Source organism: Dasypus novemcinctus, chromosome 3 (assembly GCF_030445035.2).
Source record: "Dasypus novemcinctus isolate mDasNov1 chromosome 3, mDasNov1.1.hap2, whole genome shotgun sequence".
Classification (NCBI taxonomy): domain Eukaryota; kingdom Metazoa; phylum Chordata; class Mammalia; order Cingulata; family Dasypodidae; genus Dasypus; species Dasypus novemcinctus.
The window spans coordinates 1,634,297-1,703,277 of NC_080675.1; the positions used below are offsets into that span (position 1 = coordinate 1,634,297).

The window sequence follows — 68,981 nt, forward strand, 5'->3', positions numbered from 1 at the left end:
CCTGAGCCTCTCTGTGGGACCCCCCAAGGCCCAGGCCCGCATCGTTGGCTCACTCCTTCATTCATTCACAGCCCTCTGGGGGGGCCCTTGTGGGGGGGCACAGGGACGGGGCGCCAGGCCCTGCCCCCGCCTCCCGCCTTGCCCCACCGAGACAGGGGTGCTGGCCCCCGGCACGGCCCGCCCTCGCAGACGCCCGCGGGGTCCCCCCCAGCCGCTACCCCCCCGGCCCCGGACGCGCGGCCCCTCCCCCGGGCCTGCTCCTGCCAAAATACACACTCATTACCGCCCGATTAGTGTTGACGGACTTCCTGGGCAGAGCTCCCAGGCCCGTTCCAGCAGCAATTAGCCTAATTACCCCCCCAGCCAGCTGCCCCCCACCCCAGCCAGCCCCGGCCAGCCTGCACGTGGAAGACCCTTTTGAGAGGGCAGGGAGGGCCCCCCAGGGGTGGACAGAGCCCGGCTGGGACCTGCGCCCCATCCCTGCACGCCCCGCAGGCCGGGGTCCCTGCCCTGCCCCCGCGGGCCCCCCCAGCGGTCATGGGGAAAAGGGATTCAGGAAGCGAGACGTGGGGGAGCCAGGCGCCCAGGCTGGCGGCCGGTGACACGGACATGGGCGGGGCTGGCAGGGCAGTGCCGCGCCCGAGGGACGGGGTACGCTGGAGACGCAGGGCGGGAGCAGAGGGCAGCGGTGCTGGGGGCGGCGTGGAGAGGCCGCCGGGGGGAGGCGGGGCCGGCGGCGCTCCTGCTCCTTCGGGAGGGACAGCGGCAGAAGGTCAGCGCGCGGCGCTGCGCTGGGGGCGCGAGGCCGGCCCGGGCTGCGTCTGCCATGTCCGTCGCCCACTCGGGGGTCCACACCCCTTACTCTGCTGACATCGGCAGGGGCGGCTCCAGGGGTCACTCCAGGAGGGTGGGCGGGACGCACCACAGGGGGGCCAGGCCTGGACAGCAGAGGGCAGGGGGCGGCCAAGGGCAGGGGGTCAGGCCTGGACAACAGAGGGTGGGGGCAGCCAAAGACAGGGGTGGGGGCAGGCCTGGAAACTAGAGGGTGGGTGGGGGCAGCCAAGGGCAGGGGTCAGGCGGGGGCAGTAGAGGGTGGGGGGGGGGCAGCCAAGGGCAGGGGGTCAGGCCTGGACAACAGAAGGTGGGGGCAGCCAAGGGCAGGGGTGGAGGCAGGCCTGGACACTAGAGGGTGGGTGGGGGCAGCCAAGGGCAGGGGTCAGGCCTGGACAGCAGAGGGCGAGGGCCGCCAAGGCCAGGGGTGGGGGCAGGCCTGGACAGTAGAGGGTGGGCGGGGGGGCAGCCAAGGACAGTCGGGCAGGCCTGGACGACAGAGGGTGGTGCAGGCCCTGGGGCAGTGGAGCAGCACCCAGCATCTCCCCAGCGGACGCAGCCGAGGGGGCTGGCCTCGGGGGAGAGATGGGCCCAGCTCGGAAGGCCCAAGGGCGGTGAGAGCACAGGGAGGCCGACGCCAGGGCCGGGAGACCACCCGCCAGGCCTGGCCCCAGCGGCCGGGGCCCCAGCCGTCCCTGCGGAGCCCCCGAGCCTGGCTCGTGCCTCCCTCTTCTCACCTGCCGCCCCACCCCCGCTGCGGCCCCCCCCACGCTGCCCCTCCAGCCCCCCCTCAGCACGCCTGGCCCCTCCAGCCCCCCCACCAAGTCCCCTGGCTGCTCCTCCCCCCCACCCAGCCTTTTGCCAAACACAGTCAATAAATTATTCAGTTTGCAAAATGCCATTATGTGTGAGTTTACTTAATTGAAAAGAATAATTTATGGTAAAACCTGGGGAAAAAAAGATCGATGAGGAATGTCACGGAAGAATGATTGCGTCTCAGCGAAGGCGATTTGATTTTTATCCCTCATTATAATAACGTTAAGGGGAAAACACCAACTTGGGTCAGAATCAATATTTGCAGTGTCTGGACTATGAATTTTAACAGGAGCCGGCGAGGAGGTGGCGGCGCGTCAATAATTAATGCCGCGTCTCCCGCCGCACGTAACGCTTGGGTTTGGGTACAAATGTCCGTTACCCGCAGATTCCGCGGTGATCCTAGAAGATGATCTCGTGACGCGCCTGCTCGCGCCGTGGGTGCTGCACCGCCCGGCGTGGCTCAGCGTGCTCTGACACGCCAGCCCCACAAATCACTCGTGGAGGAGGGTGGCGCTGAGTTTCCTGCGTCCCTGTCCCCAAGCAGCAGACCGCTTGGCCCGTGCCCAGTGGCCGAGCCAAGCCAAGGTCCCCGGCGCCCTGACCAGCGAGGCCTCCCCTGGGCCAGGCCCACCTGACCCTCCCCGCACACCGAGGCCCCGACTGGGAAGGCCAGGCACGAGGGTGGAGAGCGGGGAGGGGGGAGCCGGGCCATCCTAGCCGTGGGGGGCGTCACCTCTGCAGGGGAACGTCCTCCCCTCACAGTGGGTCACCTCCCAGGCCGCGGGTCACCTGATGTCCAGGGGTCACCTGATGTCCAGGGGTCACCTGAGTCCATGGTCACCTAGAGATGTGTGTCACCTGAGTCCATGGGTCACCTGGATCCCTGGGTCACCTGAATCCAAGGTCACCTGAATCCGTGGGTCTCCTCTGGGCCGTGGCCCTGGCAGGGCCGGCCCCCTCTGCCCGCTCACCACGGCGCCCCGTAAGGGCCTTCCCGCTGCCGCAGGTTCCTCCTCATGAAGGAGCTTCCAGCCGGCGAATTCGACCCAGACCCTGCCACGGGGCCCTGCGTGCACAGCGCGCACGGCCACACGCAGCCGCGCCGTCTGGGAGGAAGTCACCGGCTTCGACCAGCCAGTCAGCGAGAGGGCAGAGCGCCGCCGGGCCCCAGGCGGGTTCCTGGCACCCAGTCCCCAAGCCCCCTGGGCCCGGCCGCCCTCTTGTGCCCCCATCACACACCCCCAGCGGCCAGGTGGGGGCGCCAGGGGCTGCTTGCAAGCAGCCCTCACGACAGCCGTCCCGTTTCCTAGACAAGAAACAGCGCCTAGGGAGGGGAGGAACTGGCTGAGGCCCCACCTGGGCCGGGGGCGGCCCAGGCAGGCTCAGGGGCAGCCCCAGCCTCCCACCTCCCGCGGCCACCGGCTCCTCCACCACAGCCAGCGCCGGCGGCCCCGCGGGACTCAGCCACAGCGCAGGGCGAGGCAGCCCCCAGCGAAGGCGGCAGCCAGCTTGCGGCCTTCAGGGAGTGAGGGGGACGTCGGGCCTGGCCTGCTGGGTGACCCCCTGGACTAGCTTCAAAGGGCCGCCCCACGCCGTCAGGGCCCCCCAGGCCTGACCTGAGCTGAGCCCCGGGGAGATGGGCCGAGGGCCCGGGGCAAAAGCGGCCTCCACGGGCGACACAGGAACCCGCAGCCCCTCTGTCCTGGGGGATAGCTGCGCCCGTCACAGCATTGCTCCTGTGCGGGGCTGCCGGGGGCAACCAGCCCCCATGCGGCCTGAGCACCAGCCGTCCTGGGCAGGCCTCAAGGAGGCACCTGCCCTGCTGACCTCAGGAAGGGGCCCGCGGGTGCCTCTCCAAGCGCTGCGTTCTCCAAGGACGAGGACCGTGGCTGGCTCATTTGTGGGGCCACCCCCAGTCAAGTCCAGCATGAGTGGGCCCACAGCAGTGGCTGGACGGGTGGATGGACAGGTGGATAGTGAGTGGACAGATGGGTGGACGGGTGAATGGACGGATGGATGGATGGACGGACGGATGGGTGGGTGGCTGGATGGGTGGCTGGATGGATGCACATGCAGATAGATGGACGGGTGGGTGGATGGATAGGTGGATGGATGGATAGAGGGAGGGAAGGATAAGTGGACTGATGAGTGGATGGTTAGATAAATAGGAGAGTATGGAAAGTGGGTGGCTAGATAGAGAGCTGGATGAGGGGCTGGATGTTCAGACCAGCACGTGGGCGCAGGTGGAGGCAATGAAAGGAAGGACAGATGGCTGGATGGAAGAGGCGGATGGGCCTGGAGGACCCAAGGCAAGCAGCACAGCTGCCAGTCCCTTGTCTCCTAAGAACGCAGGGCCGCCCTGGCGCTGAGGTCGAGTCGGCTCTGCGGGGATCTGCCTACTGAACGAATGAGGAAGAGGCAGAGGCGAGAGCAGCAACGGGAGCAGCAGGAGCCCGAGGCCCTGCCCCACCGTGTCTCCCGCTTGTGGGACAGGCCTCTGGGCCCCCGCCCGCAGGGGCCAGCAAGGCCAGGGAGGGGCTGGGCCAGGCCCCAGGCTGCCCCGCATGTCCCAGGAGGTGAGCGGCGCGCTGCCCCGCAGATGGCGGCCTGTCCAGCCCTGCCTCTTTCCTCTCTGCCCATGCCACGGGCTCCCGGCATCGGGCAGTGAGCCCTGCGCCCACCCTCCCCGCCTGGACAAGCAGGCCTGCCCGTCGAGCAGCCCCCCCGGGGACGGCGTTGGCCCGTCACAGCCCCCGGCCCGCGCATCAGTGCGAATTGCACGCAACAGCCCACGTGCAATGGAGAGCCCTGTGGCGGCCCCGCGCGGCCCCACGCAGCCCCGCGCAGCCCCACGCGGCCCCACGCGGCCCCTCGCGGCCCCGCACAGCCCCGCGCAGCCCCGCGCAGGCGTAACGGGGCGCGGTCTGGAATGAGCCGCCCTCGGCCTCACGAAGAAAGGCGGGCAGCTGGCCACCTGCACCCCAACCTGAGCCCCGGTCCCCAGCGTCCACCTCCTTCCTCCAGCCATGTGCTGGGTCCCCTCCCCGCTCCTCCCCGCTCCTCCCCGTGGCCCCTCCTGGGTACCCCGCGGACGCCCCACCGCTGCCTCACCCTCTCTCCTTCCCCACCCTAGTGGGCCGTCCCACTGCCCCCGGGCAGGGCCGGTCAGCCCGCGGCGAGGCCGCCGACGTGGGGCGAAGCGCATCCCAGCAGGAGGCGCGTTCGGTCCCAGCCTGGACAGCTGAGCGGCGGTGGGCCAGTGAGGCTGTGGTCCTCGTAGGCCACAGACGCTGGACACGGCAGAGAAGCCACGGGGGGCAGCAGGAAGCCGGAGGCAGCGGAGGGCAGAGAGGAAGGGACGGCACCGCGCGAGCATGGCCGTGCGACGGCGAAGCCAGGGACCGAGCTCCAGCCAGAGCACCGCCATCCTCGGGGAAAGGCCGGCCGTGCCGCCGCCGTGAGCTTGGACGTGGTCTGGCCCGTGAGCTGACACCATCCCGCGGTCTAAGCCCCCGGCGTGGCCTTCGCTTTAGCGGCTGGAAACTAAAACGCACACACGCTCCATCGCACGTCTAAATCAACCCTGCTGCCCAAATGGGTCACACAACTTACAAATAACAAGAACGCGCAGCGCGCGCCACGGAGGCCCCTGGGCCCGCAGCCCCGATGCTTTGCCTCCGCCGGCTCTTGCCCCACAGAGGCCTCGGGCTGCCGCTCCACGGGACGCCGCACCCACGCCGCTCTTTTCCGCATAAACCCGTCGTCGTCAGACCTGGGGCGCGCTGCACCGCGGGCTGTTTCCCCCCTTCGGGTAAATCTCTCCGTTTCGGGGCCGCAGAGCGTGGCTGGCCGCCTCCTTCTTCGCTTAGCTCGGCAGGGCCAGGGGCGCATCCTGGATTCTAATTCTACGTGGTTGACCGCCGCTCGCCCGCCCTGGACACGGCGCCATCGGCCACTCGTAGCCTCCTGTCGGCCCCTGCTCACACCTCAGAGGGCCCACGGACAAGTGAAGGGATGCCAGTGAGGGGCCCATGTCTCCAGCCGCCGCTCCTGTCCACTGCCACCTCCAGATGCCTCCGGGAGGACCGGCCCTGCCCCCACAAAAGGCACGACCAAGCCCCCCGGCCCTGGGTGGGTCCAGCTGAGCAAGGCCACGGGCCGGGGAGGCGGGTCCCGGGGGGTCCCGTGGGGACACGGCCACGTGGGCCGGGCTGGGCCTCGCCCGGAGGCTGGGAGTCTCGGACGTGGGGGAAAGCCAGCAGTGGCCGTGGCCCCCCACCCGGAGCTGGCCCGCGCAAGAGCGCACGCCAGGCTGACGCTTGTTTCCGTAAAAGAAGAAAGACCGACCCGTAAACCCTCGGGAGCGTGAAGCAGCAGCGCGGAGCAGCCCCCCTGCAGGCCACGGGCTGCGTCACGCCACTGGATCAAACAGGCAGAGACAGAGCCGCGCGGGCAGCGCCAGGTTTCACGGGGAGAACGTGCTCTTCACCTTCAAAGGGCAACGCTGGGCATCAAGCAAGGGTCCGCTGGGCCGGGCGTCTCCTGGGAACGTCCCCCCTTTCTCCCGTCCCCAGGACAGACCCTGGGGTCCTGCCCCAAGTGACCGAAGGTCCTGAGCCTGCCGGGCAGTGTCGTGGGGGCTCATCGGGGGAGGGGCCTGGGGTCACAGCGGGGCAGGGGGAGGCTCGTGCTCACACTGGGGGCATTGGAGGGGAGGCCGGAGCGCTGCTTGAGGCTGGGGGGCTGGAGGAGCCCGGGACGCTCAGGGGCCGGCGCCCCGAGGCCCGACAGCGCAGGGAGCTGGAGCCACCCCTGGGGCTCAAGGGCACTGCCAAGGCTAGGGTGTAGGTGTCAGGTATGGCTAAGCCGCGTAACAGAGAGCCCCGAGCCCAGGCCCACACCAATGAGATGGGGGGCATGTCTCTCCCTTGGGGTGTCCAGAGTTGGGTGGCCGGCAGGCAGCGACTCCGCGCCTTTGGGCCCCAGGCCAGCTGACGTCCGGCTGGCCGCTGGCGTGTGCAGGGTGGACCACCGCCCAGGCCCGGCCCCCGGGGAGAAGGACCCGGCAGCTGAGAGCAAGCCGAGGCTTTTTTTTTTAGATTTTATTTTTTATTTATTTCTCTCCCTTCCCCGCCCCCGCCCCCAGTGTCTGTTCTCTGTGTCTATTTGCTGCGTCGTCTTCTTTGTCTGCTTCTGTTGTTGTCAGCGGCATGGGAATCTGTGTCTCTTTTTGTTGCGTCATCTTGCTGTGTCAGCTCTCCGTGTGTGCGGCGCCATTCCTGGGCAGGCTGCACTTTCCTTCGCGCTGGGCGGCTCTCCTTACGGGGCGCACTCCTTGCGCATGGGGCTCCCCTGAGGTAACAAGCATGCTACCATCGTTGGGCAGGCCCAGCACGTTGAGATGAGGTCTCGTCTCCTGCTGGATGAGTGCTTGGCGTGGGTAGATTGTCGCCCCCCTGCTACTCTTGCCCGTAACGGCTGCCTCCTCTATCTCCACCCAGCATCCGGTCTCCATAGGGGCCGCCCTAGGGACCAAGTCCGCTTCCCAACCGCGGCCTTTTAAGGATGAGGCCTGACGTCGGTGGCATCAGCTGTGCTCACGCCACGTTGGCGCGAACTCCGTCACTGGCCGCACATAGCTGCAAAGGAGGCCAGGATGTGTAGCCTCCGGCAGGCCATCTACGCAGCTAAATTCCAGAAGGTTCTACTGCTAAGGGGTTAGAGTGGGGCGGGCGCGCGGGGTGCAGCAGGGCAAGCGAGGGGGTCGAGCTCACGAGGTCCTGTGCCAGAGCCTGGCGGCCGCCGCTTCCCAAACCAGCAGGGACGGCTTGACCCTCCTAGACGCGGCCACTGGAGGGTCAGGGCGCCCCAGGAGCCCCTCTGCTCACTCCTGCCACCCCCCAGGGGCTGGCTTCCCCCGTCGCCCCTCAGCAAGACCCAGAGACGCCACGCACCCAGCAACGCCGGAGGGCACGCCCACCCGGAGCCTGGCGCATGGTCCCAGCTGGGCTGTCCGCTGCCGCAGCAGAGGGGGGGTCCTGGGCCCCCCACCCCGCTCATTGAGCAAAACAGCCTGGAAAGAGAGACCCGGCCGTGCGCAGGCTGGGGCTCCGCCCTTAAAACGGGGGTGCAAGGACCCTGGCTGGGGGCGGCCAGGGCCTCCCCTGCCACCCGCTGAGAGCTGAGTCCCCCGGGACCTCCGGCACAGCCCCCGAGGGACAGCCGGCTGACCGTCCACCCAGCCCAGGCCCCCGAGGGGGCGTGTGCTGCTTCTGCTCCTGCCCTCCACGGCGCCCTGCTGTCCTAGGTGAGAATCCTACCACATGAGCCGGGCCCCTGGGCCCGCTGCCCCTCAGGGCCTCTTCTCCCGCTCCCTTCCCTCGCCGGCCCACGTCCTGCTCCCCAAACACCGAGCCTTTGCCCTCGCTGCCTCACCAGACCTCCAGGCCCCCAGACCCTCTCTCCACCCAAGCAAGCACCCCCTGCCTTCGAGAGGCCCCATGGCACCCGGGCTCTCAGGAGTGCAGCGTCCTGCTCCTGGCACTTGCGCCAGCCCGGCCCAGGGGTGCCTACCCCATCCCCTGGCCCAGCGCACGGCGCTCCCTGACAGCGGCTGCACGACGCCCACCAGCGCCGGTCTCTGCCGTCCCACCCAGCAGCCTGGGAGCCGCGAGGGGCTGCATCCCAGGAACCAGCCCTTCCTCCTGGGGGGGTCTCCCGGCACACCTGTGGGGCCCCCTGGTGCCGGCCCCTCCTGTCGAGCCTCCTGTGTGCAGGGGCTCCCCACCTCACGGGGGAGGTGGGCCCAGGGGTGACCGGCCAGCCTGGTGCAAGAGGGCGGTCACAGCCCCGGAGGGACCCCAGCTGGGCTGGGCTGAAGTGACAGCCCCGAGCCGGGTTGGGGTCTCCCACCGGCCCCTCCAGGAAGTGCAGGCTCCGCTGCCAGCCTGCGCCCTCTGCAGCTCCGTGTTCCCCGCTCCTGGGCTGGCACGGCTGCCACACCACCTGGACAGCTGCCCCGACCCCAACCAAGGGGCTCTGGCTCCCCAGACAGCCAGGGAAGGCGCCCCCCAAGGCCAGCTCTCCTCCGCTAGCAGCCGTTTATGCCCATGGTCTGGCGTCCTCGCCTCCCAGGGCCACTCCCCTGACACTGGCCTCTGGCACCCAGAAAGGCGGGGCAGGGCTGGCCGAGCTCTGGGCAGCAGGAGCCTGAGACCCCAGCGCCCGCAGCAAGAGGGCAGCCCCCGGCCGGCCTGGCGGAGCCTCGGGGGCCCCGGGGAGCCGGCCCGGGACGGGGAATGTGGTGGGACTTCAAGCCCCCAGGCTCGGCCAGCTTGCCCTGCCCGCCGGGGCAGAGCCCAGGAAGCGCCACCAGGACCCTGGCACTGACCGGCGGCAGCCCCCGCCCCGCTCCAGGCGAGGCCCCAACCCGGCTGCCAGGGCTGGCGGCCAAGAGCGGCCCCTCTGGAAACCAGGCACGGGCAGCCGCCCCGCGCTCTCGGCGCGCCCATCCGGCTCCGCGTGGGCCCAGCTCTGTACCAACTGCTGTGCGGACCCCCTCAGCACCCCTGGGGCTGTGCGCCCCGTGCCACTGCACACGCGGCCCGCGGAGCCGGCCCGGCACGCCCGCTCTTGGAGCCCAGCGCCTGCGCGTCCCACCAAGAAGGGGGGGGCAGGCCCCAATAGGGAGCCCCCCCGTGCCAGGGCCTCGAGATGGCAACACCGAGCTCGGAGCCGCAGAAGCCCCGTGTGTCGTGTGGGGCCGCCTCTCTGTCTGTCGCTCTGTGTGTCTGTCAGTGTGTCTGCACGCTGAGCCCAGCGATAGCTCTCCTTACCTGGGGCAGGATCAAGGCTCAGCTAACACCCACCAGAAAAGTCCGGTCTCATGGCCACGGTGAGTGTTCCCCTGTCCCAGATCACGTCCCCTGCCCCATGCAGGCCCTGGGCCTCCCTCTCTACACAGCGTTCCGGGAAGTGTGCCCACTCCCAGACCCTGCACTTGCTGCAGCCCACAGAGGCCCCCCTGGGACGGGCTTGGCCGTGGCTGCCCCACCTGCCCACGTCAAGAGGGCAGGACGGTGTGGCGCTCCTGCCGTCAGCCGTGGAGAGTGATGGAGGCGTCCCCTGCACAGGGCCACTCTGCTCCGAGACGCGTCTGCTCCGCGCCCTGGCAGAGTCTGGGGTCCAGGGAGGCCCAAGTCCAGGCTTGAAGGTACACGGGGCCCGGCTGCGACTCACAGCCCCAGGGAGCAGCCTCAGGACCCCTGAGCCCATGGCGGAGCCCAGGATGTCCATCCTAGTAACCCCAGCTCCAGCCACCTGTGTGCCCCTCCAAGTGGACTGTCGAAGAGGGCGGGAGGGTCTTGTTGTGTCCCCTGAAAGTGTAGGCTTTGCCCTGCTCCCAGGAGCTCCAAAGACCCCAAAAGTTCCCCCAAACCTGAGCCAAAGTGGATTGCGGGCACGCAGGGCTCTGTCCACTAAGGAGTCTGGGCACAGAAGGGATGCTCACAGTGACCTGAGGCCAGTCTTTTCTGATGGATGCATTGGCTGAGCCTGGATCCCACAGTCTTCTGGGACAGCAGGGAGACACTCAGTACGACCGTGAGACCAGTCTTTTCTGGTGGATGTGTTGGCTGAGCCTGGATCCTGCTTGAGCAAAGCGACACATTTAGCCAGAAAGAGAGACCCTGGAGGGCATTCGCTGACGAGGTAGAGGCAAGGTCTCCCCAGTCCTCGGAGGGTTTAGGGATCAGGACACAAACGCAGGGAACCCAGCTGGGGGCAGTGTAGACGAGGTCCCCTTGCAGGTCAGGAGCTGCCTCCATGTGGGGTGCAGGGTGCACCCCGGCCAGTGGGGGCTGCCCTGAAGCCCGGCCGGGCTGAGGACCTCATGTGGGTGACAGGCCAGGGTGTGGCAGGAGCCAAAGGAGGGACCACGGCTCAGGGCCATGCCTGGGGTGGGGGAAGTTCCACGTAGGTCCTGGCTGGGGGGCCCCGATGAATAGGGACAGAGGCTGGGGGCCTCAATGGACAGGGACGCAGGCAGAGCCCCTGGGGTGCCAGGGACGGTGGGCTCTGCCGAGGTGTGCCCCACACCAAGGCCCCCTCGCCCATGGCCAGCCTGGCCCAGCTGCCCTCAGGGGACCCCACCCCTCAGCACCAGCCGGCCCCTCCTGCCCCCCCAGTCCCTCCAGGGCCGGCCCCGCAGCTCAGAGCTGCCACTTCACTGCATCAGGTCCCCTCCTGGGGACACAAGTCGCCCCGAAGATGAGTGCTGGGACCTCGAGCTGGGCTGCTACCCTGGGCGAAGCAGCAGCTTCCCCGTGCCCCCCACCCCCAGGACCCCGCAGCCACCTGGGTGGGACACGCTCTCGGGAGAGGGACAGACCCGGGACCCGCCGCGGGCTGCGCTGAGGCCACGAGGCCCTGCTCCAAGGGCTGGTCCGTACAACCCCGTAATCCTCACTACAACCTCGTTTGCCCCACTTTACAGGTGGGGAAACTGAGGCACGGCCCCACAAAGGAACCGGCCAGAGGGGTTTGGTTCTGGAGCTCACAGTTTGAACCTCGACACGCTGCTGGCTCTCACCGGTCATGCTCCGGCCTTGGCGTGGCGGCGAGTGGGCCTGGGGGGGCCCTCCTGGTGCCCACCCCGCCCTCGGGACCCTGTGGCTGGGAGGTTCCACCCACCCCAGAGCCTCGGTTCCCTGCGCCCGGGAGCCGGCTCTGCCTGGCCTGTGTCCCCCTGCCCGGGCTGGGCACACGGGGCTCAGGCAATGCCCACTCTGCCCGTGTCCCCAGAAAGTTCCTTCCTGGGTTAACGGAGACTCTGGGTGGACGCGGGTGTCCACAGTGGGCAGGCGGGGGCGGCGCAGGCCGAACTGCCCGTGGAGAAGCCAGGAGCCCCCCGCCAGCCCGCCAGGCCCAGAGTCAGCGCCGGGCCCGGGGCCACAGGTGTCACCCCTGCCGGGCAGGCCCACGTCCCCGGATGGCTGCGCGGTGGCAAGAAACACGGCCCGCGGCACCGCCGCTCAAGACCGGGGTTCATTCTGAGCCTCGGAGCCTCTTGTCTGACGGCGGGGGCCTCGCGCTCAGCCAGGCCGCCCCTCGTTCTGAGAGGGGAAACCGAGGCACCAAGTGGGACGGGCTGCCCAGAACAGCTGTGGGGGGCAAGGCCCATCCACCAGCCTGACCGTGTGCTTCCCAGAGGGCCGAGGTGCGGAGCCGAGGGGGAGAGCGGCCGCCCTCCTCCAGGCATGCGCGGGCCCAGGACCGGCCAGGCCACCAGACCCAGGACACGGCCCGGCAGCGGGGGCCGGCGGCCGGCAGGAGGCCAGTGCAGGGGGGCACGTCCAGCTGAGGGGACGCCAGCGTGGGGGCTGCAGGGTCACCCCACCCTGAGCCGCCCTGTGGGTGCACAGAGGTCGGGGCCCCTGGCGGTCAGCGCCCGCGGCTCGGTGGCCGCCACCCTGCCCCCGCCCCAGGTCAAGGCCGGGGGGCTGGAGCCCCGAGCTCCAGCAGCTGGCTCTGTGCTGTCCCGACAGATGTTCAGTAAAGCTGAGAATGTTCTAGAAAATGACGTTTATTTTTTAAAACGGATTCTGAAGGCAGAGGCTGAGGGTGGCCTGAGCATGTGGGGGGAGGGGCTTCCAATGAGAGGGAGACGGGGTGGGCGAGGGGGGCAGCGCTCCAGGGTGGGGAGGGGGAGATGCAGCGCCCCGGGGGTGGGGAGATGCGGCACCCCAGGTGGGCGGTGGGGGGGTGAGGCGCTCCAGGGTGGGGAGGGGGAGATGCAGCGCCCCGGGGGTGGGGAGATGCGGCGCCCCGGGGTGGGCGGGGGGAGTGGGGAGATGCGGCGCCCCGGGGTGGGCGGGGGGAGTGGGGAGATGCGGCGCCCCAGGTGGGCGGTGGGGGGTGAGGCGCTCCAGGGTGGGCTTCGGCTCCGTCCTCCTCCGGGAGGCCCAGGGGGCAAAGGCAGCTCTCCTCCACACTGGGGAGCGCCTGGTCACCCGGCATTCGGGGAGCACCCTCTGGCTGCACCCCAGGCCATCATCCCAGCTCCCTAAGGCCCCACTTGCCACCCCCATTCCCCAAATGCACCCCAGCTCTGGGGAGGGGGAGGCACCAAGACCCCGGGGAGAGGGTCTGAGCTGGGGACACAGGGGCTTCGCAGACCACCCAGCTGAGGTGCTGAGTCACCCCCATGCCGGCCTGGAGACCAGGATGCCCACTGCCCCCCCCACTGCCCGGCGCTGGTGACGCGCCCAGGGAACCCCGCCCCCCCCAGCCACCTGTGGACTCGGGCCTGGGTGCTGCTTCGGGCAACAGTACTCAGGAGAGGCAGCTCCCCAACCCCAGACCCCCCCCCGAGACCCCCGGAGGCCGAGGAAGGGCCACCGAGGGGTGCTCCATCCCCAAGCCCCCTCTCACCTAGGGCCATGGGGAGATTTGGGGGGTCTCCGTCCCCAAGATGCCCCTCTGCCCACTGTCCCCAGCGCTGGGGCTGCCGCTGCCCACACCCCCTCCAGCCGCGTGTCCACCCCACGTCATCCCCACCTGCCCCCGCGCCCGCGCCCACCTGCGCCCCGCGCCTGCCCCCGCCTGCCCCCCGCGCCCGCCCCCACCGACTCTGCGCCTGCTCCACAGGACGCCACAGGGGCCTCAGATCTGAGTGCCCCCAGCACTCAAGCCGAGCCCGGCCCCTGCCCCACGTCCCCACATCCCCGGGCTGGGGTCCCCGTGCCTCCGGCCAGCCAGGACGCTGAGGCCTGGGAGAAAGGCGGGAGCCGACTGCCTCCCCCCTTCTTAGTCCCAGTGCTTGGAGGAGGGTCCCCCAGCCAGGAGAGGGGCCTTGGGCCTCGGGGGCCACAGGCCGGGCACAGAGCCCACCGTGGCCCAGCCCCCTCCCCTCCCCTGGGTGCTGGGTGGGCCAGAGCAGCCCCCTTGGAGCCCCGCGGTCTCGCTCAGCTCCCCCCCCACTCCCCTCCCTGGCCCAGGAGAGGGGGTCTGCCAGGCCCCCTCCTCGCTCCCCCACTGGGTCCCTGTGAGCCCCCGCCCTGGTCCCCCAGCCCAGCTGACCCCAGGTGGCCTCCTGGTGCCAGAGCTGGAGCGGGTGGGCCGGGCCGGGCAGGCCCCAGCTCGCCAGGTGACTCAGGCGGGCACCTCGCCTGGGGGCACAGCTGGGCGCCAGGCACGCCTGGGAGACGCCCCCCGCCCTGTGCACGAGGCCAGGCTCTCCGTCCCCCTGCCGTCCACTGCAGGGGAGTGGGCCGTGCACCCCACCGCCAACCTCTTCTGGGACCCTCCCCTGCAGCCTCGGGGAGACCAGCGGGAATGGGGAGCGCAGCAGCCTTCCCCCGCCAGGCCTCTGTCCCCCGAATATCCACTAAGCAGGCGGCCAGGACCCCGGGGCTGGAGGTGGCTCTGCGTCCAGGCGGGCGGGCGGGGGTCTCGGCTGTGGTCAGGGCGGGGTCCGGGAGGCTTCCGCTCTCCCGGCCTTGGAAAGGGCGCACTCAGGGCGCACGGCCCCCAGGCGTGGTGATGGGCGCGTCCTTCGATGTCCCAGGTGAAAGGCCCCTGCGCCCCCTGGACTGGGAACCCGCGCCAGGGCGGGAGGGAGGGGCCGGCGGGGAGCGGGCTCGGCTGCGGTGGGGAGGGGCAGCCAGGCATCCCCAGGCGGCTCGGGCACGCAGCGCAAGGCGCACTGGCCGCGAGGTCCCCGGGCCCTGGGGACCCCCTGCCCCCAACCGCACGTGGCCAGCTCAGGCCGGGCAGGCCAAGGACCAGCTCCCAGGAGCCCCGGCCAGGTGGCCTTCAGCCAGGGCTATGAGGGGCCCCCCGTCTCCTACCCCGAGCCCCCCGAGAAGCAGGCTCCCGGCCGCTTGAGTAGCCCCGTCCTTGGAGCAGGTGCACGCCTGCCGGGACCCCCCAGGCCCCAGAGCAGGAGGATGGTCTCGGGGAGGGGCAGCCCACAGCCCCCAACGCCTCCTGGGGGGCCAGGGCCCAGCAGGCGGGACCTGAAGGGAAGTGGAGCCCCCAGGGTCCAGCCCGTCCTGAAAAGACCCCCCCAGGAGCCCCAGGGAGGCTGGGGAGATGGGGGGCCACCTGAGAAGCAGCCTGGGGAGGGTCCCAGCGGTCCCAACCACAAGGCCACACCTGGCTCGGGAGGGGGCTGTGGTCAGGGGTGGGAAGGTCCCCGGGCGGGGGGTGCTCAGGGCACAGGGGCTGGGTGGGCGGAGGGTGCAGGAGCCAGGGAGGGGAGGGGGCCGGGCGCGGCGCTCAAGGCCAGGACCTTGGCTGGAGCCGGCAGCGGGGAGCCAGGGCCCCCCCAGAAAGCCCCGCTTTGCCACAAGCCCGGGGCAGGACCCTGTCCTGAGGGGGCCCTGGCGGGCAGAGGAGGTCACGGCTCGGGAAAGGGGAGGCAGGACAGGGCATCCGAGCCCCAGCTGCAGCCCCCCGACGGCGCGCACCCCCCCGCGCAGGGCCGAGGCTGCTGCGGGGCCTGGAGAAGGGGTGCACCTGTGGGTGCAGCCGCAGCCCTCGGGTCCCGGAGCGTCCCCTCCACCCCCGGCCCCACGCCCCGGGGCCCAGCAGGTGCAGTGAGCTCAGGAGGCATGGACACCAGGCGTCTTTTATTGACAAACTGAAACAGCGGCCGGGCAGCACCCGCACGTGCGCGCGGTCCTGGGCCCCCAGGAAGCAGGGGCCCGGCGCGCAGCACCCGCCGGCAAGCTCGCCGCCGGCCGAGCCTCCGAGGAGCCCAGCGCCCGGGGCCCCCGGCGAGCCGCGTCCTGGGAGGGCCCGGGCAACGCCGTCCGTAGAAAACCATAAAAACATAGACTGTTCGTCCGCAAGTCCCCGCTGCAAATTACGCTTACAGGCAGAAGATTATAAAAATACGAAGCTAACAAACTTTACAAATCCCTCCCTGCTTCGTCGGTTTCGTTTTTTGCTGTGGTTTTGGTAAGAATTCCTGCCGTGAAAAGAGCCGAGCCCTCTGCCCCGCCCTGGTGTCCCACTCGGGGAGGGGGCACCGCAGTCAGCCCACCTGCCCACGAGGCCTCGCCCCGGCCACCGCCGCGCAGGCCTCTGCCAAGGCCGTGAACCCCAAGGCTGAGCTTGGAAGCCCAAGTCCGTCCCGCCGGGTCCGCGGGGAAGGGGCCCGGCCGCGGCGGCCCTGCGCGTCCACGGCGCCCGGCCCGCGACAGCAGCCGGCGTCCGCCCAAGGCACTTGCGCGGCTGGCAGGGGCGGCCTCTCTCCGCCTCCCTCTGCTCACTTGCTCGTCCATCCGTCCATCCGCCTGCGTCCTCGCCCTCCATCCTGCGCCACGTCCGCGCCCCTCACGCCCCCGCCCGTCCCCTCCACTCCAGGCGCCGGCCTCAGACGTCCACCTCCCGCGGCCCCGGGGCGGCGGCCGCGACGCCGATGTCGAAGCAGGTGACCATCATGACGTGGGCCTTGCACAGGTCGACGCAGTGCGCCAGCGAGGCCGTGACGCGCTCCAGGGCCGCTAGGTACTCGGCCGACTCGGGCTCCAGCGCCGGGTCCACCTCGACTGTGGACAGGACACGGGGACGGCGGGGTCAGGGCCGGGCCCGGGGTTCCCGCGGCGCCCCCCCCCTCCCGCCCGGGCGTCCCCCGCACTCACACTGCCCCCGCCAGCGGCCGGGCTCCACCATCAGGCGGCCCTGGGTGGCCGCCAGCTCCCGGCGCAGGCTCTCGTGCTCGGCCCGCAGCTCCCGCAGCCTCTGCTCTCTGCGCGCTGCCGGCCTCAAGCCCTGGGGGCACAGCGGGCTCAGCGGCAGGCGGGGGTCCGCAACGCGGGCCGGGCTGACCACCCCCCCCGCCCGGGGCTGAGCGCAGCCTCGGAGCCCCTGCGTGCCAGGGGCCGCCTCCTACCTCCTCCACGTCCCGGTAGGGCTGCGGACAGAGACAAGGGGACGCGGTCAGCTCCCAGGCGGGCCCCGATGGGAGGCCCCGGCCACCCCGGGGCAGCCCCCGGCCCGCCCCGACCTCGGTGGGCGCGTCGGGCGGGGGCGGGCGGTGCCGCTGCAGGCGCTGCACGTCGTCGATCTCATACACCTTGATCTCGAAGGGCTCCTTCCGTGCACTGGCCAGGGGTGGCGGCAGGTCCACCCACTGCCCGGGGAGGCCGGCCTTGCGGCCCAGGGCGGCAGCGTCGGGCAGGGGGGCCGGGATCAGCCGCCGCCGCTGCAGGCCTGGAAGGGAGGGAGAGGGGCTGGGCTGGCGGCCGGAGGGCATCAAGGGGGGGCCAGCCTGGGGTCCTGCTGGGAGGGCCCCCTGGGTCCCAGCCCAGAAGTCTCCAGCCAGATGCCCAGTCCACAGCCTGGCCAGACCCTGCCCCAACTGGGTCAAAGGGCAAGCCTGGAGAACAGACAGGCAAGGGGTTTCCACCACTGCCCCCTCCCATAATCACCTTAGCCGGTCTACTCTCCTGACTGCGGGAGATGCCCAGCCCCAGACCCCTGCCCTGGACAACCCACTGCCCTCGCTGACCCCTGCCCCTTCCTGTACCCCACTTCCCCAGCAGCTGCTCCCCCAGGCACAGAGCACAGGCCCCAAAAACCGAGGGGACCTGGAGGAGGCAGGGGCAGCCAGGCCACCGGGCACCCTGGGGGAAGTCCCCGAGGCCCAAGCCAGCCGGCACGCGGGCACCAAACGTGCCCAGGAGGCGCGCGCCAGGGGACTGGGAAGGGTGGGTGCGGCGCACACCGACACCCCAAGCCCGCACGTGCCCGTGGCCGCTGGGGGCCGCCTGCACTGAGACCCGGGAGGCCGGGGACCCCGCGCCATGGCCCACCTGTGGCCCGCTTCTTGGGGGACTTGAGGCTGCGGGCGCGGGCGCCTGGCGAGGCAGCCCCGCTCTCGCTGGTGGAGTCAGGGGCGGACGAGGCGCTGCCAGTGGCCTCGCTGTCGCGCACCACGCTCTCGTAGCCGCTGCTGCCGCCGCTGCCGCCACCGTGGTAGAAGAGCGCCGTGCGGCCCATGGCGGGGGGCAGCTCGCCACTCAGCACGCTGCTGTTGTCGCTGCCGTGGCCGCTGCTGTAGCGCTGCGGCCGCCGCGGCGCCGTCACCGTGCTGTAGGGCGAGGGCAGCGCAGGCCGCTCCTCCGCCACGTTCACGCCGCTGTCGTTGCCACTGTCCGAGTCGGCCGAGCCCCACGAGGGGCCGGCCCCGGGCGCACCGCCGGCCGCCAGCTCGTGCACGCGGCTGTGGGCCGCCCGCAGCGCCTGCTTGGCGCCCATGACGGTGCCCCGGCCAGCCTTGGCCCCGACGCCGGGCGCCACGCGGGGGGCCGCCCTGGGCGTGGCCACGGGGCCGCCGGGGGGCCTGCCCGCCGCGTGGGGGGCCCGCGTGCCAACCGCCGCCAGGCTGCGGCCCTTGCTCCCGCCGCCGGCGGGGGGCTTGGCGGCCCCCGCGGCCTTGGCCGGGCTGCCCCTGCAGGCAGGCGCGGGCCCCGGCGTGGGGCTGGCAGACGGCACCCCCAGCCTGGGCACGGCCCGCCCCGGGCGCCCAGCGGCCTCCCTGGCCCTGCCGCCAGGCACCGGGCCCTCACTGCGCTCCAGCAAGCAGTGGCCGGCTGGCCGCTGCGCCCCCTCCGCCTTGCCGGGCCGGCCCCTCCAGCCGGGGGCGGCCCTGGGGGCGGCCTGGTCAGCGCGGACCCCGGGCCTGGCCTCCTCTTCCCCACGGGGGGCGGCGGCCGGGCCGGGGCCGCCCCTGTGCTCGAGGCTGGACTTGCGCACGGGGGGGGCCGGCGCGGCCGTCCCGCTGGGCCTCGGGAGGAGGCCGCCCCTGGCGGCAGGTCCCCTGCGGCTGCCAGGGGACGGGGGCGGCTTCAGGCTGCCCGAGGGCGCGGGGACCTCCGCGCAGGCCGCGGTCGGCGTGCTCACGCCCAGCGTGGTGGCCCCTCTGCGCAGTGGGGGGATTCGGGCCACGGCCTCAGGGGGCCGGGCCACCCTGGCCACAACCTCACAGCCATCCACCACCCTCTGGGTGCAGGCCAGCTCCAGCCGGGCCTCGGGCGGCCAGGGGCAGCCGGGAGAGGTCGCGCGGGGCGCGGCGCCATCGTCCATTCGGCGCGTCCATGGGTCCTCCAACGGGCCTTCGGGGCCCCGGGGAGGGCAGCCCGCGCGGCCAGTGGTTGAGGCGGCCCTGGGCTTGCGGGGCAGGCTGGAGTGGATGGTCTGGCCGGGGCGCGGCCCCCGGGGGCTCCCGGGCTTGGGCTCCCTGCCCGCGTGGGCGGGCGTCACCGGAGCCGCGTCCACAGGGCGAGGCCCACCCGCTCGGCGCGGCGCAGAGGAGCCAGAGCTGCCGCCCTCCAGCCCGGGGGCGCCCAGGGGCTCGGGCCCAGCAGGTGAGCTGGGGCCGTGGGTCTCCGGACTGCCCGGAAGGGGGGGCTGCGGCACAGGGCCGTGACCGTCCACGGCACAGAGTCCAAGCTCGCCGCGCCACGTGCTGACGGGGGAGCCGTGGCCGCCGTCCTCCAGGCCGGGGGCGCCCCCGGGGCCAGTGCAGGCGTCCATCTCGTCGTTGAGGCTGCTGATGATGCTGACCGGCCGGGAGCCCGAGGCGAGGGCCTGCAGCGAGCAGTCGCTGCCGAAGCTGGCCAGGCTGGCCGGCCGCCCGCGGCTCCCCTGGCCCCCCAGGGGCAGCTCCTCCACCACCATGAACACCAGCTCGTCCTCGCCGTTGAGCTCCACGGGCTGCTGCAGTGTGACCGTGGCAGTCAGCAGGCCGCGCTCCAGACAGCGGCCGCGCGCGGGCAGGCGGGGGCTGCCGGCGTCCAAGGGCCTCGGCGTCCGGCCCTCCTGTCCATATGTGCCTGCAGAGGAGCCACGCGCTCCGCCATCGGGGTCCCCTCCCCCTGGCTCTTCGGGCTGCCGAGGGGGCGGCGGGGCCGGGCCGGGCAGCGGCCGCACGTCCCCCCCCGCAGCGGCGAGGTCTGGCCCGGGGCCACTGGCCTCTCTCAGCTCCCCGCGGGCGCCCGCCTGCTCGGGGGGCGAGGGCCCCCTGCTGTCGCAGGCGGGGCCGGCCGGGGGCCCCTCGCGGCCGTCAATCCACTCCAGCCGCTCCTGCAGCTCGGCGAAGGTGCTGCAGCGGAGGTGGTCGCTGTCGGCGTCGCGGGGCGTCTGGGGGGGCCGGCGGCCGCTCAGCGCAGGCACGATGGGCACGAAGTCGGGCGGGCCCTCGTTGTCGGTGAGCTCGCGGTCGGACAGCACCGCCCCGCCGGGCCCCACGTAGACGACCGTGTCGCAGGACTGCTCGCTGCTCGACGAGTAGTCGGGGTCCGCGCGCGGGCCGGGGGCCAGGCGCTCGGGGTCCAGCGCCACGGTGCGCGGGTGGAAGGGTCGCAGCAGCGGGGGGCGGCGGGCGCAGCCCTCCTCGCACGAGCTCTCGCCGCCCGACGAGCTGGACGCGTCCTGGAGGGGAGGGGCGGCTGGTCAGAGGGCGAGGACCCCTGGCCCAGTGCCGCCCACCCACCCTGGCCCTGCCCCAGGGCCCCGGCCCCGCGCTGCCCGCCCAACCCCGGCCCTGCCCCAGGCCCCGGCCCCCGCACCGCCCGCCCGCCCCCTGGCCCCAGCTCCAGCAGCGCAGGCCCAGCTCCCAGCAGAGGGACGGCTGCAGGCGCCTCCAGTCAGGACCCCGTGCCAGGAGGGCCCTGGAGCCTCGCGCCAGGCGTGCCGCCGGGTCTCCCTGGGACGCACAATTCCTGAGTGACCCGGGCCTGCCTGAGCCGGAGCCTGTAAACCGCCCGGCCTCGGCGGAGCGAGCCCGGGCCTGGCAGCGGGCAGCGCGCCCACAGGCCCCAGCTGCCCACACCCGCCCCGGGGTCAGGCGGCCCGCGCGGGGCTCCCCGGGGGCGGCGCCCGTTCCAGGCCGGCAGGGGCCTCGGGGGCGGGGAGGGCGCACGAGCCCACCTTGGCCTTTCTCCTGCGCAGGCGGTGCAGCCGGGCGGCCACCTGCACGGTGCTCAGCGTCTCGGCGTGGCGGGCCGGGGCGTCCGAGACGTGGGCGATCATGGTGGCGCGGCAGCTGGAGGACGCCAGGGCCTCGCGCAGGAGCACGGTCAGCCTGTGGTCCCTGGGGGGGGACTGCTCAGGGCACGCAGGGACCGGGGGACCTCCCCGAGCCCCGGGCCGCAGACCCGCCGCTCACCTGTAGGGCACGTGCTTGGCGCCGTTGAGCAGGGCCAGGAGGACACTGCCCAGAGCCGACGGGGACAGGCACGGGGGTCCCCCGGGGGCCTCGCCGGCCCCACCCGACGCGCCGCAGCTGCCCAGGTCGATGAGGTGCAGGCGGCTGCGGCCTCCAGACACTGAAACCGAGGCGGGCGGTGGGCAGCGCAGCCCCAGACCCCCAGCCCTGCCCAGGTCCCTGCCAGCACCCCCAGGGGTCAGCAGGCCGCCAGGCGTTAGGGGAGGGACGGGGGGCTCTCAGCCACGATGCACACCTGCACAGGACGCACACCTGTGTGCACTCACACTGCCACACACAGCCACGTGCACACCCTAGCTGTGCACCCCTACTCAGTGCTCACACCCACGCACGCCTGCACGCACGCACACCCACGTGCACACACCGCAGCTGTGCACACCCATTTGGACACCCACATGCACACGCCCGCATGCATACACAAAGGGACACACGCCTGCGTGCACACACCCCAGCCACAAACATCCACACGCACACGTGCCCGCACACACACACGCCCCCGTGCACAAACAGCAGCCGTGCACACCCACGCTCAGTGGTGCACCACACTGCGCCTCCGGCACCTACTTCCGCCCTGGCCGCCCCTCTCCATGCGATACTGGTAGACATGCAGTGTGAAGAGCAGGTGGGAGCTGCGCCGGGCATCCTCCCCGCAGCCGGGCCGGCTGGAGCCGCGCGCCGCCAGGGCCGCATCCAGGTAGAAGGCGGCCTTCTCGGCCGTGGGCGCCCGCAGCTCGCTCTGGCTCTGGAGCTGCAGGCAAGTGGAGGACGCGTCCACCCCAGTCCGGCCCGCCGCGCCCGCCCCCGCCGGATGCGCCCCAGGGAGGGGCCGGCGTACCTGTGCCCCGCAGGCGGGGTCCTCCCGCAGGCACGCGCCTGGGGACCGGGGGTCCTGGGGACTGCCGGAGGCCACCTCAGCCAGCAGGTCGCGCACGCCCGGCTCGCGTCCGCACACCTCCACGGCCGAGACGCGCACCGAGAAGCGGGTGCCTGCGCGCTGGCGCTGCTCGCCGAGGAGCTTGAAGAGCCAGGCGATGGCGCAGGGCACGACGCCCAGGCCCCGGGCCGAGCCGTCCTCCCCGATCATCGTGTGCGACTTGCCTGGGGGCCGCGGCGCGTCAGGGCCAGGCCGGGCCCGTGCCAAGCCCCCGCCCCGGCTCCCCGCAGGCCGCGCCGCCTCCCCAGGCCCCGCGCCCACCCACAGCCAGGCAAGGACCCCTCCCCATGTGGGCCCGGGCCCGGCGACCACCGGACGGGGCGGCACGAGCGGGCCACGCGGACCCACGCCAGGGGCCCCGGGCTCACCGAGGCTCGTGTGGCCGAAGGAGAAAATGCAGCCGTCGGCCCCGCCCACCACGGCCTGCAGCACGTCCGTCACCGTCGCCGAGCAGACCTCCGCCTGGGGGGCCGAGAGTCAGGGGGGCTGGGGCCACGGCCACAGCCAGGCCACGGTCCCCACCGCTCACACGATCCGCTCACACGTACCCAAGACAGACCTCACGCGCGCAACGAGCCCGAGACACGGACGTCATGCGTGCACACAGAATAGGACACAGAACCCAAACACAGACGCCACAGAGAAGGCGCACAAGAGACACGGGGGAAAGATGCACACGCGGCGCAGAGGACACACAGACGGGGCGTGGGACAGAGCACGCAGAAGGACCGACGTGTGTGCACACGCCGTGCACGGAGCACAAGGATGGCTCGTCACACCCACGACACACACGGCAGAGACGCGGGACGAGGGGGGCCCTGGCGGCGCGGCGTACGCTGCCGTCCACACGGGTGGGCTCGGGTGGCCGGTGTCCCCCTGCCCCTGGAAGAGGCCGGCACCCCGCCAGGCACGGGCCCGAGCTGCCGCCTACCTGCTCAGCGTCCTGGGGGAAGACGGCGTCGAAGGCAAACGTCCTGGGCACCGCGGCGGAAGTGGCTCGCCGGGGGCCTGCGCCGCCCGGGAGCCCTGCGGCGGGGGTCGTGGAGGGTCACCTGCTTCTTCCGGGGGTCCACCTTCAGGCAGGACGCGGCCCCGGCCGCTCGCTGGGGCCCCTGCGCAGGCCAGATGCGCAGCACGACGCGGACCTGGAGGCGGCACGGCCTGAGCACGCCCGCCGCCTAATTACAGGGCAGCGCCGCGCCAGGCAGGGCGGCCTCAGGGGCGCGGGGTGCCCTCGCCCGGCCCGGCCCTGCCCGTGAGGTCAGCGGGCGGGGCAGGCGGGCGGGGCGTGGGGGCAGGGGAGCCCACCCCAAGAGCCCGCGAGCCTCCCGGGGCCCCCCGGGGATTTTCCCAGCCCCCCACAGCCCACGGGACCCTGGGACCCGCGTTCCAGGGCGCTGCCGGCCCCCACCTCCCCGCCTCGCCGCGGCTGCACGAGGAGGCGGCTGTGCAGGGCCCCCAGTCCTCACAGCCTGGGCACGGCCAGCGGCGGCGGGCAGCGCCAGGTCTCCTGGCTCCCGGTCAGGGCGCCCCCAGCTCGGGGTCCCCAGGACCGCGGGGCCTCCCCCACCCACGCAGCGCGTCCCAGGTCCGCCTGGAGCGGCTGGTGAGAGCACTCGTTCACTCGCTCAGCACAGCACACTCCACCCCTCCGTTCACGCACTCGTTCACACACTCATTCATGCACACTTCACTCATTCATTCATTCATGCGCAGGTTCACTCGTTCATTCATGCACACTTCATTCATTCACACACTCATCTGTTCACGCGCTCATTCGTGCCCAGGTTCACTCGCTCATGCACACATACTTCACTCATTCATGAACACTGCATTCTTCACACACACTTCACTCCTTCACTTATTCACGAGCAGATTCGCCCATTCATTCACGCACACCTATTCGCTCACACACATTCGTTCATTCACACACTTTACTCATTCACTCGTGCAGTCATTCAGGCACAGGTTCACGCGTTCATTCATGTACACATCATTCACTCACGCACACTTCACTCATTCGCTCACGTACACTTCGCTCATTCAGGCACAAGTTCACTCTGGAGCCTCAGGTAAGTGACGGTTCCCCCAAAGGCGCCCCAAGGAGGTAGATGGGGGCTGAGAGGAGCCGTGGTGACGAGGCAGCCACCCTCCAGGGCCCCCATCCCTGGGTACCCCAGCCGTGTACCTTGCTTTGGAGCTGGGGGGAGGGCACGAGGGACAGACCTGGCCTCCCAACACCCCAAGCCCCTCCTCGGCCGGCCCAGCAAACTGCAAAGTGCAGCCCCCGGGAAAGCGTCTCTGCAGACCAGACCCACGGAGCCACCACCTCCCACAGAAAGCCCCTCCTCCCCCAGCTCGCCAGCCCCAGGCTTTTGCCAAAGCCCTGCTAGTTGCCAAGGGCCTGGCCCCGTCCCGCCTGGCCCTGCAGAGGTCTGCACGAGCGCCTTCGTGGCAGGAAGGAGTGGACGAGAGCATGCACAGTGGACGGTGGGCCAGGAGGCCCTGGGCAGGGGTTCGGGGACCGTGGCGTTTCTGCCACCAGAGCCAGCTCAGGCACCCCGACGGGCAGGACGCGGGGCCAGTGGAGAGCCAGACGGCAAACTGGCCGGGGAAGGACAGCGAGCTGTTCCAAAGGACATGCCAGTTCTGGTCGCACGGTCCCAGGGTGGTCGGACAGGGAGACAGGGCGGCCGAGGCTGGGGCAGCAGTGGGCACTGGGGGTGCCAGGACCAAGGCACAGCCTCCACTCATAGCGGAATCAACGTCCCCGTCTCCAAAGCACAGAAATGTTCCCCGAACGTGCCCCTTGAGTGGGCGGGCTCCTGAGGTCCCAGCACCCCAGCACCCCACAGGGCCTGCAGAGACCGGACCACAGCTAGAGCCCAGAGCCAGCAGCGCCGCGGGCGCCCCGAGCCTGGGCCAGGAGTGGTCACTGGGCAAAGTGCGTCCCGTGAAGCCGCTCCAGAGCAGCCGAAGGCCCCTTGGCGCTAAGGACCCTCCACCTCGTGCCGGAGAAGAAGGCCGTCCGCTCTCAGATTAAATCGCCCATTTCTCAACTACGGCATAAATCAAATCACCCAAGACTCGTGTCAGAGCCAGTGTTTTCCAGGGGGTCCATCATAAGCGGCAGGGACGCAGCGGCGGCGGGCTGTGCATGGTGGCGGGGGGCGCCGCCCTCTCCTCTCAGGCCTGCGGCCGCCAGAACAGAGGCGGGGTCCGGTCTCCAGGGCGCAGGGAGGACGCCTCTCGCGCCCTCGCCTCTGCTCACGTGCTCCATCAGGCAGGCATCGATTCCTTCATTCCCCGACGACGGGAATGAAACTACTCCACTTCTGAGCGTCACCGCAGAGCAGATGAAAGCACGCACTCCCCGGTAATTTTGGGCAATTTTCCTCCAGCGTGAACCCATCACCACTTCGGGAGCCAAATGGGTTCTGCAGATTGGAGAGACTTCCTGGCGGCGAGAGGCTGTGATTGCGCTCTTGGCGAGAAGCACTGCTGTCACGGGGACGGCGACAGCAATCCCACACGGAGCCCGACGGCCGGGCCAGCCCGGCGGAGAGGGCCCTGGCTGACCGCACCGGCCAGCGGCCGTGGCACCAGAACCCTGCAGCACCGCAGGGACGGGGCCTCCGCATGAGACGAGCAGGTCGACTCGCGCCCCTCCCGCTCAGCTCTCCAGGCCCCCTGGCGAGGAGGCCCAGGGAAGAGGAGGCACGGGACGCATAAAAAAGGGGCTTCCAGCTCCCACTTCAGCACAGGGGGCGGGTGCCCGGCACCCCCGCAGAGTCTTTTCTAACGCGGCGACTTGGTGGACGATCTTTAGCAGCACGTCCCCATCAGGGACGGAACCTGGTCTCGCTTCTCTTCTGTGACGATATTAAATGCCTTTCCCAAGTTTAACGAGGGCAGGGAAGGGGCCCTGGGGGTCCCGAAGGGAGGGGAGCAAAATCAGCCGTGGCCAAGAGGCTTTCGGGGGTGCTCGGTGGTCCGGAAACTGGGGGCAGAGGAGGTCCCTGGCACGGAGAAGGCCCAAAATCCCGGGGGGCTGGCCCGGGAGGAGGCAGAAGGCCGCTGGGCCCAGGCACCCGGCCACAGCAGAAACGTGCACTTCTGTAGCCGCCGCGTCCACGCGAGTGGCGGGCTCCACAGCCCGGCCAGACAGGCGTGACTCCTGGTGCCCAGCGCAGCAGGTCAGCGATCCGGGTGGGCACCAAGGCCAGGGCAGCTGAGGCCACAGCCAGAGGAGGGGTCACTGCCCCTGGCCGGGTCTCACCCTGCCAGCTTCCAGCCACACCGCCCCACCCACCTGCTCCGGGCCACACCCCCAGCTCAGGGCCACGCCCCTGGCTCTGGGCCACGCCCCTGGCTCTGGGCCACGCCCCCGGCTCTGGGCCACGCCTCCCCCGGGTCTCCCCCAGCCTTGCAGGAGGAGGCAGGCGCATGTGTGCAGGGAGGCGGGGGTCTCCCGGGCTGGCCCACCCTGCTGCCCCATCCACTGCAAGGCCTGAGGCCATCCCCAGGGGAGCTGCCCAGGGAAAGGAGCCGAACACGGCCGGGCAGGCCTGGCACTCCGCAGGGACCCTCCCCTCGGTCCCCTCGCACTGCTGGCCACAGGGACTGGGTGGCCCACCCTGCCACCCCAGCAGGCGCTCCTAGAGGCAGGAGCAGGCAAGATGGGAAATGGCAGCAGCAGTGGGGAGCCCGTCCTCCCCTGGGCTGGGCAGATGGGGGACAAGGGGAGTGGGGGACAGGGTACAGGACTAGGGGAGATGAGGGGGACAGGGGGACGAGAGGGATGAGGGGGGATGGGGGTAGGGATGAGGGGGATGGGGGGACGAGCAGGACAGGGGGACGAGGATGAGGGGGGACGGGGACGAGGAGGGATGTGGGGCAAGGGGGGCAGGGATGAGGGGGGATGGGGGCGAGGGGGACGAGGGGACCACTGCCACGTGCACGTGGTCCCAGGGGCCTCAGCCCACCACAACCAGCACCAACTGCCCAGCACCAGCCCTGACCAACCACCTCGTGCCCCCACCCCAGAGGCTGCCCCACGGCCTCCCGCCCCCACAGGCTTCTCCTCAAATGACCAAGCCCCGAGGGAAAGGACGGTTAGGGTTAGGGGTGGGGTGGGGAGGGCTGGGGCTGAGCTTGAGCAGGCAGGGGTGCGGTAAACGGCCTCTGCCTTGGCCCCTGGAGACCCCCACCCGGTCCCAGCAGTCCCCGAGGTGGCGGGCAGGGCTCTCCAGCCCCGGGCTGGGCCAGCCGCAGCGCCCGCGCCCTCACCCGGCACGTGGTCAGGAGCGTGCCGGCCCTAACGCCCCCGCGGCCGCGGCTCACCCTCCCCGGACACGAGGTTCCGGGGCCTCACGCCCTTCACGGGGGGCTCCTGCGGGACCGCGCCGGCTGCGCCACAGCAAGGGGGCGAGGCTTGCGGGCAGAGGGGGACGGCCAGGCCAAGGCCAGGAGGCGGGGGTCTCAGAGGCGCCCAGCCAGAAACCGTGGCCACCAGTCCTGTCCGGAGCCACGGCAAGACCCTTGCCCTCTCGGGGGCTCAGTTTCCCCGCCTGCACCAAGGCGGCCCGACTCTGCCGAGGACACGCCCCCTTTCCCCTGGGACGTGAAGCGGGAGCCCAGGGCCCGCCCGGGACAGCGTCCAGTGGAGACCAGGCGGGGGCCCTGCGCGGGGACCCCTAGTCGCCGGAAGCCCCGGGGACCCCAGGGGGGACGCCCCTTCCCGCCCCCCCTTCGCACCCAGGCCCGGTCCCGTGACCGCCCCCCACCTCCCCGGCCCCGCCCCCCCACCTCCCCGGCCCCAGCCCGCAGGGCCCCCGGGCTCGGCTCGTACCTTTCCAACGCCGCAGGTGCTGTCCTTGGCCTTGGGGGCCGCCCGGAGCAGGCAGGGGGGCGCGGGCGGGGGCCACAGGCGCAGGGCGCCGCTGAAGTCGGTGGGGTAGGTGGAGGCGGTGCGGGCGGGCGCGGGCGGCGGGGGCCCCCTCTTGCGCTTGGCGGCCAGGCTGAGCTTCTGGGCAGCCCTGGGGGCACAGCAGGAAGCAAGCGGGTCCGCGCTCCTCGCAGCCCCCCACGCCCGCCCGACGAAGCCCCGGCTGCCCCAGAGGAGGCAGGAGCGCTGACCCGGCCGGCGGGAGGGCTCTCCTCCGTGGCCCCTGCCGGGAGGGCGCTCAGGGACCCGGCACAGCAGGAATTCAGCAGACGCCGCCGGAACCCACCCCTGGGAAGCCCACCTGCCCCCGGCCGCCACCCCCCAGCCGCGCTGACCTGCAGCCGCCTCCTCCGGGGACAGAACCGGGGGCTGGCGGAAAGCGGAGTCCTGCCCCGACAGTGGACAGGCCAGCCGGGCGCCCGCTGCGACCTTCACACACCTGCGCTGGCCGGGAGCCCACACGCTCACACGCTCACTCTCCCCTTACACGTCCATGCTCACCTCAACGCTCTCATACAATCACACGCATTCACATCTCCCCCATATACACACTCGAGCACACCTCATGTCGACAGCACCGTCGCACAAGCACACCCACACACTGTGCACCGACACACTCACGGCCATCCACGTTCACGCTCCCACACGGTCACACGCACCTGCTCCCGCCTCACCTGTGGCCTGGCCAGCCCACCCTCCCAGGGTGCCCCGAGACCCCTCCCCCACCTGCCCCTCCCCGAGGGCCCTCCCTGCTGCACCCAGCAGAGCCTGCAGGGCAGGTGCCCCCTGCCAGAGACCCACACCCAGGCTTGGGCCACCAGGCCACGGGGAGGTTGTGGGGACAGGGCCCCCCTGAACCCCAAGTCAAGGCTCAAGGGGAAGCTGAGACCAGGCCGGGGCAGGGACTCACCGGCAGGCACTGGGCGGTGGGCAGGGGGCAGGGCCAGGTGGCTGCCACGCGCAGACGGACACACACCTCGGCCCGAGCAGTGAGGACGGGATCGGCCCCAGGACGGGGGCTGGACCCGAGGCTCCTCAGGTCCCTGCTGGCCCCCGAGCCTGGAACCTTCCTGGCACAGCGTCTCTACCCCACGGTCTGACCTAACTCGGGGCGCCGCCCGCCCCTGCCCACCGCCGGCCCCCGAGGCGGGGAGCAGAGGCTGCGCCCCATCCCGGCCCGGCCCCCAGGCTATGCTTTGAGGACGTGCCTCGGCAGGCGCACCGCAGACGTCAGCGCACTGGCAAGGCCCCAGGACGGGAGCTTTCTCCTCTGATGACGCCCAGGCCCCTGCGAGGCCGGGTCAAACCCCTCGGCCCACGCCACACCCACCGGCAGGCGCCCCGGGGCGCAGGGGGGCTGGGGTGGGGGCCGGGGGCCTGGCGGGGCGAGGAGGGGCTGCACGAAAGGCGCGGCAGGCAGCGCGCCTCGGCTCCAGGGCGGCCGTGGACAGCAGGGGCTCCGTCTGCACCACACGGCGGTGCTCAGCCCCACGGCTCCTCCAGGAAGCCTGCCCGGCGCCCCTCCCCAGCCCGACTCCCGACGCTTAAGGAAGCCACGCCTGCCCTGAGAAGCGTGTCCACGCGCGGTCCTCCAGGCACGCTGGAGGGCACTTCCCACACCCAGCGCCCAGCGCCAGGCCCGGGGTGTGGGAACACTCCAGGTGAGCCTGCGAATGAATGAATGAGTGGACGAGTGAGTGAATGGGGGGATGAATGAATGAATGAGCGAGCAAGCAGGTGACTCAATGAATGAGTCAAGAATCAGTGAATGGGGGAAGGAATGACTGTGTGATGGAGCAGGTGAATGAATGGATAATGAGAAAGTGGGTAAATAAGCAAATGAGTGGGCGAATGAATGAATGCTGGAATGAGTAAGTGGGGGTGAAAGAATGGATGAGTGAGTGAGGTGAATGAATGAGTGGGTGAGTGAGAAGGTGAATGAGTAAATGAGTGAGTGAATGAATAAGTGATCAAGCAGGTGACTGAATGAATTGAGTAGAGAAGTGAGTGAATAAGTGAAAGTATGAGTGGGGAAGTGAAAGAATGAGTGAATGAAGTGAATGAATGAATGAGTGGGGTGGATGAGTGAGCAGTAGAGTGAAGGAATGAGTGGGGGAGTGAATGGGGTGAATGAGTGGGTGACTGAGAGGTGAATAAATAAGTAGATGAGTGAGTGAATAGCGAGCAAGCAGAGAGCTGAAGGATGAATGAATGAGTGAGGTGAGTGAATGAGTGAATGAATGAACAGACGAACGACTGAATAAACGAGTGAGTGAGTGAGCGGCTGAGTGGACAACACAGTGGGGCGAGCGAGTGGGGGCTCGCCTGGGGGGGTGGGCAGGTCCTCCGGCCTGTCCGGGCGCCCCCCAGGCCCCGCCTTCCTCCGGCCCGTCCGGGCGCCCCCCAGGCCCCGCCTTCCGGGCCTTTCCGGAAGGGAAGGGTTTTGCCCACCGACCAGGAAGAGCTGGGCCCTCCCGGGGGGCTCCAGAGGCAGCGGGCCTTGGGGAGCCCCCAGACCCCGAGGGGCCCAGGCAGGGCTGTCCAGACACGTGCAGGGTCAGGCACGGCCAGGCCGGGGCTTCCTAACGAGGCCGCGAGGAGGCCGCACCCGCTCCACCCGGTGTCCCCCCCGGGCGGCCTGGAGCCCCAGAGCTGCCTCTCGGAGTGCAGCTGCCTGCTGCCAGGCTGCCGCCCAGCCCTGCGGAGTGGGGCCCCGGGGCCTGCGGGGCTGCCAAGAGGGGCCCCGGCAGAGGGACCGCGGCCCCCGCTTCCGACCTCCTGCCCACCCCGGGGTCTGTCCTCCTCAGGGTCAGAGCTGGGAGGACCCCGCTGAGGCTGCAGGGCAACCGGGATGAGGGTGCAGAGTTCAAGGGCACAGGAGGGGCCGAGAAGCAGGGGGCAGGCAGGGAAGGAGACGGGGGGCAGGGGAAGTGGGGCCAGGGCAGGGGAGGGCAGGGGGCAGGGGAGGGCAGGGGGCAGGGGGCAGGGGAGGGCGGGGGATGGGCGGGGCAGGGTACAGGGGAGGGGGCAAGGATGGGGCGGGGCAGGGGGCAGGGGACAAGGGCAAGAAAGGGCAGGGGGCAGGGGCAGGGGGCAGGGAAGGGAGCAGGGACCGGGGACAAGGGCAGGGGGCAGGGGAGGGCAGGGGACAGGGGAGGGGGCAGGGGCAGAGCGGGGAGCAGGGACCGGGGGCAAGGGCAGGGGTGGGACAGGGCAGGGGGCAGGGCTTGGAGACCCCGGGGTGCAGGGATCCTGGCACCGGAGGACACCCCCCCGAGGCCCCTCCACCCAGCGGCCCCCTGCTCAGCAGCACTGGGGCCTGAGGCGGAGCCCACTCCCCACGGAGCCTGCCAGGACCAGAGAGCACGGCCGCACGCCCTCCCAGCCATGCGTGCCGACCCTGCGCTGGACGTGGGGGCCACGGGGACTCAAGGGCAGCCCGGGTCCCGAGTGGCCTCTGGAAGGGCAGGTGGAGGGAGGAGGAGGCGTCTCGAGGAGGGGAGACGGCAGAAGTAGGGGCCGCAGATCAGGGTGGGGAGGGGCTCCCAGACCTAGAGGGCGGTGGGGCCACCAGAGCAGGAAAGGAACTAGCGGGGACATGGGGGGGGGGGGCTGGAGGGGAAGGAGGCCCCTGAAAGCTGAAGGGGACATGGGAGGTGGGCAGGAGGGGGTGCAGGGGGAGCTGGAGGGGGTGGGGGCCCCCAAAGCTGGAGGGGACATGGGAGGGGAGCTGGGGGGGTGAGCTGGAGGGGGAGGGGGCCCCCAAAGCTGGAGGGGACATGGGAGCAGGGCTGGAGGGGGCGTGGGGGCAGCTGGACAGGGAGGAGGCCCCCAAAGCTGGAGTGGACACGGGAGGGGACTAGAGGGGGCTTGTGGGGAGCTGAGTCCCCAGAGCAGGAGGGGATGTGGGAGGGGAGCTGGAGAGGGTAGGGGGCTCTGTGCACGGGGACGCCCGCTGACCCCTAAGCCCGAGCCTGCTCCCACGTGCACCCACACCTCAGTCTCCCCACCCGGAGATCAGGGACGAGCCCCTCAAAGCAAGCTGGGGGGATCGGGCAAGCCGAGACCCCCAGGACCTGGACACAAGGTCCAGCTGGAAGCCCCGCCCCCGGCCGCCCGCCGCAGCGCCGCCCGCTGGCCCCCAGCCTGCCCCCTGCGCCTCTGGGGCCGAGGGAAGCGGCCCGGGCAGCCCGCGGAGGGAGGGGCAGGGGGGCGCGGGCTGTGCCCGGCACGGGCTGGGGCCCTGAGGGCCGGCAGCTGCCACGGAGGCGTCTGGTCAGGCCCCTGCCCCCTCCAAGCCGCAGCCCCCGACCCACAAAACACAGGGAGCAGATGGGGGGGTCAGAGCATAGTGGGGTCTCATCCTCGAGGGCCAAGGATGCCACGGGGGCCTCCAGCCTGCGACCCCAACCAAGTGGGGCCCAAGCTGACCAGGCCACCAGGCAGGCACCCGCCAAGCGCAGCAGCTCGCCCGGGGCCCACCCCGGGGAACCCCCTTCCAAGGGCTCAGGAGAGCACAGCGCACAGACGCCCCGTTTCAAAAATGGGCAAAAGACTCAAGCGGCACATCTCTGCAAAGAGAGCACGTGAAGCACGCTCAACATCATTAGCCACCAGGGAAACGCAAATCAAACGAGGAGGAGACTCCCTTCCACACCCACCAGAACGGTGCTGTTAAAAGAAAAAGGGAAGTAACAACCACGGGAGAGGGTGTGCAGAAATAGAAACACTCACTGCTGGGGCAGCATCAAGCGGCGCCGTCTCTGCAGAAGGCAGTTTGGCGGAACCTCTGAAAGTTAAGTATAGAATTATCACAGGACCCAGCAGTCCCGCTACTAGGTACACACGCAGAAGAACTGAGAGTAGGGCTGGAGCAGATATTTGCACACCGACATTCACAGCAGCATTATTCACAATTGCCAAAATATGGAAGCAACCCAAGTGTCCATGAACTGGAGAATGGAGAAATAAAATGAAGTATACACATACGACGGAATATTATTCTGCCATAAAAAGGAATGAAAAGAGAAGCAGACGTGGCTCAAGTGATTGATTTCCCGCCTACCACATAGGAAGTCCTGGGTTCAGTTTCCAGTTCTTCCTAAAGAAAATGAGCAAGACAACAAGCTGATGCAAAAGGCTGGCACCACAGGATGATGCAACAAGAGAGACACAAGGAGGAAAACATAATGAGAGATACAGCAAAGCAGGGAGCCAGAGGTGGCTCAAGCGATTAGGTGCCTCCTTCCCACATGGGAGGTCCTGGGTTCTGTTCTGGTGCCACCTAAAAGGAAGATGAGCACCCAATGAACAGATACAGCAAGTGCAAACAACGCGAGGGTGGGGAGAAATAAATAGATCAAACAAATCTTTAAATTTAAAAAAAGGAATGAAGAGCTGCTGCACGCGACAACGTGGACATCATGTTGAGTGAAAGAAGCCAAGCACGGAAGAACAAATATTGTACAACCTCACTGACTTGAAACAATTAGAACAAGCGACCTTACAAAGTCAGAACCCAAGACCCAGGTTCTCAGGGACGGGGTGGGGAGGGGGAGAGGGTGACAGCTTCAGCTGCGGGGGCTCCCTCTGGAACGATGAACGCGTTTGGTGACGGACGGGGGAGACGGAAGCACGACACCGCACGCCGTCGACAGCCCCGCGTTATCTGAACGTGACCGAAGGGAAGACGGAGGGTTGTGGATTTGGTGTGGAGTATTTCACTCCCCCCCGTGGCAGCGCGGCCCGGGGAGCCCCGCGCGAAGCCGCGGACCCGCGCTGCTGGGGCGAGGACGAGCAGGTGCTGCGCGGGCGGTCACCGTGTCCCACGCCCGTGCGGGAGCCGGTGGGGGGGGGGGGGGGGGCACGGCGCGTGCTGCTCACACAGCGCTCTGCGGGCCGCGGCCTCTCGATGACGAGCACACGGCGTGAGGAGCAGCAGCCACGGCGGCACCGGGCGGCGAGCAAGCCGGGGTCATGACAGCGCCCACTGCCCCTCAGCACTGCCCCCCCGCCCCTCAGCACTGCCCCCCCTGCCCCTCAGCACTGCCCCCTGCCCCCTCAGCACTGCCTCCCCGCCCCTCAGCACTGCCCCCCCCGCCCCTCAGCACTGCCCCCCCGCCCCTCAGCACTGCCCCCTGCCCCCTCAGCACTGCCTCCCCACCCCTCAGCACTGCCCCCCTGCCCCCTCAGCACTGCCCCCCTGCCCCCTCAGCACTGCCCCCCCGCCCCTCAGCACTGCCCCCCCGCCCCTCAGCACTGCCCCCTGCCCCCTCAGCACTGCCTCCCCACCCCTCAGCACTGCCCCCCTGCCCCCTCAGCACTGCCCCCCTGCCCCCTCAGCACTGCCCCCCCGCCCCTCAGCACTGCCCCCCTGCCCCTCAGCACTGCCCCCCCCGCCCCTCAGCACTGCCCCCCCGCCCCTCAGCACTGCCCCCCTGCCCCCTCAGCACTGCCTCCCCGCCCCTCAGCACTGCCCCCCCGCCCCTCAGCACTGCCCCCCTGCCCCCTCAGCACTGCCCCCCCGCCCCTCAGCACTGCCCCCCTGCCCCCTCAGCACTGCCCCCCTGACCCTCAGCACTGCCTCCCCGCCCCTCAAGCACTGCCCCCCTGCCCCCTCAGCACTGCCCCCCCGCCCCCTCAGCACTGCCCCCCGCCCCTCAGCACTGCCCCCCCCCGCCCCCTCAGCACTGCCCCCCGCCCCTCAAGCACTGCCCCCCCGGCCCCCTCGGCTTGCTCCCCCCAGCCCCAGCCGATTTTAGGCCTCCAGTCAGCCCCGTTTCTATGGTAACTGCCCAAGGTCAGCGCGAGCGCCCGCTTCCCTCCCAGGGACAAAGGCGGCGGCCGCTCGCAGGAGCGCGGAGGGGCTAAGGCGCCGCGCGGCCTGACACCCTCCTCTGGCGTGGGGGCTGGAAAGGGGCGGCGGCCGGAAGCCCCGGCCCCGGCACCGCTGGAGCTCCCCTTCCTTCTCGTTCAGAGTCTCAGCGCTTGAAACCCTCCTGCCGCGGCAGAGGCCCCCGACACGGGGCGCTGGAAATCGGGGTTCTCTGGGGCCGGGACCCCGGCGGGGGCCTCGTTCCAGGCTGCCCGGCCCAGCCCGGGGCGCACAGTCTGGAGCAAACCGCGGCCCCCGCGACGCCGTGGCCCCCGGAGCACCCAGAGCTCCCGGCCCGGGCAGGCGCGCGTGGGGCGGGGGGCGGCGTCAGCCCCCGGGTAGGCTCTGGCCGGCGGGGGAGCAGGAGCCGCCTTGGGGCGAGGCCGGCGCCGAGGAACGAGGAACGTGTCGGAAGCCACCAGCAGAGCAAGGTGGCAGGCAGGGTCGGGGGCCCCCCTGGCCCCCCAGCCTCCCCCGGACCCCCGGGGCGCTCCCCGCAGCCCCCAGCCCCCTCCGTCCAGGACGCCCACGGCGGGGGCCACCTCCGTGCTGGGAGCCCACCCCCACGGCCTCGCTGCACCTCACGGCAACTCTGGGGCGAACGCCCTTTGGCCAAGGGGAAACTGAGGCACAGGCTGCCCGGCTCGGCAGTGGCACAGGCCCCCAGTGGCGGGCCCCACGGGCGGCGGGTGCAGAGGTCCGAGCCCCCGTGGCGGCCCCCACGCGTCTCCCACCCGCGGGGCCCGGTGGCGTGCAGGGCCTCCAGGGAGACCCCCACCCCGGAGCACCTACCTCATGAAGAAGGCGGCCGCGGCGGAGGGGCCGGGGGAGCCCAGCGCTGGCCCCACGCAGGCCCCGCCGTGGCCCCAGGTCCTCGGCGCACCACGAGGGCCCCCGACGGCGGGCGCATCTCTGACCGTGTCGGCCACTGCCACTGCGGCCACCGCCGCCTCAGCCTGGGGGAGAGAGGAAGCCCCAGTGAGGGCGAGTGGGTGGGGGGCAGGGGACCCCGTGGTGTGCGCCGGGCTCGAGCAGTCCCCGGGCCCCCCCCCATGTGCTGAGCAGGCCCCAAAACCGGCACAGCCGCCCCCCCAGGCCCCACCCTGCCCATGGGCCGCGCAGTCCCCACGTGGGGCTGCCCCGACGGGCACCCGCAGGCACGGGGCCTGGCACCCCTGCCCGCCCCCACCACGCCCCAGCGCGCAGGGCCGGGGACCCCGCCGGGGAGCGCCATGGCGTAACCGGGGGACCACGATAAGTGTTTGCCGCGCGCGCTAACCGCCCCCACAGAAGCCCACGACGTCCAGCGTCTGGAGCCCCGCTGGGTGTTTCCCCTCATTATCCAGGGAAAATCCCAGAGGCGGCACCTCCGGGGCGCACGGCACGACTCAGCGCCCGAGCCCGGCCCCGCCTGCCGCCGTCTGGGGGGCCGCGCCCACCCCGAGGCGGTCGCCCACGCAGCATGCAGAGGGCGGGGGTCCCCGGGGGGGCAAGGACTGCCCAGCCCCCTCGGGTCTCCCAGCACCTGGGCCCGGGGCCAGGGGAGACCTCCAACAGGCAAGCCGGGGAGGCCTGGGTACAGCTGCCCCTCGCCACAGGGGGCTCACCCCAGCCCCTGGCCAGCGCGGCTCCAGCCGCCCCGAGACACGGAGCAGACGCCTGCAAACCCGCCTTCACAGAGAGCCTGGCCCTGGCCTCCCTGGCACCGGCCCGCCCCAGGCTGCAAGGAGGGGCGCAGCTGGGTCACCCCGGCACTCACCCACCCCCACCAGCCAGAGCCCAGGTCCCCCACGAGGCTCAGCGCCCACCAGCTGTCGTGCCTGCCCGCCTCGCCCCCCCAAACCCCCTCTGCCAACTCGAGAGAGAACTCCTGCTCATCCCTCAGAGCCCAGCCCAGCCCGCTCTTTGCCCCGGCCCCTCCTCGGCTCGTTTCTGCCACGCGCGGCTCTTCTGCACCCAGGGAGGCGGCATCGCGCTTCCGAAGCACCACATCCGCGGGCCCCGAGCAGGTACCAGGGATCGGGACCCCAGAGGCCCCACCAGCCCTGCCCGGCAGCCGGCGTCCACTTCACCGGAACCCCAGGGCCTCGCAGCAGGCAGGCGGGGGCATAGAGGCGCTGGGCGAGCAGGAGCGCGGGCCGGGGGTGTCGGCCCAGGCCAGGTGGCGGGAAGGGGGTGGCTGCGGCTGGGGGCCAGGGGCTTCGGTGATGGACCCCGCGCAGCCGGCACCTGCTCCTTCCTCCCCGAGCCGCGTGCACCGCCTGCCCTGGCCCGGGAGGGCGACGCCCGCGTCGTGCCCGCTGAACGGGTGCGTTCCGCGCCTGGCACAGCAGGGAAGGGAGCGCCTGCGAGGTCAGGCTGCAGGGGTGTCCTCCCCTCGGGACAGCGAGCCGCCACCGGCAGCCCGCGGCCGTGGCTCCTGGGGCCGCGCCCATGCTCGGCGCACGACAGCCTGCGCCCCGCGGGCGGGGGCCGGGGCCTCCCCCACACTGACCTGTCCTGAGAGGTCCCGCGCACGGCCGGGCTGCGCCGTCCCCTCGAGCTGCCGGGACAACGGCTCCGTCTTTCGGGCCGGCCGCTGCCGACTCCTGCCACAAGCAGAGCCCGGGGCGCACCAAAAGAAGCCGCTGGGCAAAGCGGGGGCCGGAGGGGGGGGGGCGGAGGGGAGGGGGCCGGCGAGGGGGACGACCACAACACGGGGAGAGAAGACAGGGGGGCACGGAGGAGGGGGGCGTGCGGGCGGCCAAACGGAAAGCGGGGAGGAGGCTTCACAAGCAGCAACGAAAGGAGAAGCGTGGAGAGAGGAGAGCGTGAGGCAGGCCCGCCCGCCCGCCGGGGACCCCAGCCCAGCCCCCGGCCCCCGCCCCACCCACGAGCCCGCCGGGACCCCGCACCACCCACGAGCCAGCCGGGACCCTGCCCCACCCACGAGGCCGCCGGGACCCCAGCCCACCCACGAGCCCGCCGGGACCCCGCCCCACCCACGAGCCAGCCGGGACCCCAGCCCACCCACGAGCCAGCCAAGACCCCGCCCCGCCCACGAGCCCCCCCCCCCCGATCCTGGACCCTGCCCCACCCCCAAGCCTGGACCCCTGCTCCCAACAGCCCCCAGGCCAGGACCCCCATCCCTTTCTGCCCCTAATCAGCCCCCCAGGCCCCCGGCCCTGCACCCAGCCAGGACTCAGCCCCCCAGCTAAGGCGCACTCAGGCCCAGGACCCCAGGAGCCCCTGCGCCTGAAAACACTCCACAAACGAGACGGCGGGGGCTGCCCAAGCAGGGTCCCCGGGCCCAGCTCAGCCCCCGTCCTCGGGGAGCACCCTGAGCCTGGGTTCAGGAGACGCCAAACCAAGCACTCTCTCAGGAGCCCTCAGGCCTGGGTCCTAGTCTGCTCGATTCGGGCCCTGATGACCGGGTGGCGAGGTGGCGGGTTGGTAAACCGAGGCCCAGCAGGCGGCCCCGGCCACGAGATGGGGCGTGGTGGCGAGAGGCAGGCCCCACCCCCCGAAGCTCCCCCCAGCGCCCAGCGGCCGAGCCCCAAGAGCAGGGGGACATCACCAGGCCCCTGGCCGGGGCGACGGTGGGGGACCACCCCAGCTTGGGGGCTCGGGGCGACGCCCCTGCCCGGTGCCGCCGACCCGAGGCCTGGGCCAGCGACACCCTGCTCCTACTCTGTGCCTCGAGGCCAGCAGCGGCACCTCCTCCAGGAAGTCCTCCACTCTACCCCACCTGCCCCCCACGGCTGGTCAGGGCCCGCGGCTCCTCCCAGGAGGTCCCAGGGAGACGCGTCAAGCAGCCCTGGCCAGCGCGGCCTCGGGCCACCGCACCCGGCTCCCCCCCACCCAGCACCCCCCTCAGCTATCTCGAGATGTCGGGGTGCACAGGAGGGAAAGCAGGCGCTGAGCAAGGATTTCCCAAGCACCCCGAGCGGCCCCTCGGAGGCCTCAGCCTCCAGATCCCTGCCCGCGGAACATTCCAGACTCGCAGTTCTGGCTGTGTCCTGTCACCAGCCGAGGCCGCCCACCCCGACCACCGGGCTCCCGGGGTCCCACTCCCCACCAAGACCCCGAGGCAGGGCCGCCAGGCAGGCTCTCAACCACAGCGCCCCAAAAACTCCAGGCACTGCGTGTGGCTGCAGGGATCCAGAGCCCACCCCCAGCCCCCCAGCCCCCTCCAGCCCCGGTCAAAGTGAAGGTGCGTCCGAGCCAGCTGCGCCCCGACGCTGGACCTGGGATGGGCGGCCCCCCCACAGTTCTGGCACCCGTGCCCGCCTCGGACCGGACGTGCCACGGCCTGGGGCCTTGGGCGGCCGGCGTGGAGCCCTGAGTCCTGAGGCCGGCGTTCCCGGCCCCGCATCGAACCCCTGGCACGCGGGGAGCCCTCGTCCGCGCCCAGCTGTCCTCCCTATGCGCCTGATAAGCTTCCGATCGGTCGCCAGGGCCACTGCCCAATCGTAAACTCCCCCTCGCCCCAAAGGCCGTCGGTGCCTTCATCTACGCGCGAAGGGGCGGCTCGGATGCCCGCGCGTTAGGGTGCACGCCGCCCCCCAGAGCAGCCCAGCTGGAGGCCGGCACCGCCGCCCTTTCCTGCCCTGCAGACGCGGGGGCCGCAGCACGGGGCAGCCCGCCGGGGGCCGAGGGAAAGGAAGGGGCTCCAGCTCCACCACCCTCCTCGGCCCGCACCCCTCCCTGGCTCCCACGCGCCCACCCCACGGAGGGCAGCCCCCTCGGCCTGGCGACCGGGCCCTGTAAGACCCGGGCCAGCTCCCGCCAGGGCCCGCCGAGGGGGTGCTGGTTCTCCTGTGAGCGCCAGACCCCCGTCCCCAGGCCCGGGGACCAGGCCACTGCTCGTCGAGTCTGCGCCGGGGCTGCCGTCCATCACGGGCCACCCAGCCTCTGAGCCCTGCGGCCCCCCCGGCCCGCCCACCCGCCTGGCTCCCGGCGCTGCAGCTGCCCAGCAGGAACGTGGCTCCTCACGGCCGCGCGCGGGTGTCACCCTGGGGCTCCACGGGGGGCAGGCAACGCGGGGCGGGGGCCGCCGCGCTGCTGGACGGTGGTCCAGGGCTGCCACGTGACACTCAGGCCCGGGGGCCGCACAGCCTGCCCCAGCCCGTCCACCTGCCCCAGCCTATCCGCCTCCCCCAGCCCCTCTCTGGTGGCATCTTGCTGCTTCACGCTCCCACTTGGGGGGTCTCCGGCTCGACAGCGCGAGGCCCTGCTGACCCCCGGCCGAGTGGACGGACGTCGTGGGGGGACCAGGGCTGAGCCGCTGTGGGTGCCAGGGGCAGCCCAGACCACCCTGTGTACCCCGAAACCTCAAACCAATCCCTCCAGCATCCTGGGAATATCGCCCAACACCCCACCCCCTCCGGGACCCCCCAGGTGGGAAACCAGGGCACGCGGCGGCAACTTCGGGGGAGGCCCCGGCAGCGGAGCGCGGCAGCCCACAGGGCGCCCGTGCTGGTCTCGGCCCCCGGGCCCCAGCCCCCGCCGCTGCTGTGGGGCGACAGCCCCCCCACATGCTCTGGAGGCCCCCCGGGGCAGAGGATCTTCCCTGAGCAAAGGGCGCCCAGGAAACAGCCCACAGCGCAGAGGCGGGTCCTGAGACCAGCCGGGGGCGCTGCTCTGCCCTCCCCACCACCCCGAGGCTGCACGGCCCCGGCCCCTGCCCCCGCTGTGGGCGTGGCAGGGAGCCCCAGGGGAGGGGGCCCGGGGGCAGGGGGCTCCTGCTCCCCCCGGTGGCCGACCCTGGCCAGGAGCTGCGGGGCCCCATCGGTCCACAGCTTGAGGCCGGCGCGGTCTCAGCCATGGCAGCCGAAACCACGGGTGGCCCGAGCCGTGGTCGCCACGCAGGAGGCAGCGCCCAGGCCACCAGGGCCTCTGCAGGGGGCTCCGGAAGGACTGACGCCCACCCAGCGTCCGGGGCCCTCGCTGTGGGGAGAAGCCACGCTGTGGGGCCACGGGCAGGACGTGGTCAGGACCCCCCCCCGGGTACTCACCAGGCAGGCGGGCGGCAGCAGGCGGTCCACCCTCGAGACGCTCCACACGCCCTCCAGGCACTGCTGGGCCTGGATGGTCACCGTGCTGAGGGCGCCGCCCAGGCCGGCCGGGGCCACCGACACCTGCACGCTGGGGCCGGGGGGCCAGGCCGGCCCCCTCCTCCGGTCAGGTGCCGGCTGCCGCGCCGCCGCGTCCCTCGGGCCCGCCATGGCGCCCGGCGCGGCGTGGGGCACATCGGGCTCCTCCCGGCTGGCCGGCGCCTGCCGCAGCTGCAGGGCCTCCCGCGCCAGCCGGCTCAGGCGCGCGGCGCAGACGTCGCAGCGGCGCACGGCCTCCGGGTGGCACTCGGGCAGGGCCGCGGGCACGGGCAGCTGGTCGAGAAGCAGGGCCGGGAGACGCGGATCCTGGGGAACGAGGGACAGGGGCGTGGTCAGTGCCGGGCGGCAGGAGCCCCACCTCCCCCGCGCCCCCCCGCCACACACCGCACAACTGATTAGCAAGCCGCCCGGCCCTCCCCTGGGGCCGCCCTCCCCTCCCGGGGCAACGCGCCGCGCTTGCCAGCGGCGAACCCGGCACATCTGCCATGTGCCCAGACGGCCACACCGCGCTCGCAACGGCCATTGGTCACAGAGCCGCCCGAAGCCGGGCGAGAAGCAGGGTGGGCGGCTGACTCCACCCGCTGGCCAGCTCCGGCGGCAGGGACCCTGCAGGAGGCAGCTCAGCTGCGGCGGAGGGCCCCGCGCCCACATGCCACGCCCCACGCCCTGAACCCTGTACCCCGAACCCCACGTCCACACCTCACGACCCCAAACCCTGAGCCCCACACCCCACGCCCCCGCGCCCCGAACCCCGCACCCACGCACCCTGCACCCCAAACTGCATGCCTGCACCCCACGCCCCAAACCCTGAGCCCTGAGCCCCCAAACCCTGAGCCCTGGAACCCCAAGCCCCAAGCCCTGAGCCCCGTGCCCCCAAACCCTGAGCCCCGTGCCCCACACCCTAGCTCTGAGCCCCCAAGCCCCAGGGCCACCTGGACTCAAGCGGCTGAGGCGGGGGCTGGGGGCTGGGGGCTGGGGGCCACCCCTGCCTCTTGGGTCTGCAGCCCTGGGGGGGGATTAGGAGATAAAACGAAACTTGGTCCCGCCAGGAAAGCACCGAGAGGTCATGCCACGCAAGGAAGGCAAGCGTGTTGACACGCTGGGCGAGCGGGAGGCGATCGCGGCTCAGGGGAGACCCCGCCCCGGGGGTGGGCGCTGCCGGGCAGCGGGTGCGAGGCGAGGCTCAGCGCCCATCACCTGTGACGGGGCCCTGCTGTCCTAAGCTGCTGGGCGGGGCGGATGCGTGGGCCCGTCCCCACGAGGCTGGGGCCCAGAGGGACCTGGGAACAGGGCCGGGGCCGGCACTGCTCGTGGAGGCCATGAGGGCTTCCTGGAGGAGGCGGCGGCCACGGGCAGAGCAGAGAGAACCTCACTGCAGGCTCGCCACGTTCCCAGGCCCCTCGGGTCCCGCGGCCACCCCCACAGGCTCTGCCCCCGCCCTGCCCCAGGGCAGCCTGCGCAGCGGGGACCTTCCTGCTCAGGTCGGGTGGTCCAGTGCCCCCAGAGGCCCCGCCCCCTTCCCAAGGGGCAGACCCGACCGCAGCGACCCGGGCAGCCTCTTGGATCTGGACGGAGACCCCTCGGCCAGCCCCGGCCCCCCAGGACTCACCGGCGTCCCACCTGACGAGCAAACACAGCCCCAACCCACGCGCCCACCTGCAGGTCGGCGGGTCCCCAGGCCCAGGCCTCCCCCCCCCCAATCCGGTCCCCCACCCAGCCCCCTGACCCAGCCCCGCCCCCCCAGCATTGCCCCAGGCCCAGACCAGCCCCTGCCCTGCCCCGCCCCTGGCCCCGCCCCCACCCAGCACCCCCCCCTGCCCTGCCCCAGGCCTTGCCCCCAACCCAGCCCCCAGCCCTGCCCCTGGCCTTGCCCCCAACCCAGCCCCCAGCCCTGCCCCTGGCCTTGCCCCAGGCGCTGGGCCCTAGCCCCGGCCCGCCCCCCCCCCCCACCTGGCCCTGTCCCCAGCACACAGCTCTAGCCCCGCCCCTGGCCCCACCCCCACCCTGCCCCTGGCCCTGCCCCAGGCCCCCAGGCCCTGTCCCCAGCCCGGGGCTGCCGCTCAAGTGGGGTCCTGCAGCCCCCTCCCCACCAGCCGCCCACACGGCACGGCCCCCCCAGCGCGCCCTTGCTGGGAGGACGCTGAGGCCCCCACCTCCGCCTGTGGCTGGCACGCCCCCCAGATCCGCGTGCTTGGCCCAGGCTCCCGGGCGGGGAGGGGGCCCGCTGGGAGGGGCCGTGCGGGCGGGCCCAGCGCCTGGGAGGGCCAAGAGCACCCGGTGGCCCAGCTGTTTCCCAGGCCCTGGCTCCAATTCCGGAGTTTCCCGCTCAGCGGGGGGCGGGGGGGTCCCCCTCAGGCTGCTCCTGGGGGAGGGGCGGGAGGAAAGGGGTGGGCCTGGCAGAGCCTCTGCGGGGTGGGAAAGAGCGGGACCCCGGCCGAGCCTCCGGCGCAGACCCCGGCCCCAGCGCTCGAGGGCCTCCGGCCTCCTGGAGGGCCAGCCCTGCGACCCCCTGCCCACCGCACGCCTGCCCCAGGGTCACCCCAGCCCCCAGGCCGTGGCTCAGGGCACAGCCCCCACCCAGCTCCCGGGCCGGGCACCGAGGCCCCTGCTTGTTCCGTGGGGGTCCAGGCTGGAGGGTGGGAAGAACGGGCCGGGGGTCTCGACCTCTGGGGTGACTCTCAAGCCCACTGGAAGACGAGGCACTTGGCCCCCCAGGGCCGCCCGCATTCCTGCGAGCACGGCCCCCCCGGAAGGGCCGCAGCCCCCTCCTCCCTCGGACCCCGCCTGAGCCCCAGGGTGGGGGCAGCTCGGGACGGGGCCCCTCACCGCAGACAGGGGCGCAGGGGCGACGCGAGCCGGGCCAGGAGGGGTCTCCCCAAGCCTCAGCGCGGGGCGGCTGCAGGGTGGGGGCGGCAGACACGCTCACGGCCACGAGCCCCTCCTGGGGGACTCCAGGCAGGTGCCTCAGGGGCCGAGAGGGGGGCCTGGGGGTGGGGGCTTCTCGGGGGCCCTCGGCAGCTGCAGCCGCCGCACCACCTGCTGCTCGCGGGCCGGAAGCGGCAGGGAAGGAGACAAAGGCCCGCCCGCCCCGCGCCGCCCCGCGCCCCCCCCGCGCCCCCCTCGCCGCCTGCTCCGCGGCCTTCCGCCGGGCACGCAGCCGCCACCAAGGCCGCTCTGCTGCCCCGCCGGCCCCCCGGGCTGGGCCTCCCGTCGGGAACTTGCACCCCCGAAAGTCCCAGCCACTGCCCCCCTCCTCTATTCCCCCCCCCAAGCCCAGAAGCTCCACACAGGCAGTAATTACCTGCTGCAAAATATGACTTTTAATTCCCTCTTTGTGCTCTAATTCAGCAGATACTTTACTCGTGTTTGGAGGTGTTTTTCTTAATTCAATTCAATTTAGCGCCGCGCACAACCCACCACGGCGCCGCCCCGGTTTTAGGTGGCTTCCCCGCTACTTAAAACGGCTTTTTATTGCTTATTCTCTTTCTCGCTCTCCGCTTTGCTTTAAGTAATCCTTCCATTTTCTCCCGCTTGGGAGGCCCGGGGGCTCTGGTTGGGACGCAGCTGCTGAGGGACCCCTGGGCTCCACGGCCGCGCCCCCGCCCCAGCCCCCGCGAGCCTGGGGAGGGCCCCTGCCCCCGCTGCCAGGGCCCGACACCCCCTGCTTCCGGCGCCCCCGTCTCCCCGTCACTTCCCAGGGGCCCGGCACTGCCCGGCAGAGGCCTGGGGCCCAGAGCTGGAGGCGGGGGCAGCAGCGGGCAGCGACCCCCGCCGGGCCGTCCCCGCCTTCCCGTCCCTCCACAGACAAGGCCGGCCTGGGGGCCGCCGCATCCGGAGTTGACAACAGGTCCAGGAAGGGGCCCCACGGCCCGGCCGGCCGCCCCCCCCCCGGGACCCCGCTGTCGAGGAAATTCCGATATCCGGTCAGCCGGCGGGCGGGGCGCTAGGAGCCGGGGCTCGGGGGTCCAGCACGGGCACCCTGCGCCCGGCCTCCACCGCCCGGCGCCTCCTCCCACGGCGGCCGGGCCGGGCACTTCCCCGCACGCCAGCGGGGACGCTGGAGGACATCCCGAGCCTGGAGGGCCCGGCCGGCCTCCTTGGCCCAGCACTGGCCGGCACGTCCCCTGCAGCCGGGTGCCAGGCGCCGGCCCAGCTGGGCAGCTCGGGGCACAGACGAGCCCATTGAGCGCCCATGCCGCCTGTCAATGGCCCCCTGTCCTCCGCGGCCAGGCGGGCTCAGACCGAGCTGGGGGCCTGAGAACCGGCCTCCGGCTGTGGGCAGCCTGCGTGAGGGCTGGGGAGCCCCCAGGGCCACGTCCGAGGGGCGCAGGAGCAGGGCTGGTTGTGCCCGCAGCCCCGGGCCCCCGAGCAGGGCGCCTGGCGAGGGCCGGAGCCGCACGCTCCCACGGACACGGGCAGGGGCCGAGCTGGGCCGCCCCCCCCTCGCTGGGTTAGAGCTGACGCGCAGCCGAGCAGGAACGCCCGGGCCCCGCCGCCCCGCCAGGCCTGCCCCCGGGTCCCACAGCCGCCCCCGCGGCAAGCAGAGCCTGCCAGCCGCCGGGGGAGGGCACACTCGCAGCCGGAGACCTCTCCCACGGCGCCAGACCACCCTGGCCCCGGGGGTCCTGCTGGAAGGGCCCTGCCCGGGAAGGCAGCTGGGCAGGGCAGGCCACCTGCCAGCCGCGCTGTGCCCACGGCAAAGAGGCTTCTGCTGGAGGGAAGGGCCGGCAGGAGGGAGGACTTGCCCGAGGACCCTGCTCACAGCGGGGAAACTGAGGCCCACAGGAAACGCACACACCCAAGAGGGCAGCCCGGGCCCCGGCCCCTGGGCACAGCCGTCCACCTGCCCCGGCCCCTCTCCCCACGCAGGAGGCACACCTGCCAGCTCTGAGAACCCCCCGTCCCGTGTCCCCTGAGCCCCATCCAGGCTCAGTCCCCCAGTGTGGCTCTGGGGAGGGGGCCCTGTTTAAAACGCCTGCTATGGGACCCCGGCCGCACAAGTGGACCCCTCCGAGCTGAACCACCCCAGCCCCAGCCCCTGTGGTGTCTGCACTCGCACCCGCAACCCGCCCGGGCGCCAGACCCAGGAGCCGGAAATGGAGCGGGGAGGTGGGGTGGGAGGCCAGGGGCTTCCCGGGCAAGGGGCGCGAGTGCCCTTGCCAGCAAGAGGGGCACCTGGAGAGGGACGGGGACCCAGGCAGGGTAGCCTCGGGGTCAAGGGGCCCCAGCAGGGCCCAGGAGAGAGCAGGAGGGGTCTCCAGGCCCAGACCTGACAGCCGTCACCCCGCACACAACGGGGACCCCCAACTCGGGCCCCCTGAGCTGGCCCAGCCTCGCATAAACGGAGAGACCTCTGCCCGGCTGGGGGCCGCCTGGACGAGGGCTGGGGCTCGAGGCGGGCGGGGGCCGCCAGCGGCGGTCCTGGAACCCTCGGGCACGGGGAGGACGCGGCCCCCCACCCACTGAGCGAGAGTCACGAGGGCTAAACGAGAATTGATCACCTCACGCCAGGCGCGCTAATCAATTCAGCGCCGGTATCGGCCCGTCGGCTGTCACCGGGTCCCCGGAGAGGCTGCCACCTCCGCCTGACACATCTGGGGCAGCTGGAGCACTCCTTGAACAGGAGCCCCTCCCCACACCCAGCAGGGACGGTCCTCGGGGGGTCGCCATCCTGGCAGGGGGCTGTTGCCTCACGTGGCAGGCAGCCCTGGGATGTGGGGGGAAGGGGCCTGGCTGGTCACATAGTCGTTCAACAAACATTTCCGGGTGGCCCAGCCCCATCCCTGCCTTTGTTGAGCTCCGAGGACAGAGGTGGGCCAGGGCCCAGCACGGCGCCCGCAAGGCGAGGAAGGGCTGGAAGAGCGCAGCCCGGGGGCCGCACGGGAAGGAGGCAGGAGCTGCTCCTCTCTGTCCAGCCGTGGTCCGCGCGGCAGGTGCCAAGTCATCGGGTGGCAGCTCTCACTCAACCTGGGACCCTGCCACGGGGAGTGCAGGGGTGGGAGGGGTGCGGGGGGCAGGGGTCTGCGGGGGAGACCACCGGGACGAAGCGAGGGTGAAGCCAGGGAGAGGAGGCGGGTGCAGGGACCTCAGTCCGAGGCGGCACGTGGGCCACGGGGCCCTGGGGCAGGAGGCCGCAGGGGAGGGGTCCACAGAGGGGCCGGGGGCAAGGCTGCTGGCCATGGAGGGTGCTGGGTGGGCACCCGCGGCGGGTCTGGGGCCCGAGGCCGAGGGCACGAGGCAGGCAGTGAGGCGCACGGGGGAGGCCGGGCCGCGCCCACGACTGCTGCGTACACCCAGGGCCGAGGGCCTGCGCGGCTTGGGAGGGACAGTGCTCAGGGCTCCCGCGTGGGTGAGAGGAAAAGGTCCCCCAGGCCCCGGGGGGGCCCCTCCAGGCACCCTCCGGCCCGGTGCACGCGGACGGCACGCGGACGAGGTCCCCAATCCCACAGCACCTGGGACGGGGCTTCCGGGGCCAGCCTCGCTGCACGGGGAGGAAACTGAGGCAGGCTCTGGGACACTGGCCGCAGGGCAGCAGGGAGAGGCGGAACCGGACATCCGGCAGCCAGGCCTGACACCCCGGGGACACCCCCCACAGCCGGGCACAACCCCACTCTCAAGCACTCGACTCGGCACAAAGCAGCAGTGGCGGCGGAGCGGGGCTGGCTCTCCACCTGCTCCCGCGCCTGTGACGGAAACGCAGTGGTACCGCCTCACGGAGCGGGGAGCCGAACCCAGCGCGACCACGCACCTGCAGGGCCCACGGGCGCGTGGCCTGCAGACAGGGGGGCCGGGGGGCGGCCAGCGGGCAGGACAGGACGTGCGCGGAGCCTGCAGGCTGTCACCGGCCTCCTATGGCCTTCTGCCCCTGAGACCAGGTAGGGGGCTGCGAGGGCCAAGCCACGGGAGGCGGGGGCCGCTCCAGCCCTGCCCCCGCCCCCAGCCCGGCCCCAGCCGTGGGGCCTGATGGTGAGACAATGCAGGAAGCCCAGCTGCCACCGTGAACAATGAGTGGCCTGGGGGACACCCCAAAATGCCGACTCCAGACTCCCAGTGACCCCGGAACCAGCCACACGGGGCCCTCTCTCATCCATGGCCCTGCAGAGACCCCCCCTCCAAAACCAAAAGCGGCCAGGTCCGCCAGCCGGCCACCGCCTCCCCGGCCTCCCCAGCGCGGCTGCACGACGTGGCCCGGCCAAGCCTGGCGAGCAGCTCCGGCCTCCCTGGAGAAACAATGGGTCTTGGGGCTTCCTGGGGCCGCCCCTCAAGTTATCCCAGCTGAGAAGAAGGGAGCCCCAACAGAGAAAGCCCCTGAGGGAAAGGGCTGCCCGGCAGGAAGGACGCCCGGCCCCACCCAGCCAGGCCACAAGCCGGGAGGCCCCCGAGACCCCGGGTGCAGCCCCAGGCCTGCCAGCGGCCGGCTCGACCACCGGGACGCCCAGCGCCACCCTCGGCTGACCAGGCCAGGTCCCGGCTAGAGCCTGGGCGTGCCACCGGCCGAAGCCCGTGCCGAGGAGGGAGACCAGCTCCGGCAGCAGAGCCCACCTCTCTCGCGCCTCAGTTTCCCTTAATGGGGGAGGGAAACGGCCGTTAGCTCCAAGAGGCACAGAGGAGTGACCCCATCCACCTTCTCCGAGGGACCCCCTTGGTGTCTCAAACTAGACGGACCGCAGGGAGCGGCCCCCCAACAAGACTCCAGAAGGACCTAGAAAGCACCCCCAGGACAGCGAGCAGACCCGCACGCCTCCCGGGGCCCAGGGGCGCGCCCCCGCCGCCCAGACCTGCCCCGCCCACCGGGGGAGCTAAATTTAGACTCAATGGGAATTACGTGGACTTCCCAGGAACTCGGGGAGGGAAGGGCTTCCTCCCGGGGCTGCCCGGTGAACAATGGGCCTGGCGGGCCCGGCTGCAGGGGGCGGGGAGCCCTGCCCCTGCCTCACCTTGCCACCCCTCCCCGAGTCCAGCAACTCAACTGCCAGCCGGGTGGCGCTGCCTGTAGGGGACAGAGCCCCAGGTATTGTTGGAGGCTGGGACGGGACTGGACACACGCTCCTTACGTGACCTGGAGCAGGGCGTGTGAGGGGCTGCCCATCCCGGGATCTCCTGCCCGGGGGCCCCGGGGACCCCAAAGACAACACACCCAGGAAGCTCCCACTGCAGGCAGGGCAGGGCTGTCCCCCCTCCCCACCCCGTGGAGGCCCTGCCATCTCCTCTCTCCCCTTCCCCTGAGGGTCCAGCTGCTTGTCTCCCCTCCAAGGCCCTTCCGACTGCGTCCCTGCAGGACTCACACACACCTGTTACAAACGGGGAAACTGAGGACGGGAGACCAGAAGGGAGTGACAAAAAAGCCCGAGTGGAACAAGCAGCATGCAGACTGGAACCCCCAGCTCCCTGCCGCGTGGACCCTGCTCTGAGGGGCAGCCCGAGGAGGGGTCACTTACCCGGAGGGGTGTCCCGGGGCCGCTGACCAGCCTCCACGCCTGCTGCTTGAGCTCGGCCAGCTTCGTGTGGCAGTGGCGGCACCAGCCTCCGCCGACCCAGTGGCTCTGCTCGGCGCTGGCCCCGGCGCCCTCGGGCGCAGGGCGGTTGCCGCAGGGGTCCTGCTCCGGCGCCACGGGCAGCCTCTCGCGGGGCGTCACCTCCAGCGGCGGCAGCGGCTCTCGGCCCGGGCCGCCCTCGGCCACCTGGGAGGGGTAGTGGGAGAGTCATCGTGAGCCTGGACCGCCACCAGAGCGGGGCTCCGGACCTCGTGCACCAGGGCCCCGGTGTGACGCACAAGCTCCGAACGCGGGCCCCCACTGCCACCCCGTCTCCCCCGAGGGTCCCGGCTCCAGGGTTCCTCCCAGCAGGAGGCCCGGCCCCCACTCTGCCCGGGGGGTGGCTGGCTGGCGCCCCGCCGCGCGCGCGCCCCAAGCCCGTCCCCCACGGGGCGCCGCGCAGCCCGCGAGCATCCTGGGTGGCCGGGCGCCCCCGGAGCCCCCGCACCCTCGCGGGCCCGCGCGCCCTGCTCCCCAGCTCCCGGCCCGGGCCGCGCATACCGCAGTCGGTGCCGCGCACGAGGGGGCTCCGCGGCCGCCCATGGCTGCGCTCCGGGAGGGACGGGGGGCTCCGGGCCGCGGTGGCGCTCGGGGACCCGCGGCTAAGTGATCCGGCCCGGAGACGTCCCCATGGCCCGGGCCCGCCGCTCCGAAGTTGGCGCGGCGGCGGCGAGTGGCGCGGAGCGCGCGGCGGCGGGGACGCTCGGAGCCGGGGCGGGCCGGGGGCGGGCCGGGGGCGGGGCTGGGGCCGGGGGCCTCGGGGCGGCCCCGCCCCGGCTCGCAGCTCACGGGCACGCGGCCCGCGCGGCCCGCCCACTCCCAGGCCCCCGACCTGCCGGCGGGGTCCCTGCGCGGGGACGCGCCGGGGGAGGCCAGTGCCGCGCGCATGCGCCTCCTCGCTCTCCTGCCGGGACCCCGGGGTCTGCGCGCCGCCCGTGGCCCCCACCCACTGCACTTTGCGGGCGGGGAAACCGGGGCCGCGGGGGTTGTGCTCCGGATCCCGCGGCCGGTGGCACGGGGGTCTCTCCCGCAAGTCCCGCGCCCGCCCGCGCGCCTCGGCCCCCCTGCGGGTCTCCGGGGGCGCGCGGGCGAGTGGCCCGGAGCCTGCGCCTCGGGGCGCGCGGGGCCGGGTCGGCGTGTCCGCGAGTGGCTGGGTCTGGGGGCGTCGCGCGCGGGGCCGCGGCGGGGTGGGCGCCGAGGCGCGCGTGGGACCTGTTGTCGGCCGGGGCCTGAGCTCGGGACTGCATCGCCCGTCGGTCTCCTGCAGGGAGGTCGCCCCCCTCGGCGACCAGTTGCTCCCGCCCCTGCCGGGCCGCGTGTGGCCGCCGTCGCGGGGCCGCAGGCGGGGCGCGTCCGGGCCCGAAACCCCCGGCCCGCTCGGCGGGCGCGGCTGCCCCGCTCCCCGGCTCGCGCGCGCCACCTGCCGGCCCCGGAGCGCGCCGCCCCGCGGTACCCGGCTGGCAACGGGCGCCGCCCGGGAGACCCCCCGCGCGCGTCCAGGGCGGGACCTGGGGACTCGGAAGAGGCGAGCCGGGGCGGGGGCCGACGATCCAGGAGGAGACCCGGGCCCGCGGCTCCCCGCGCACAGGGCGCGCCCCTCGAGCTGCCTCGGGCCGCCCCCGCCCTCTCCTGGGCCCCTCAAGGCGACCCCTCCCTCTTTACTCTTTGCCCACCCCCCCCCCGTCCCTCGGACTGTCTCCCCGCCCACGCACGCCCCTGGAAATGGGGGTGGTCAGGTCTTTGCCCCTCCCCGCTTTCGGGGTCCGTAAGTCCCTTTGCGGGGCGCGGAATGCCTGGAGGGAGAGCGGGGGCTCCCCGTTCTCACAGTGTTGCCCCGTCCCCCCAAACTGCCCTGGCCAGGCCCGGGAAGCGCGGCTCACACACTCCCTGACAAGTACCCCCTAAACACGCCGGCCGCGCGGGTCCCCGGTCCTGCGAGGAGCCCACGACACCTGCAACTTGAGTTCTCCGCTCAGAGGCGGTGCCTGGGACACGCGCGCTCCGCCCCCCACTCGGGTTCCGGAGGGGCCACGCCCCAGCCTGGCAGAGCCCACAGCACCGCGCGGGACCCCACGGCCTCAGCGTCCGCCTGGGCGCCGGGAGCCCCGGCCTCGCCCAGCGCACAAGGGCACGCCGGCCCGGCCCGTGCGCAGAGCTCGCCGCGCTCTCCGACCTCCTGCGGCCGGGTCAGGGCAGGACGCAGCCGCCGAGGGAGAGGGAGGGGTCGGCGCACCGAGGCGAAAAGTGCGGCGCGAGTCCCCGGCCCGAGCGGCGGCATCCTCCTGGCCACCTGCTGCCCCCTTCCCCGGCGCCGCAGCCGGGCCCGCCCGCACCGCACCGCCAAGTCGCGGGACGCCGCCTCCGCCCGCGCGCTCACCTTGCCTCGCCGCCGCAGGAGGTGGCTGGTGAAGCCCAGGATGATCTCCGAGTCCAGGCAGAGAGCCCCCATCTCCAGCAGGCTGGGGGCCTGGCGGGGGGCGCCGCGAGGCGGCTCGGGCGGCCCGGGCAGCGCCATGGAGGAGCGGAGCGCGGGGAGCAGCCAGCGCGCCTCCCGCCGCCGCCGCCCGGCCCGCGCGCTCCCTGGCCGCGCGCCCGCCGCCGCCGCCCGCACTGTGCAGGGCCGCCCGCCAAGCCCCGGGTCCTGCGCCGCCCGCGCCCCCGGCCCCGCGCTCGCGCCGCGCGCCCCCCGCGCTCCGCCCCGCGCGCCGGCGCACGCAGCGCCCCCTCCGCCAGGCTAGGGGACAGCGCGCCGGGGGGAGCCGGGACCTGGGCCCAGGAACCCCGCCCCAGGAGGGGGGGGGCGAGGACGCCGCTCGCTGCGGGGCCGAGGACGGGGAGTCAGGGCCCGGGATGGGTCCCCACCACCTACCCATGCCCACGCGTCCCCGGCACGCCCGCGCCTCCCGCCCCGCGCCCCCGCTGCCGAGCGCCGCTTCCCCAAACCTCCGCAAACAGGAGACGTACCCGACCCCTTCCCCGGCAGTCCTTCCCGGAGACTCCGCGCCTTGGGGTCATCTGCGTCCCTGGAGACGAGAAGGGAGCCCGGTGAGCCTGAGTCAGGGGCGGCTCCTCAGGGCCCCCACCCTGCGCCCCAGCCTTGGCCTAGGGACCCCCAGGCTCCCTCCTCCAGGACCCCAAAGCGCAGGCGGCGAGAACCCCCGTCTCTGCGCTCCCACTCCAGCACCCAGGTTCCGCGCCCACGAGCGGCTTTCTCCGCGCCGGCCCCAACACCTCGGGCCGGTCCCCAACTTCCCGCGCGCCGGCAGGGACCCGGCGGGGACCGAGGTGCCAGAACCCGGATTGCAGTTCGGATACTTGACGGCCTGAGAACCGGCTCGGGCGTGCGCGGGGGGCCGCGGTCGCGGTACCGCCCGGCCGGGCTGAAACTCAAACCCGGACCCCCAGCTCTCCGCACCCCCAGCTCTCCTGCGGGCGCCGGGCGGGGAGGATCGAGCGGGGGCGGGGGGGTCGCCCACACCGCCCGGGTTGACGTGAAGGTCTCGGGGAGGCGCGGGTGGGGCTGTCAGGGAGCGCGCCCCGGGGGGAGACGAGCCTCCGCAGGCCAGGCCGGGGGGACCTTCCCGGGGAGGAAAGCTGGGGGAGCCCCGGCCCGCGCCCTGCACGCCCCTTGTACTTCCCTGGACAGAACCCCGGCTCGCGCCACCACCCCGCGCCAGGAGACCCCCTGCTCCCCGCTTCCTCCCCCGACTCCCCCTGGCGGTAACTTGGGGACAACGTCTCAGCGCCACTGGCCCGAGCGCGCTTCGCATCCATCTGTCTCCAAGCGCTGGTCATAAACACCTTATCAGGGGGCGCAAGGCGAGCCCTGACCACCGGCGCTGCGCCCAAACCCCCAGCCCCCAGGCAGGAGGGAGGCCCAGGGGGCGCCCGGGCTCCTCCTCGCGCCCCCTCCAGCCACACCTGGTCTGGGGCAGAGATGCCGCCAAGCTTTGAAAGGGACCCCGGCGCACCTCCATCCTCCCTCTCCAGCCGTTCCTCTGCCCCTGGGGGCTGGGCCGTCCTGCCTTCCTCCGCCCCCACCCAGGCTCCTCCAAGACCCCGAGGGGCGCCTCCCAGCGGGCTGGGGGCTCCGGGGATTGATTAAAGCCCTTGTGGGGACATTTTCTAACATTTAATTTACCAAGAACGTGCGGCCGGTCAGAGCTGTCCCCGGGGAAATCTAGGCCAAAGGAGCGCGGCAGAAAGTCGAGCAGCGCCGCCGGCGGAGTCATCGAGGAGCTCCGCTTCCCATCAGACCTGCTCGCCGCCTGGCCGTCCTGCCTGGGCTGCCCTCCAGGCCTGCCGGGGACCCCGGGAAAGCCCTTCTACCTCTCCCGGCTTCCCGGGGAAGGACTCATGTGTGCCCTCCACCAGAATGCAGCCAGCCCCCCGGGGGCCCAGGCCCCCCACTCCCCAGGCAGCCTTCAGGGGAAGCGGCCGAATCCTTTCAAGCACTTTCACACGTGCACAAAGGCGAGCACAAGTCACACCTGGCGGCAGTATCTGCCACAGGAAAACCCGGACACCTGGGTGTGCATCGTGGGGAAGCGGCCAAATCTACCTCTTCACCCCGGGTCACCGTGGCCAGCAGCTCAGAAAACCCAGGCTCTCTGGGAGAGGTGGCCCAGGCCAGGACGGAGCGCGGCAAGGCCAGGTGAGCGTGTGGCCGCGCGTGCGTTTGTAAAGAGCGTGTGTGCTTGGACAGACCCGGGCGTCTTCCGGGAGCAGTGAGCAGGGGCCGCCCCGTGGGTGGGGGGGAGGGGTGGGCAGGCCACCTGGGGCGGGCCCAGCGACCACCTCCCGGCCTGGCCGCAGGGGAGCTGGCCTCGGGTCAGGGCCTCCTGGTCAGCCGGCACCCAGGGGCAAGCTGGGGTCCCTGTGAAGACCCCGCGCGGCACCAGCCCTCCTCCAGGGCCGCCCGGCTGCCCAGACCGAGGGCCGTCCACTGTGGACCCTGCGGCACTTCTACGCCTTGACCTTAGCGGCCACGCTAGGAGGGGCTATGGAAGAGCAGGCCGATGTGCGCGGGGGTGGCGTCGCCCCAGCCTTCTCTGCACCCTAACCCCGCTTTGAACCTCCCCGGGAACGAAGCGGTGGGGGACCCGGCCCGGCCCCAGGGCTTCCGGCCTCGGGGGCAGGAGCAGGAGCGCAGCGGGCTGGTCAGGTGGAGGGAGGGAGACGCCCCTCAGTCCCGGCCCGGCCCCGCCACCTGCTGCCCTCGGCCCCCGTCCGCCTCCCACGCCTGGAGGGCCCCGCGTTTCAGCACCTCGGCCAGCGCCGGGCAGGGCCCAAGCTTTGCGGGGCTGCGCGCGGGCGAGGGGCGGGATGAAGGGGTGTCTGCGGCGCTCTCCATCATCCACTTGTCACTCCCTCATTGCGTGCCCCCAGCCCCGCCGCCCTGGACCCCGCGCGCTCCGAGCGCGCCCTATCCGTCAGCGCCTCCCGGCGGCCGCCCTGGCCCCGAGCGCGGACCCGGCGGCTCTTCGCCTGCGCTGCCGCCACGCCGGCCCCCGGCACCGGCGCGCGCCGCCCCCGTACCCCCTAACTCCTGTCGGCCAGCGCGAGCTCTGAGCGGCGCGTCCCTGTCCCACCAGGCAGGGCGGCGCCCAGCGCCCGAGGCGCCCCGGCCCCCTCCCCACCCTGCGCCCACCCGGCGCCGCTCCCCAAGCCCCGGGACACTGCGCCCCCGCCCGCGCGCTTGCTGTCGCTCTGCTGGGAAGCTCTGTCCACGGACCGCCGCGGCTCCCTCTGTCCTCAGGGCTTCCCTGCAAGGGCTCCTCCTCAGAGACCCCCCACCCCCACCCCGCACCTTATCTGCAGCTTTGATCCCTCCCCCGTTCCTGGCCCCTTCCAGTGCCTTCCCTTTCCACCAGCGCACTACAAATCGCTGTGGTCTCGCTTTTTGCCCATCGCCCCCCGCTGCAGTATCAGCTGCGCAGGGGCAAGAATTTGGGGGGCCATCCCCTCAGGCCGCACAGACTAGACTGTCATATTCCTTGAGGAAATGAAAGCACCCCAATTCCCACGTGAACTGGGGTTGCAGAGTCTCCCACCCCCACCCAGGGCAGGCCAGTGCCCGACTCTGCCCTCGGAGGGCACGGCCCCCCAGCCCAGGTCACCCGGCCAGCGGGGGCTTTCCCACGCCTCTTCCGGAAGGCCCTTCCCCGGCGGTAAGGGTCCTGACCCGCCGGCACCTTCCCTGCCCCCGGAGGAAGGGGCCCCAGATCCCACCCAGGGCCCTCGCAGTGAGTGGGGGGCACCCTGGGCTGATCACCTGCCTCTGTGGCTGTCAAGCTGCAGTCCTCCGCCCAGGCGCCTGGGTGAGGGTCCTTTGCCAGGGGGCTGACCTCGTGCTCTGGAGGCCAAGGTGGGGGCGGGCTGCGCGCGCTCCAAAGGCTCAGCGGGTCCTTCCCGCCTCCGGGCGTGCCTTGGCTTCTGGCCGGCTCCCTCCCCGCTCTGCCCCCCTGCACATGGCAGGCTCCTCTTCTCCCCGTCTTCTCTTCTCACTCACCTGGACACCTGCCGTTGGATTGAGGGCCCACCAGGTAACCCAGGGCGTCGTCAGCCAAGAGCCTCGGTTTCCCCTGCCAAGACTTTTTCCAAAGGTCACCTTCCAGGCATTGGGGCATGAAGCGGTCTTTTCGGGGTCCACAGTAAACCCACCAGGGCCCCGACCTGGACTCTGCCCGAGGGTCCGGCAAGCTCCCCCCACCCCCAGCTCTCAGGGGTGCTGGGCCTTGGCAGTGCTGTCCACTTGGACTCCCCCCCTGTGGCCGGCAACTCCTACGTCAGGCCCCGCTCAGGTGCCCGCTCTTCCAGGACGGCTCCAGCCCCAGGCAGCTTCGGCCTGCCGTCCCCGCACTCGCACGGCACCTGGCACGCTCCTGATCCCGTGGGTCTCTGCCATCATTCCTGCACCACCTCCCCAGGGCAGCGGGTAGGTTCATACTGGGGGCCCCAGCGCCCAGCTCGAGCCTAGCACTCCTGGGTGTCTGTAACTGTTGAAACAAGACAGCCTGCCACGGAGGAGGTGGCAGCGGGAGCAGACCGCACCTCTTCCCAGCTCCCTGGTTGCTGGGCCAGACGGAAGGAGCCAGGAGTCTTGGCAGCCAGTCTCTCACCACACACACACACACACACACACACGCACACGCACACACGCCACGGCTGGATTCGGGGCACTGCCTCTTGTGGCCAGCAGATGGCGCGCCGTGGCTGCCGTCTCTGCAGTTGGAGAGGACAAGGATTTAAGACTTCACCTGGTCCAGCGGCCCTCTTATACAGATGGGGAAACTGAGGTCCAAGGGGGGGCTGGGCTTTTCCGTAGACCCCTGAAATGGTGAAAGTACACCACAGTGTTTGTAACTAGCAGAACTATTGTATGTGTATCACAGTGGTTGAAAGGGAAAGTCTAAGGTCACGGATATTACTAGAAGGAAACGTAAAACCTGTAGCCTGGGACTGCAAAGCACAGGGAAACCTCATGTGAAATATGAATATGGTAACACTGCATACGCAAGTGCAGCAGTTTGATATTATTGATGAATTCCAAAAAGAAATGTTGGGTTATGTTTGTAGACTGGTCTTTTCCTCTGGGCATATTAGCGTGTACTGGATTCAGAGGTGTTACTTTTAGTTGATTAAGTAATGACTAAGGCTTTCACTGGGCCAGGTCAGTAGGACATTGAGTCCCTGTCCACCAAGGGGACAGGGACTCACAGAGAAACCGCACCGCAGAGAAGGGAGGATGGAGTTTTGAACTGGAGCCCAGGATGGAAGCACACAGAGGAGTGGAGCAGCTGAGCCCTGAGAGAATCAAACCCCAGGGAGAGATATGGAGCTGTTTGCCTTATAGTCTACAGCTGGCCTTGTGGAGAGAGCAGGGCGCTGAGCCTGGGAGGAATGCGCCCCAGGAAGAGAGGAACCCAGGAAGCCTGGCCCCTGGCAGACATTGGCAGCCGTCCTGCTCCAGCACGTGGCAACAGACCTTGGTGAGGGAAGTAACTTACGGATGATGGCCTGGCAACTGTAAGCCTCTACCCCAAGTAAATCATCCTTTATATAAACCAGCCAATTTCTGGTATTTTGCATCAGCATCTCTTTGGTTGCCTAATACAAATAAGATTGCTTTTCTTTGAAACTGAACAAATGTACATTAATGTTACCAGATGTTAGCATCAGGCAAAAATACAACAAAAGAAAATGACAGACAGTAGTATATACTAATATATTAATAATATTCCATTAAGAGTAAAATAAGGAAATATACTAATGGAAAGAAACTACATACAAGGTACTATATATTGCTTGACTCCATCTAAACAAAATATATATACAAATAAACTAAAGAGAGAGACTAGCAGCTGTCGGGAAGCGGATTTGGCTCAATGGGGAGGGCATCCACCTGCCACATGGGAGGTCCAGGGTTCAAACCCCGGGCCTCCTGGCCCATGTGGTGAGCTGGCCCAGCGCAGTGCTGATGCGCGCAAGGAGTGCCCTGCCACACAGGGGTGTCGCCCATGTAGGGGAGCCCCTCACGCAAGGAGTGCGCCCCAGAAGGAGAGCCACCCAGCCCGAAAAAAGTGCAGCCTGCCCAGGGTGGTACCACACACACAGAGAGCTGACGCAGGAAGATGACGCAACAAACAGAGACAAAGATTCCCGGTGCTGCTGACAAGAATCCAAATGGACACAAAAGAACACACAGCAAATGGACACAGAGAGCAGACAACTGGGGGGGCGGAGGCGGGGAAGGGGAGAGGAAAAAAAAAAAGAATAGCAGCTATCTGCAGCAGGGGAAACAGATTGAGAGGTGATGAGGATTGTTTTTTGTTTGTCTGTTTTTTTAATTCTCATTGAATAATAAAAATGCCCTCATAATGATTGAAGTGGTGAAGGCACAGCTCTGTGATTATACCAGATACCACTGGTTTTCCACTTTGAATGGCTTGCATGCTTTGCTAATAAGTATCAGTAAAATCACTTTGTTTAAAAAAAGAAGAATGCTTGAATACATTAAGAAGAAATATAGAAATTATGATCAAGGCTTCAGAGATGAAAAATAAAGTGTCCAAAATGAAAAACTCACTGGATGGAATTAATGGTTAATTAGATACTACAGAGTAAACAATTATTTGGAAATAAATAGAAATTATGGAAAATGAAACATGGCGGGGGGTAAAGGACTATAAAATGAAAATACTGCCAGGGAGCTGTGGAATAACTTCAAGAGGCCTAATACCCATAAAATTCAAATTCCAGAAAAGGGGAGTGAAGTCTCTAAAAATATATAAAGAAATAATGATTGAAAATATTACAGGGAAGCAGACTTGGCCCAGTGGTTAGGGCGTCTGTCTACCACATGGGAGGTCCACGGTTCAAACCCTGGGCCTCCTTGACCTGTGTGGAGCTGGTCCATGCGCAGTGCTGATGTGCGCAAGGAGTGCCCTGCTACGCAGGGGTGTCCCCAGCGTAGGGGAGCCCCACGCGCAAGGAGTGCGCCCCATAAGGAGAGCCGCCCAGTGGGAAAGAAAGTGCAGCCTGCCCAGGAATGGTGCCGCACACACGGAGAGCTGACACAACAAGATGACGCAACAAAAAGAAACACAGATTCCCATGCCGCTGACAACAACAGAAGCAGACAAAGAAGAATACACAGCAGATAGACACAGAGAACAGACAACTGGGGCGGGGAGGGGGAAGGGAGAGAAATAAAATAAATAAATCTTAAAAAAAAAAAAGAAAATATTACACATTTGATGGAATTATAAGGTGTATTAGCCAAAGGGGTGCTGATGCAGAATACCAGGAATCTGTTGGCTTTTATAAAAGGTGTTTATTTGGGGTAGAAGCTTACAGTTACCAGCCATAAAGCACAAGTTACTTCCCTCACCAGTCCACTGCCATATGTGGGAGCAAGATGGCTGCCGACATCCGCATGGGTTCAGGCTTCCTGGGTTCCTCTCTTCCCCAGGGCTTGCCTCTCTCTGAGCTCAGCTGCTCATTCTCTGGTCTCTGCAGCTGTAAACTATCAGGCGAACAGCTCATCTTTCTTCCCGGGCCTCCTCTCTTTCCTCAAGACCAAGCTCCTCCATGTGCTTACTTCCTGGGGCTCCAGCTCAAAACTCCAACCTCCCTCCTCTGTGCTGTGGTTTCTCTGTGAGGCCCCGCCCACCAGGGGACTGAACGTCCTACTGACGTGGCCCAATCAAAGCCTTAATCATTATTTAATCAAATAAAAGTAAAACTTCTGAATCCAATACACCCTAATACAACCAGAGGAAAAGACCAGTTTACAAACATAATCCAATGTTTCTTTTTGGAATTCATCAAGAATTTCAAACTGCTACACTCCATCCTCTGAATTCCAAAAAGACATTACAATATTTTTTTAAAAAACTTAAATCAGTAATAATGTTGAGTACAAAATCGTATCACAGTTTAAAGAAATACAGTTTGTCTTGGGGCAAAGTCTCATCTGGCTGTAGACCTCTGAAACTTACAAAACCATTTATCTGCTTCCAATACACAAGTAGACAGACAAAGGATAAGCATTTTCATTATCATAAGGAGAAATTGGGAGGGAAACATGAGTCACGGGTCCTCTACAGTTGAGTGAACCTGCAGGACATGCTTCATTAGATGTCAAAGTCTGAGAGTTATTCTTTTTTTTTTTTAAGATTTATTTAATTTATTTCTCCCCACCCCCCTGTTCCCCCATTCCTCCCACTGTCTGCTCTCTGGGTCCTTCGCTGTGCATTCTTCTGTGTTTGCTTGTATTCTCATTAAGCAGCTCTGGGAACCGATCCTGGGACCTTCCGGAGTGACTCTCCTGCATCATTTCAACTCCCTGTTCTGCTACATCTTCTTATTTTATCTCCTCTGTGTCTCTTGTTGCATCATCTTGCTGCACCAGCTCTCCATAACAGCTGGCGCTCCTGCACGGGGCAGCTTTCCCACAGTAGGTGGCTTTCCCACACAGGCTGGCACTCCTGCGTGCAGCAGCATTCCTGCATGGGCTGGCACTCTGCATGGACCAGCTCATCACATGGCCCAGCTTGCCTTCACCAGGAGGCCCTGGGCATCGAACCATGGACCTCCTATATGGTAGATGGGAGCCCAATTGGTTGAGCCACATCCATTTCCCTGAGAGTCATTCTTAAGACATGGTTTCTTCTCCTGGGGGCCCCATGGGGACCCACCCTTTCCACGTGCTTCCCCAACAGCCATTTTCTTGGTTCCACCCTCATCAAGCATCTGGGTGTCAAACCAGCTCTAGACCTCACCCTCCAAGAGCACTGGGGTGATTGCTACATCTTGCCCAATCTTTGGGTTTGACTCTCAACTCCCCTGGTTCAGTGACATGAAGACAACATTCCCCCTAACCTTTGGCATACAGGCTCAACCCTCTCAGAGCAATGAGTTGACCACCTGGCCTTCCCTAACCTTTGGGGGACAGGTCCACCCCTTCCAGACATGTGGGGTGCTGACCCTAACTTCCCTAAACTTTGAGGAATGCGCTCCACCAAAAACTCTCCCTGAACATCGGGTGGGAGCATCCACCTTCTTCAACTGCTGGGGCAAACTCACCCTCTCTGTACACATGGGTGGGGTTCCTCTCTTGGCCCAAGGTGATGTCTTAATTCCAGATCTCAGCTTCCATGGTTTTCTCTTAAAGCCATTTCTCCTTCGACATCTCTCTTTGATGTCTTTTTTTGTCCAATTTGACAGTGGTTTTGTTCATACAGCACTCTCAAAAAGCTTGTTGGTTTAGCATGCAGGAAGCAGGGGTCCAAGTCATAAGACAGTAAGACTTTCCACAGATCTTTCCTAGATAACTGTATCTTAAACCCTGATTTACAAGTTCCAAGTTTAGTTAAGTCCTCAAATGGGGCACTCTTCTGGGGACTTAATTTCCAGAGGCTTGGAATTTCCAGAATTAGCTTCTGGTTTCTTTGTGCCCAACAATTCAGTCCTCAGCTTATCTTGCCCATCTAGCATTTTGCTATAAGCTGCAAGGAAAAGCCAAGCCACAATCTCCAAGTTTACTTTGGAAAATTCTTCACTTAAATGCCCATGCTTGCCATTTTCAAATTCTGCCTTCCATAAAATATCAGGAGTCTATCTTGTTAAGTTCTCTGTGACTTCAAAACATGAATCACCTTTCCTCCAGTTGCCAATAATAGTTTCATCATTTACTTCTAAGGCCTCATAAAAGGTCTCTTTAGGGTCCATATTACTATTAACCGTCTCTTCAAAGCACTGTAGGTCTTTTCTACCAAGCATCTCACAATTCCTCCAAAAAATACCCCTTACCCATTTATAACATGGCATTTTATAAATACCCCTTACCCATTTATAAAATAAGCATTTTGGTAACTGCAAAAGCACTACCCCAATTCCAGTACCAAGCTGTATTAGTCAGCATTCTCTAGGGAAACAGAATCAACAGGAGATATCTGTCAATAGTAGGAGATTCTGCAAGAGTCTCTCACATGACCGTGGGGATGCACAAGTCCAAGTTCTGCAGGCAGGCTGCAAACCAGGGCTCCAATAAGTCCCATGAAAGTCCTTGATGAGTTTTCAGGAGATGTTGGCTGTCCAAAGATGAGCTGGGAAATTCCCTTTTAAGGCATTCAACTGACTGGATAAAGCATCACTCATTGCTGATGGCAATCTCCCTGATTGATATAAATGTAACCAACTATCTATGCAGTAAAGTCACTGGTGACTAAAGCCCATAAATGTCCTTGTCTTACAATTAGCCCAGTGCCTGCCCGACCAAGCAACTGGGCACAATGACCTAGCTGAGCTGACACATTAGCCTAACCATCACATAAGGTCACAGATCCAAGAATCTCAATAAAACCAAATCGCAAGAAAAATGACAAAACCTATACCAAAGCACACAAAAATCAAGTTTGTCATGAAAGCCAGTGATAAAGAGAAGAAATTAAAGCATCCAGAAAATGGGGGCACATTATATACAGAGGAGCAAAGATAGGGTTGACAGCAGACTTCTCTTCAGAAACAATGCAGCTCAGGACACACTGGAAAAACAACTTTAATGTGGAGAAAGAAGAGAAAGAAAGAGAGAAAGAGAGAAAGAAAGAAGAAAGAAATAGAGAAAGAGAGAAAGAAAGAAAAAGAAAGAAAGAAAGAAGGAAAGAAGGAAAGAAAGAAAGAAAGAAAGAAAGAAAGAAAGAAAGAAAGAAAGAAAGAAAGAAAGAAAGAAAGAAAGAAAGAAAGAAAGAAAGAAAGAAAGAAAGAAAGAATTCAACGTAGAGTTCTACAGCCAGCAAAAATAGCTTCAAAAGTACAGGATAAATAGGGTTTCTAGTAGAACAAGATAGCTGCTTAACATGCTCCAGGGTGCCATTCCCTCACAGGATTTTTTAACAAATAGCAAAATCTAGTAAGGCCCTCTTCCTCAAAATTCTGGAAAACAGTTAAAAAAAATTGTTGTTGTAAATGGGCAAGTTCCAAATCAAGAAACCACAGCTTTTAAAGTGGTAGGAGAATCTCATGGCACCCTGTGACAATTTGAAGTTTTTTGTGACTCTCAGAAAGATCGTGTTCTTAAAACTTACCCATTCCTCGGGGTGTGAGGTCCATTGATGGTATTAGATTCAGTTAAGGGAACTGTAACTAGATCACTTTTGACTAGACGGCTTTAGGGCCTTTGACTGGACTACGTCAGTGAAGCATGACCCAGGTTAGGTCTCTGCCCTTTCTCAAGTCTTATATAAACTTAGAACTGGAAGTAGAAACACACAGAGAAAGATATCTGCCCCTGTGACCCTGCCACGTGAATGGGGGGAATCTCCTGCAGTCGCAGAAAGACATGCCCTGGGAGGCTGAGAGAGATCCCGGAGGCTGGAGGCTGGAGTGAGCAGAGCATGGAGGCATAGGAAGAGGTCCCTAGAGGCTAGACCCCCAGAGCAGTTCTCAGCTGGAGAGACGAACCCTGCCATGTGCTTGATCACCCACAGCTAGCCTGGGGAGCAGGCTCCCTGGAGAAGGTGGAGACCCACATGGAGAGCCGCCATTTTGCCTGGAGACATGGCAGGAATCCAAGATACAGCAGCTGACCTTTGGTGAGAAAGCATCTAAGACAATGCCTTGATCTGGACATTTTCACAGTTTCACAACCGTAAGCTTTTTCCCTAATAAATCCCTTTATAAAAGCCAACCTATTTCTGGTATTTTGCATCAGCAGACTTAGCAAACTAAGGGTGTGTTTCACCCTGACTGGCCCTTCCCCACCCTTCCCCAGCTGCAATCTCACTGTGGGTCCCTGGCCCTGGTCCAGAGGGAGCAAAGTAACTCCTATGCACCTCCTGGGGTGCCTGTGTCTTGGTGCCAATCTATAAGGGGCAGCCTGCAAGACTGAATGGGAAACTTGTCTCTGGCCCACCCGCTCAGAACTTGCCCTGCAGGCAAAATCAGCTTGCAGAGAGCTAAATCAGTTAAGAAATTATTACGTCAAAGTGACCTGGGGCAAAAGATTACCTGCATCAAGCCATTTTATAGAGCACCCAGGAAGGGCAGAAAGCCTGTATCAGAGGGGTAGAGGGAGCACTCAAATTCCTGTGGAAAGGGGACTTCCTAAAGCCATGAGCAGGCACAAGCCCAGAACAAGAGGCAGGGAAAAGACAGAGAGGACCCTGCGCTTCACTTTGACTTTGGGCTCATTTTTTGATCAGTGGGCTAAACTCTGAAGGAAAGCACAGCCAACACAGAGCCAATTTGCAAAGGCCATGAAAGGCAGCTTTTTTTCCATTGGTCTGATTGTTTTTGTTAGCTCCTGGCAATCCAGAAAGCGTCAGGCCAACTAGGTGGAACACAACTTAAGGAACAGGCAGCTCAGGGACTAAATTCCAGAGTTAGCACTTTGAAATAGTTTAAAGTGTGGTGTGCAAGATCACAAGACAACCAAAGAAACAGGAAGTGATGGCCATCCAAATGAATAAGATAAAAATCCAGAAATAATCAATGAAGAAGATTTGGACATACCAGACAAAGCCTTTTTTTAAAGTGATCATCAATATGCTCAAGTCAATAAAGGAAAACGAGGAGGGAAAAAACTAGAGGGTATCAGGAAACTAATGAATGAGCAATATGAGACTCTAATAAAGAGATTTAAAAATTTTTAAAGGAATCAAACAGAAATACTGGCGTTGAAGACCATAATAACTGGGATGAGAAATACCTTCGAGGAGTTCAACTGGCAGAGGAAAGAATCAGTGAACTTGAAGTTCAGACCATCGAAATGATTCAGGCTGAAGGGCAGAAAGAAAAAAGAATGAAAAAAAGTGAACAGAGCCTAAGAGATCTGTGGGACACCATCAAGCATACCAATATACACATTAAGGGAGTCCCAGAAAGGAGAAGAGAGAGAGGAAGGGGCAGAAGGAATAATCAAAGCAATAATGACAGAAAACTTCCCATATTTAATGAAAGACATGATTATACACATTCAAAAAGTCCAATGAACCCCAAACAGGAAAAACTAAATAAGAAACCTCCAGGCATATAGTAGTCAAACTGTTGAATGCTAAGGACAAAGAGAGTTCTGAAAGCTGACAGATAAAAGCAATGCATTAGGTACAAGGGAGTCCCAATAAGATTAGGTGCCAGTTGTGCTGGTTAGGCTGATGTGTCAACTCAGCTAAGTAATGGCGCCCAGATGTTGGTCAAGCAAGCACTGGGCTAATTGTAATACAAGGACATTTCATGGACTTTAATCATGAGTGGGTTAATTGCATAGATGGCTGATTAGATCACAATTGACCAAGGAGATTGAAATCAGCAATTAGTGACATCTCAACCAATCAATTGAAGGCCTTAAAAGGGGAGTGATTTCAGCATTTGGAGAGAGAATTCCCAGCTCTACTTCAGACAGCCAGCGTCTCCTGGAAATTCATCAAGGACCTTCACTGGAGCCCCTGGTTTGCAGCCAGCCCTGTGGAATTTGGACTTGTGCTTCCCCGCAGTAACATGAGAGATTTTATAAAATCTCATACTACCTACAGATACCTCCTGTTGGCTCTGTTTCCCTAGAGAACCCTGACTAACACTCCATTTCTCATGAGAAACCGTGGAGTCAAGAAGGCAGTGGGACGAAATATTTAAAAAGCTGAAAGAAAGCAACTGACAGGCAAGAATTTTATACACAATGAGACTATCTTTCAAAAGTGATGAGGAGATTAAGACATTCACAGGAAAACAAAAACTGAGGGAGTTCATCAATATTAGACATGCCCTCTGAGCAAGGCTAAAGAGAATTCTTCAGACTGAAAGGAAAGGACACAAGCAGTGGATTGAAGTGGCATGAAGGAAAAAGACCTGCAGTAAAGGAAATTGTACAGGTAATTGGAAATGCCAGTACTATTGTGTTGCATTTTTTGGTGTATAACTTGTCTTTTTACTTCTTACAGACCCTAAAATGCAAATGCATAAAAAGTAATGATAGGAAACGGACTTTGGCCCAGTGGTTAGGGCGTCCGTCTACCATATGGGAGGTCCGCGGTTCAAACCCCGGGCCTCCTTGACCCGTGTGGAGCTGGCCATGCGCAGTGCTGATGCGCGCAAGGAGTGCCGTGCCACACAAGGGTGTCCCCCGCGTGGGGGAGCCCCACGCGCAAGGAGTGCGCCTGTGAGGAAAGCCGCCCAGCGTGAAAAGAAAGTGCAGCCTGCCCAGGAATGGCGTCGCCCACACTTCCCGTGCCGCTGACGACAACAGAAGCGGACAAAGAAACAAGACGCAGCAAATAGACACCAAGAACAGACAACCAGGGGAGGGGGGAAATTAAATAAATAAATAAATCTTTAAAAAAAAAAAAAAGTAATGATAGGGGAACAAATGTAGCTCAGTGGTTGAGCACCTGCTTCCCACATATGAGGTCTTGGGTTCATTCTCCTCTACCTCCCAAAAAAAAGTAAAGATAAATCCATGGTTTAGGACATACAATGTACAAAGTTATAATTGTATAATTTGAACCAAAGAGTATAGGAACAGCCTATGCTATCAAAGTTTAATTTGGGAGCAAATCAAATGCAATGGTTAAAGGATGCTAAACTTGGTAGCCATAAAGAAAAAATCTGGAAAATATATACAGAAAGAAATGGGAAGTGACTCAAAATGGTAAAATACCCAAAAAATCAAATAAATATGAAACTTGGCATAAAAAATATATAAAGCTTATGAAGACCATGTGACGGTTAGGTTCATGTGTTGGCTTGGCCTGGTAATGGTGCCCAGGTGTTTGGTTAAACACTGGCCTAATCATTACTGTGAGGACATTTCATGGACTTAAATCATCAGAAGTTGATTGCCGCTATGGCTGATTACATCTATAATCAACTTAGATGATTGTCTTCAGCAATGAGAGATGTCTCATCCAAGCAGTTGGAGGCTTTAAAAGGAGAAGTGATTATTTCAGCAGTCAGAAAAGAGAATTTTTATCTCTACTTCAGTCAGTCAGCTTCTCCTGGTAAATTCATTGCAACCGTCATTGGAGTTCTCAGCTTGCAGCCTGTCCTACAGAATTTGGACCTGTGCATCTCCACAGTTGCAGGAGACAATTTTACAAAATCTCCTAACATTTATAAATAATGCCTGTCAGTTTCCCTGGAGAACCCTGGCTAATACAATACAAACCAAACAGCGAAATGATAAAAGGAAGTCCTGCATAATCAGTGGTTATTTTAAATGTAAATGAATTAAATTCTCCAATCAAAAGGCAGAGATTGGCAGACTGAATTTAAAAAGCATGACCCAAGTACATGCTGTTTAAAAGAGACTACCCCCAAATTCAAAGCCAAAAGTAGCTTGAAAGTAAAAGAACAGAAAAAAATGCCATGCAAATAGTATCCAAAAGAGAGCTTGGGTAGCTATACTTATATCAGAAAAAATACACTTTAAGCTGAAAACTGTTTAGAGAGACAAAGAAGGTCATTATACACAAATAAAGGGATCAATTTAAAAAGAAGACATAATTATAAATATGTATGCTCCTAATGACAGATCCCAAAATACACAAAGCAAATATTGACAGATTTGAAGGGAGGGATAAACAGTTCTACACTAACAGTCAAAGACTTCAGTATACCACTTTCGATCATGGATAGAACGTCTAGACAGAAGATCAATAAGGAAACAGAAGAGTTGAATAAAATTATAAACTGACTAGCCATAATAGACATATACAGAACCCATCACCCAACAGCAGAATACAAATTCTTCTCTACTGCACATGGGTCATTCTCCAGTATGGACCATATGCTAGATAGAAAACAAATCTCAATAAACTTAAAAATATGGAAATCATACCATGTGTCTTTTCTAACTGCAATGGAATGAAGCTAGAAAGCAATAACAGACAGAGAGCTTGAAAATTCACAAATGCATAGAAATTAACATACTGTTAAACAACCAATGTGTCTAAGAAGAAATCGGAACTTCCAGGAAGATAGCAGACTAGAAAGACGTGGGATTCTTCTCTTCCAGAAAAATAGCTCGAGGACAGGCTGAAACAGCTTAGAAAAAGATCTTCTAGGGTTTAGGACACCCGGCGAAGTCTGGGCTCCCCCCAGAGACGAAAGGGCAAAGGAGGGAAATTGCAATGACAGAACCGTGAGTGGAAACCAGCGGCTGCTACTGCCGGCCCCCTCCCCACACTAAAGACACTTTAGAATTCTCGGGCCTCTGGGCCTGCGGCTACAGACAGTGGGGGCTCCAGGGATCCACCACCCCAGAAAGGGAAGAGAGAGGGACACAGCCTAAGGCTGACTCAGCTTCTGACTCTCACATCTGGTCTGCTGTGTCCCAGGAGCCCTTCCAGGCCGGGTGGGCTGGGCCAGGGTTTGCCTTGGCAGCCAGCAAGGGGCTAAAGATGTACAACCTTTGTCTGATGATTGAGGACTTGGAGGGAAGTGGGAATATTTCCAATCTGGAAAAAGTGAGGAGGCTAACAGAAGGCTGGAGAACTATCTCAGAGAAAGTCTGAATTGCCAGGCTCCTAGCCTCAGGCAGGAAGCTCTAGCACATTGATCCTGTCTGTGTTGCAACAAATACACTCCAACCAGGCACTGACCTGAGCGCTGTCAAAGAGCGCCATCTGCCGGAAGACCAAGGAAGTACATGCATGAAAATTAAAAATAAGTAGGAGAAATTTTTTCCGGCCTCTATAGCCTCCCTCCCCAAGGTCTTAGGAAATGACTCTACAACCAATTACTGGGTCCAGTGCCCAGTTTTGAGCAACCAGCAGGATGATCCTAACAATCCAGATCGAGCCAAGAATCAAAGAGCAGTGCTAACACACATAGCCTCCTGTCACTAAATCCCTACAAAAGAGAAAGAAGTTGAGCATCTGACTGTTATTGATGGGGGGCATATGGTTGGCAGGGAGTTCTCCAGGGCATATATATAGGGTATATAAAAATGTTTGGATGTATGTTGGGTATTTTCATAGTAGTTACAGTTACAAATGACAACTGAGGAAGTGCTGGGTTCCTAGCCAGGGGAGCTCTGTCACATTCCCCAATTGAACAGCAACAATCCCCCAAGTGCAAGGGCAAAGACCAGTGAAGAAGGATGGTCCAATGATGAGCTTGATACTGATGACTAGGCTTATGAGCCTGTGTGCCTGAAATTTGAACTAGGCCTAGAGTTGCAGGGTGCCTAAAAGTTACCTCCTGAGAGCCTCCATG

The 68,981-nt window shown here is 66.9% G+C and overlaps 1 protein-coding gene across 1 annotated transcript; it reads right to left on the reverse strand.

Moving 5' to 3' along the window:
• Nucleotides 1-15,258: 15,258 nt before the first annotated feature.
• Nucleotides 15,259-51,783, reverse strand: KIF26A (kinesin family member 26A). The gene is given in 18 exon segments (XM_071213444.1): nucleotides 15,259-16,202; nucleotides 16,296-16,425; nucleotides 16,547-16,567; nucleotides 16,661-16,866; nucleotides 17,469-20,088; nucleotides 20,587-20,749; nucleotides 20,825-20,984; nucleotides 21,449-21,632; nucleotides 21,720-21,982; nucleotides 22,187-22,280; nucleotides 22,750-22,854; nucleotides 22,856-22,963; nucleotides 27,670-27,856; nucleotides 35,432-35,595; nucleotides 40,636-41,040; nucleotides 49,173-49,415; nucleotides 49,717-50,776; nucleotides 51,281-51,783. Coding segments are annotated over 18 exon segments (6,792 nt in total). The 3' UTR covers nucleotides 15,259-16,026.
• Nucleotides 51,784-68,981: the final 17,198 nt, after the last annotated feature.